Here is a 72,089-nt window from a genome sequence, read left to right as displayed (position 1 = left end):
GGTTGCGGAGGTGGAAAAGTGGTTTCGTGGCTCCCCTAGATGTTTTCAGGGTATAAGAGTATATATAGGCGAAAGAAGTAGGTCGGTGGAGCTACAAGGGGCCCGAGAGGGTGGGGGCGTGCCTACCCCCTGGGCGCGCCGTCCTACCTTGTGGCCGCCTCGTTGCTTCCTTGACTTCCACTCCAAGTCTCCTGGATTGCGTTTGTTCCAAAAAAGATCTTCGCGAACGTTTCGTTCTGTTTGGATTCCGTTTGATATTACTTTTCTGCGAAACACTGGAATAGGCAAAAAAACAGCAATTTGCACTGGGCCTTCGGTTAATAGGTTAGTCCCAAAAATAATATAAAAGAGCATAATAAAGCCCATTAAACATCCAAACACAGATAATATAATAGCATGGAACAATCAAAAATTATAGATACGTTGGAGACGTATCAAGCATCCCCAAGCTTAATTCCTGCTCGTCCTCGAGTAGGTAAATGATAAAGACAGAATTTTTGATGTGGAATGCTACCTAACATAATTTTCAATGTAATTATCTTTATTGTGGCATGAATGTTTAGATCCAAAAATATTCTAGAGAAAGTTTTAATATTGACATAAAAATAGTAGTACTTCAAGCATGCTAACCAAGCAATTATGTCTTATCAAAATAACATAGCCAAAGAAAGCTTATCCCTACAAAATCATGTAGTTTGGCCATGCTTCATTTTCGTCACACAAAATGCTCCCATCATGCATAACTCCGATGACAAGCCAAGTAATTGTTTCATACTTAGCCTTTTCAAACTCTTTCAACTTTTACGCAATATATGAGCGCAAGCCATGGACATAGCACTATGGGTGGAATAGCATATGATGATGGGGGTTATGTGAGAAGACAAAAAAAGGAGAAAGTCTCACATTGACGCGGCTAATCAACGGGCTATGGAGATGCCCATCAATTGATGTCAATGTGAGGAGTAGGGATTGCCATGCAACGGATGCACTAGAGCTATAAATATATGAAAGCTCATCAAAAGAAACTAAGTGGTTGTGCATCCAACTTGCTTGCTCACGAAGACCTAGGGCATTTTGAGGAGCCCGTCATTGGAATATACAAGCCAAGTTCTATAATGATAAATTTCCACTAGTATATGAAAGTGACAAAATAAGAAACTCTCTATCATGAAGGTCATGGTGCTATTTTGAAGCACAAGTTTGGAGGATAGTAACATTGTCCCTTCTATTTTTCTCTCATTTTTTCCTTTTTTTGTTTGGGCTTCTTTGGCCTCTCTTTTTTTATTTGGGCTTCTTTGGCCTCTCTTTTTTTGTTTTTATTTTTATTTTTCATCCGGAGTCTCTTCCCGACTTGTGGGGGAATCATAGTCTCCATCATCCTTTCCTCACATGGGACAATGCTCTAATAATAAAAATCATCACACTTCTATTTATTTATAACTCAAGAATTACAACTCGATACTTAGAACAAAATATGACTCTATGTGAATGCGTCCGGCGGTGTACCGGGATATGCAATGAATCAAGAGCGACATGTATGAAAGAATTATGAAGGTGGCTTTGCCACAAATACGATGTCAACTACATGATCATGCAAAGCAATATGACAATGATGGAGCGTGTCATAATAAACGGAACGGTGGTAAGTTGCATGGCAATATATCTCGGAATGGCTATGGAAATGCCATAATAGGTAGGTATGGTGGCTGTTTTGAGGAAGATATAAGGAGGCTTATGTGTGATAGAGCGTATCATATCACGGGGTTTGGATGCACCGGCGAAGTTTGCACCAACTCTCGAGGTGAGAAAGGGCAATGCACGGTACCGAAGAGGCTAGCAATGATGGAAGGGTGAGAGTGTGTATAATCCATGGACTCAACATTAGTCATAAAGAACTCACATACTTATTGCAAAAATCAACAAGTCATCAAAACTAAGCACTACGCGCATGCTCCTAGAGGGATAGATTGGTAGGAAAAGACCATCGCTCGTCCCCGACCGCCACTCATAAGGAAAGCAATCAAAGAACACCCCATGCTTCAAATTTGCCACACAACGTTTACCATACGTGCATGCTACGGGACTTGCAATCCTCAACACAAGTATTTCTCAATTCCACAATTACCCAACTCGCATGACTCTAACTTTACCATCTTCATATCTCAAAACAATCATCAAGTATAAAAAATCTCATAGTATTCAATGCACTCTATATGAAAGTTTTTATTATACCCATCTTGGATGCCTATCATATTAGGACTAATTATATAGCCAAAGCAAATTACCATGCTGTTCTAAAAGACTCTCAAAATAATATAATTTAAGCATGAGAGATCAATAATTTCTATAAAATAAAACCACCACCGTGCTCTAAAAAGGTATAAGTGAAGTACTAGAGCAAAATTTATCTAGCTCAAAAGATATAAGTGAAGCACATAGAGTATTCTAATAAATTCTAACTCATGTTTGTCTCTCCCAAAAGGTGTGTACAGCAAGGATGATTGTGGTAAACTAAAAAGCAAAGACTCAAATCATACAAGACGCTCCAAGCAAAACACATATCATGTGGTGAATAAAAATATAGCCTCAAGTAAAGTTACCGATAGACGAAGACGAAAGAGGGGATGCCTTCCGGGGCATCCCCAAGCTTAGGCTTTTGGTTGTCCTTGAATTTTTACCTTGGGGTGCCCTGGGCATCCCCAAGCTTAGGCTCTTGCCACTCCTTGTTCCATAATCCATCAAATCTTTACCCAAAAACTTGAAAACTTCGCAACACAAAACTCAAACAAAAAATCTCATGAGCTCCGTTAGTATAAGAAAACAAATCACCACCTTAAGGTACTGTAATGAACTCATTCTTTATTTATATTGGTGTTAAACCTACTGTATTCCAACTTCTCTATGGTTCATACCCCCCCCCCCCGATACTATCCATAGATTCATCAAATAAGCAAACAACACACGAAAAACAGAATCTGTCAAAAACAGAAGAGTCTGTAGCAATCTCATTTGTTCGAATACTTCTGGAACTCCAAAAATTCTGAAAAATTAGGACAACCTGGATAATTTGTATATTGATCCACTGCAAAAATAATTGGTATATTATCACGTTCTGGTGAATTTTAACAATTATTTTCATGAGCGTAAAGTTTCTGTCTTTTTCAGCAAGATCAAACAACTATCACCCAAGAAGATCCTATTGGTTCTACTTGGCACAAACACTAATTAAAACATAAAACCACATCTAAAAAGAGGCTAGATGAATTATTTATTACTAAACAGGAACAAAAAGCAAGGAAAAAATAAAATTGGGTTGCCTCCCAACAAGCGCTATCGTTTAACGCCCCTAGCTAGGCATAAAAACAAGAATAGATCTAGGTATTGCCATAATAATGATGGGGCAAATCGCAAAAACTCATCTCATATTCCCTACGTTCAGCTGCAAGTTTTCTTTGTGGCAAGCAAAAGTAATCAAAAGGGCTAAATTTAATGGGACAAAAGTCTCCAAGATCAAGCTCGGGAGGTAATGGTTCCTCCTTTGGCCCCTCAAATTGCATGATCGATTCATCATTATAAGAATTATTTTGGCAAAAAGTCATGAGACTATGTTCAAGAGAAAAACCTAACCGGTTGTTCTGAATAGCAAAATTGTCATTAAGCTTAGAAATTCTATTAACTAGAACATCGGTAGGGACCTTCTTTCTAAGGTTTTCATTATAACCAACATGATCTAAAGATTGTAAACGCATTATATCTTCCTGATTAAAAAGGATAGCTTCTATGGGTGGGCGGCCAGCATCCACCCTATAATGCGCAAAAAATTCCTTGGCCTCTTTCATAATAAATCTGAACTCATGTCCCAAAAAGATAGTAGCTGCATGTTTAACAGAAGAATGCTCAATATTGGAAAATTCTAGGAAAATCCTTTGTATGCAAGGATGCATATGCATAAATTGTCTTTCAAGTTCAACTATGAGCAAAGATATAGCATCCGCAAGACTACTAGTTCTATGAAGAATAGACCCTCCCATAGTGGGCAAAGCACCGGCACAAGTAAAGAAATCTTGAATAACTCCCTTTCCAATAATATAACCACTACCGAATCGAAACTTTTTAGTGTGTAGAATAGTAGATTCTTCATGAGGATTATCAAAAACATCAAGGTTTCCCCCATTGTTACTATTATCCTTTTCAACGATAACTTCCCCAGTTTCAGACATGATGGCAACAAACCGCACTAAGAACGGACACACAAGAAGCAAGCGAAAAGAGATGAACGAAAAAGGGCGAATAAAACGGCAAAGGTGAAGTGGGGGAGAGGAAAACGAGAGGCAAATAGCAAATAATGTAATGCGAGGGATAAGAGTTTGTGATGTGTACTTGGTATGTCTTGACTTGTGCGTAGATCTCCCCGGCAACGGTGACAGAAATCCTTCTTGCTACCTCTTGAGAATGCGTTGGTTTTCCCTTGAACAGGAAAGGGTGATGCAGCAAAGTAGCATAAGTATTTCCCTCAGTTTTTGAGAACCAGGGTATCAATCCAGTAGGAGACTACACGCGAATCGCCTAGTACCTGCACAAACAATCAAGAACCTTGCAACCAACGCGATAAAGGGGTTGTCAATCCCTTCATGGCCACTTGCAAAAGTGAGATCTGATAAAGATAATAAGATAAATATTTTTCATATTTTTGTTGTATAGATTGAAAAGTAAAGATTGCAAAATAAATAGTAAACTAGAATTATAGATCGGAAACTTATATGATGAAAAGTAGACACGGGGGCCATAGGTTTCACTAGTGCCTCTCTCAAGATAGCATATATTACGGTGGGTGAACAAATTACTGCCGAGCAATTGATAGAAAAGTGCATAGTTATGATGATATTTAAGGCAATGATCATGAATATAGGCATCATGTCCGTGTCAAGTAGACCGAAATGATTCTGCATCTACTACTATTACTCCACATATCGACCGCTATCCAGCATGTATCTAGAGTATTAAGTTCATAAGAACGGAGTAACGCATTAGGCAAGATGGCATGATATAGAGGGATAAACTCAAGCAATATGATATAAACCCCATCTTTTTATCCTCGATGGCAACAATACAATACGTGTCGTTTCCCTTTCTGTCGCTGGCATCGAGCACTGCAAGATTGAACCCAAAGCTAAGCACTTCTCCCATTGCAAGAAAGATCAATCTAGTAGGCCAAACTAAACCGATAATTCGAAGAGACTTGCAAACATACCAAATCATGCATATAAGAATTCAGAGAAGAACCAAATAATATTCATAAATAATCAAGTTCATAAACCCACAATTCATCGGATCTCGGCAAACACACCGCAAAAGAGTATTACATCAAATAGATCTCCAAGAACATCGAGGAGAACTTTGTATTGAGATCCAAACAGAGAGAAGAAGCCATCTAGCTAATAACTATGGACCCGAAGGTGTGTGGTAAACTACTCACACATCATCGGAGAAGCTATGGTGTTGATGTAGAAGCCCTCCGTGATCGAATCCCCCTCCAGCAGATCGCCGGAAAAGGCCCCAAGATGGGATCTCACGGGTACGGAAGGTTGCGGTGGTGGAAAAGTTGTTTCATGGCTCCCCTGGATGTTTTCAGGGTATAAGAGTATATATAGGCAAAAGAAGTAGGACGGTGGAGCTACGAGGGGCCCACGAGGGTGGGGGCGCGCCTACCCCCCTGGGTGCGCCCTCCTGCCTCGTGGCCGCCTCATTGCTTCCTTGACTTCCACTCCAAGTCTCCTGGATTGCGTTTGTCCCAAAAAAGAACCCCGCGAAGGTTTCGTTCCGTTTGGATTCCGTTTGATATTCCTTTTCTGCGAAACACTAAAATAGGCAAAAAAACAGCAATTTGCACTAGCCCTTTGGTTAATAGGTTAGTCCCAAAAATAATATAAAAGAGCATAACAAAGCCCATTAAACATCCAAAACAGATAATATAATAGCATGGAACAATCAAAAGTTATAGATACATTGGAGACATATCAATTTGCTGGTCTTAGTGTCTAGTTCCTTTACAGTTTCGAGTTCTGTTCACATTAGTCACGTCATCGCTGCATCGTTATCCCTTCCGCTGTCCACCACCCCATCCATCAATTTCCACCACGTGCTATCCATCATTCATTATCACAATCATAGTTGAGGTCGTTCACATCTTCGCTTGATCCAATCTGCATCTTATCTAGTTTGTCTTGGAAAGAGGGAGAGAGATAAAAAATGAAGAGAGAAAAAAAAAAGAGAAAAAAAGTTAAAAAAAGTCAGAGAAAAAAAAGGAGAGAAAGAAAAAGAAAAAAGTTAGAGAAAAAAAAGAAATTTCAGATCTATCTAGAATCAATCTCGTACCTGAATTCGGATTGGAATCTGATTTGCGCAGTGCTCAGTAAAACAGGCATATCTTTTTCATACAAAGTCCATTTTGGCTCCACAAGTACTCAAATTAAAGCTAGCAACGAGCCGCATCTGAATAGTTGCAAAAGCTTGTTTAGTATTTGTCGTCTCAAAATCGGCTTCGAAATAGGTCTTTTTGCCGTCCGAAGTTCGCGCATACAGCTTGTTCCAGTTTTTCAGGCCAGTTTTAGAATTCTTTGACTCCTCATATCAATTCGGAATTGAGTGATTCTTTTTGCATTGGAAAGCTTGAGTTAGTAGCATTCTTTGAAAAATTTATTAGAAAATTGGCTCAAACTTTTCAAGAGGAAAGTTGGAGAGAGAGTTGTTGTATATCCTACTTGGCAATTTTTTTTCATCATTATCTTTACTGCCGTTGTGATCTTCACTTATATCTTGTTGTCCAAAGCCACTTCGTATTCTTTATTGATGCTAGTTGTGCTACGCCATGACCTCATTAGTGTTCTAGGCTCGCGTCTCTAGTCCGGTCTAGCCTAGGACCAGCACAGTACCGTCGTTGAGCGTTTATTCAACACTGCATCTCTGAATTGATTATTGCTAATCTTTTGCTACCATATATAGCCAACCCAACTCCACATATTTCTACACCATGTATACGTACGTTCCCCTGGCAATCTCTTTACTCAATCTTCGGAGTTATTTGACACCGCTGGTTGCTTGTCACCACCTGCTGCATGGTAAGAACTTGTAAGATATTGATATTTGCTTTACTGTGAGTGCTTTACCACCACATCCTAGTAGTTCATAGGAACAATATTCTCGATTTTTTTTGTTTCTACTAATCATGGCAGGTTCCAGAGTTGTTAGTTCTTGGGCTTCATCGATCGTGGCAGATTTTCCACCCCCTAAGAAAATACAACAACTGTCAGAAGAGGAGCAACAACATCAGAATGCACATAATCAGGTTAATGTTTCCATGCCACCATTTACTGGTCATTTTAGGCCTGATTTATATATTGAATGGGAGTACGAAATAAATGCTTTATTTGCTTCTCATAATTTTGATGAGCGTAGAAAAGTTAAATCTATGGTTAGTACGTTCAGTAGCTTTGCTTTAGTTTGGTGGAGTGAACATTGTCGGTTATACCCTGATTATATACCTACTACTTTGGATGACTTAAAACTTCCCATGAGAGATAGATTCGTCGATGTTTATTATACTCGTGGCATGATTAAAAAACTAGAACATTTAAAACAAGGTAGTGACACCATAACAAAATATTATGATGATTTACAAACTACCTTGTTGCATACCTTTTTAGAAGAAAGTGAAGAAGACTTAATGGATAGATTTTGGGGAGGATTAAACCGTGATATTCAGGAGATACTAATTCATGAAGAGTGTTATCCTATGGACCGTTTGTTTCGTCTTGCTTGCAAAGCTGAACAGGAAATAAAACGACATGTTGCCCACAAGGAGAATAAGCACACAATGCACATTCCAAGAGTTGATACGGTTGTTCCTTCAAATACTAATAGTTGTACTATGACAACAACATCCGTTATTTTGAGGACTACATCACCTCCACCATGTGACACATCACCCCCGAGAGTGGCTACATCAGCTGAGTTGATCATAAGAGGTAATGACAAAGGTACTGATCTTCCACCTCTACATGAGAATGAGGAATGCCTTGTAATTTTAAATGGACCATCTGATCAGCTACCCACTACTTTGATGACACCACCTATTTTAGAGGACTATGTTGATAATTTGAGTTTGCCATGTGATCAAAAAACTAAAAGATCAACAATTTCGAGTGGACCCGTTGAATTAACTGTTAAAAAGAACCATATGAATCAGGGAATAAACCAGATTTGGATCAAATATGTTTGAAAATAATTGTGCCAATGTTTAATCATTTTGATATGACCTCTAATCTTAGTGATGATTCTGTGTCAAATGACTTATTGCATGTTTTCTTATTTAAGCATGTTGTAGCATGTAAATTTGATGCAAGTAAGGTTTATTCACCAATGTTGGGATGGTTTAATGATGAACATTGTCAACCTTTTGAAATGAATAAGACCTTCACTTACATGTGCAAACTGAGTTGCAATATTTTCATGCCTTCTTCTTCTTGTGATAATATTTTGGCTTTAGATTTTATGAACTATGAAGGTTACTCATGTATACATGTGTCATATGTGCAAAAACCAAGGGAAGTAAAAATGGATGACATATACATATACAACATGTACACCTTGTCTCTTTTGTTAGCCACATTTCAGATTAAGCAACGCCGAGGACGGCTTTGTTTTCAAGAAGGGGAGGATGACGAGAACATGACTACCTTGGATACAACCAAAAATATTGCATACATGTATATTTGTGAGGTGATTTCTAATGCAAACTATGCAATAATTTATTTATGTCATCCAGGACAACGATACTTCACACACTTTTGTGTCATCTTTAATTGCAGGTGTATGTGACGTTTGTACAATCCACATACGAAGATAAGGGAAAAAGAGAAGTTTAGGTGCTCTTCAAAAAGTCTTCTCACGTCACTTTTGGGCCAAGAGAAGATAGAGTCTAAGTCTCTCACGTTCTGGATTCAGATTCGGACTGCACAGACATACCTGACTCAAAACGCCAATAACTCTTTCCTACAGAATCCGAATTGGGTGGTTTTTTTTGTTGGAAAGTAGATTTCGTGCTCTTTCCAACCCAGTTGGATTCATCTTAAAATTCGTCCGGAGCATTGAGTTATCGATGAAACAACCTGACGCTCCAGCAAAATCTGAGTCAAACTACAACTCCAAAGGTGTTGCATCACCTCCACTTGGGCCCATGAGCCTTGTACGACCTAGGGTTAGTTTTAGGCTGCCTTGGGACAACTCCCACCTCCTTGGCCACCACCCCTTGCTCCTATATAAGTAGATCCATCTAGTAGCTTTTTCCTTGGGTTTTGTTTAGATTAAAAGTTCGCCATAGCTGCAACTTTGCGTACTTCGTTTGTGTTAAACGACCAGACAAAGACGTCACAGAACCCCACCTTGATCAATAAAGCTTTCATCTTATATTCGCAATATCCATATTGCAATCTTAGTTTCTTACTTGTTCTTCGTTTGCTTGCAGGAAATAGACCCTCATGGTCAGGTTGATCGTGCTCCGGCATGGTTAATAACGCCTCGGAAGTTGGTTTAGCGATTGCTAAGGCGCAACGTCTCGCACGTTCGTAGTCGGATCGTCAAGGTGAACTCCCACAGAAAACGATAGCTATCTCATCGAAACATCAGGACACCCTCGCCTCCATCATTACCTTAACTGTGCCGCTCTTGTTGAGCCATTGGATGTAGTAAGGATGTGGATGTGGTCTTATGGTGAGAGATAGCTTCTCCACCATCTCCATGCTAGTCAAGTTGTTACAGCTCCCTCCATCTATAATGACGCGAACAGAATGTTCCTTCACAACTCCCTTTGTATGGAACAAATTATGCCTCTGATTTTGCTCAGCTTGTGTAACCTGCACACTCAAAACATGTTGAACAACTAAACATTCATACCTGTCAGCATCTTCAGCAGCCATGTATTGTGTCTCATGATTAGAATCATCTCCACCGTGTTCTTCACTTGTAATAAGAGCCAAAGTCTCCTCATCATAGTCACTAGAGGACTCAAACCCACCATCCTCAGTAACAATCATCACACGCATAGATGGGCGTTCTCTCGCATAATGACCTCCACCCTTGCAACGACGACAAATAATATCATGTGTTTGTCCTGTTGATGCCATGGATGAAGAAGAGCTATGTGCAGGCCCAGAAGGTGTGCTCTTGGCAGATAGTGGTGGTTGTGCCTGCTTTGTTGTATCATGGTTGGAGGTGGCAGCTAACAGAGGTGCCGGTGTAGCAGAACGTGTGGAAGTAGAGGATGCACGTGGTGTCCATGATGAAGGTCGACCTGTAGAAAAGTTAGTTCGCGCCAATGCCTGTCGATCTTGCACTTCACGTTCAGCTTTGCAAGCAAGATGGAATAAATGAGTGATATTATTATATTTCTTATACTCTAGAATGGTCTGAATTTCTTTATTTAATCCACCCATAAAACATGCAAGTATAGCTTCATTATCCTCAACAATACCACATCTAATCATGCCAGTTTGTAATTCCTAATAATATTCTTCTACAGAATTTTTTCCTTGTCTTAACCACTGCAATTTTTGAAGTAATTCACGTTGATAATATGGTGGAACTCAACGAGTACGCAGAGCAGTTTTCAAAGCAGCCCAAGTAGCTGGAATAGGATATGATCTAAAATGCTCAGACCACCAAACACATGCAAAACTAGTGAAAGCACAAACAGCAGCAGGAACACGTCTCTCCTTAGGATATTGTAAACATGTAAAACATAGTTCAGTTTCCAACTCCCAAGTAAGATATATATCAGGAACATATCTACCCTCAAATGGTGGAATATTCAATTTTAGTTTAGGAAGATAGTCATGATCTCGTACCTCAGGTTGTGGTGCAGCCCTACCGCTGCGATGATATGGATGAGGGCGACCTGGTGGTGGTGGTGCTGGTGGTTGCACGTAGTTCTGATTTTGATCAACCTCATCCTCCTAATGGTCCTCCACCTCTGCAGTAGCAGCAGGAGCTACAGAAGCATCAACAGTAGGTATAGCGGCACCAGAATTTTGACCAGGCTCAAGGGGAACGCGCAGTGCTCGTCCCACTTGATTTGGAAGGCGATGTTGTTGTTGTTGCTGCTGTAGAGGTGCGACGGGTGCAGCGGGCGGTGGTTGTGGAAGACGCACGATCAATTCATTAAACTTGTTATCGAGCTTTGTTTCGAATGCCTTCTCAATGCCATCTATCTTCTCCATGGCCTCTTCTGTTTAGCACATCTTCCACCTATCCACTCATGATTTGCTAAAACTTATCATGAAGCTCCTTGTTTGTCAAGTTCTCCTAGTCAATCTCGTCGGCTTGTGACGCTGCCATGGTTAGCAGCAATAGAAACACACAAGAATATGATCCTACAGACTACTAACAAGTGGTGGTGGTGGGTGTCACAAATCCGTCAAGCAGATCTCAAATTCTTACCAGTTCCTACCCAGCGACAGGTGGTGATCCGCAACCGTTGTAGTCAAAATTATCAAAGCTTGGATAGAGCGATTACCAGGGAGAGTCAAACGCACGACGTAGATGTATGTGGAGCTACAAAGGCTTATAATATGGTAGCAAAAAGGGCCAGCAATACTCAGTTCAGAGATGCAAAGTTGAATAAACGCTCAACGATGGTACTGTGCTGGTCCTAGGCTAGACCGTACTAGAGACGCGAGCCTAGAACACGAATAAAATCACGGCGCGACACGTAAACAAGGGAAAAGCACACTCTGAAAAAAAAATTGCTCTTTTTTTGTGCTTTTTTTTGTTTTTCCGCTCTTTTTTGTGATAAATCACTATAATGGCGAGTGTCTCAAAACTCTTCCCAAGTCAAACTAATAGGATAGGCACGAAATTTTTTTTGACAATTTTTTTCGGAAATCAGGACAGCGACGATGAAAAAGTGCGACAAAAAATCACTATGATGGCGAGTGTCTCAAAAGACTCAGAAAAGCCAAAAACATGATAGGGAAAAATATTTTCGACTGCCGAAATTTTGGCCTAAAAACTGCCCGGCATTCTCCATACTCTTTTTTTATACCTACTCAGGCAAGGAAACACGAATCGGAAAATAGATGGATCTCGAAAATAAACCTAATATGAAAAGAACTTGGATTGGTGGTGGATATATGATGGTAAGATATGGCAGCGATGGTGGTATATGGCAGCGGTGGTGGTATGCGGATACGGATTGGTGGTGGTATATGGATATAGATTGGTGATGGTATATGGATACGGATCGGTGGCGGATAAGCGGTGGTGGTAGATGGCAGGGGCGATGATGATGGTGCGGTGGTGGCGTGACAACTTATGACCAGAACTCAAAACTCTAAAAGATTAGGCGCTAAGACCAACAACTAGACACGACGATGCAACCGCAAATTCAACAAAGCAAAAACCCTAAAAAGATTATGCAAAGGCTTAGATTGGTTCGGATATGATGAACTAACCCTAATTTTTTGGCTTTTTTTGGACTGTAGGTATGAAGAACAGACTCGATCAAAACTACGAAAAACTGTAAATTCTCACTGAGCAACCTGGAAATCTGATACCACTTGATAGAGGCAAAGGTGTCCCGTCTTTCGATGAGATGGTGATTATCGTTTCGGAGGAGTAGACTTTCATGATCCGACTACGAACGTGCGAGGACATCGCGCCTTAGCAATCCCTAAACCAACTCCAAGAGGTTATTGACCATGCCGGAGCCTGATCAACCTGACCACGAAGGTCTATTTCCTGCAAGCAAATGAAGAATAAGCAAGAAACTAAGATTACAATCAGGATATTGTGAATATAAGATGAAAGCTTTATTGATCAAGGTGGGGTTCTATGACGCCTTGGTCTGGTCGTTGAACACAAACGAAGTACGCGAAGTTGCAGCTATGGCGAACTTTTAATCTAAACAAAATCCAAAGTCTAAACGACGCCCTAAGGGTTGTATGTATGGAGAAGAGGGGGGAATTTCGTGGCTCTTGGAGGAGGGGTCCGAAACCAACCCTATCTCTTGTGTCCCCACACATACGGACTCTAAAAATAGCCTATACTTATGTATTTCGAAATTACATGGGCCTGGCCCAATAATAAGGTGACGCGGCACCTATAATAGCCTCTGGATGAAATTTCGTCCAAGACTTCATGCACTCATTACGGTGGCTTCAAAGTCCTGAAATCATCACTTGAAACTCCGTTCTTGTTTCCCTTGCGCATGCCATCATCTCCATGCTTGTTCTTGCTCCAATGTTCATCCTTCTCCAAGCTAGGTCCTTCATTTGTAAGCAAAACAAATGTATCAAATTTAGGCACCATCATATTCTCATGAACATTAGAATCATTACCAAGAAACAAAAGTACCTGGTAATTTAATTGGCGTGCACGAGCTCTAGTAATTGGTCCAGTATGTAGAGTAGCAGGGGCTGTGGGTGTAACAATGGTATTGATGTCCTCATCAATATCTGAAGGTCGGCAGGAAGTGGCTTCGCTCGTGGTCGTCGTCCTCCGCACACACTACGGCAGCGAGCTTGGGGACGGAGGCCATCCCGCACGGGGCGCTAGGTCTGAGAGGACGGCCTTGTCTTCAGTGCGTGACCTAGCTCGCCAACGAGGAGTGCGTCAACGCTGCACGTCCTTTTCTTCCCCGGCAGATCTGTGATCACCGGTGAGGAGGCAGAGAGAGGCCGTCTTTTTTAGATCTGGAAAGAGGGTGATAGTGTGAGAAGCAAGTGGGCAGCCCTTAGCAAGCAAGCACTGAAGCTCCAGCATATATATCTTTTTTCATACTAGTACTAGAGGTGGAGTAGTGGTAGAGTAGTTTATATTTTTTCTGCATACAGTACCAGTTAGTCGTGCTTCAAAACTGAATGGGACGCCATTAAAAAATAATGTCGAGAAATAATGCGGCACCTCGGGCCAACGCGGCCAGATCGCATTTTGCACAAGAAATGACACATCATGTTTCATTGACATGTGGTCCCGCTCAGACATGTCAGTGAGACGACGACGAGTCCTTTTGTACAATTTCCGAACGGACGTCTATGTAGGACGGGGTGCCTCTTTGTGTACCGTGGCAACCGTCCACCGCCTCTTCGCCTTTCCCTCTCGATTTGGAACTGTTGTTGCACGCTCTTCCTCCCTCCTCCATTTGCCTTCACCCTTCCTTCTACCATTGTTCGATCATCTTCTCCATGGAGGGAACAAGCCGGAAACGACCCCCGTTATTCTTGCCCCGATCTGAAAGATGACGTGGTGCAGGAACTCATTGATTGGTGCAACGTCATCACCTCGGCTAGCAAAACTACTGCACTGTCTCTACGTCTACGTATACGTAATACAACAAGTTTTAAACTTGAGACCAGCCATCCACCCTCACAAAGAACACTTTTTAACCTAGCACAGACTCCAGGAAATTTGGCCACAGTGTGAGGTGGGCCATATGTTAATGTGTTCGCTCTACGTAACCAGCACCTCGAATCCTCGATATATAGTAGGGTGGCATGGGCCAAAATAAGAATTCACGTCCAGGAGTACGGCACATGCCACCAGCACGACTTCCATCTGACACCATATTTCTTGGAGTCCGTGCTACAGCTATCTCTTCAACCTCCTCGTTTCTCTAACTCAGCCATCGCATGGCGGGTGAGGTGGGGGTTTGTCGATAGTCAGTTTCCTCAACTGTGGTCCCACTTGTAAGGCCAACTCCAGCGCACAACGCCAAACGGACATCTGTTTTGCCCGGATTCTGTCTGTTTGGGTAGGGCAATGGGGTCGTGTCCGGGCCATTTATCGGATGCGGTGACCCTGCGCCCAACACCCGGACGCATCCCGACCGCATCCCAACTGCGTACATTTTTCTTTGCAAACACATATCTTTTTTTCATCATTAATTTTTGGTACATGGAAAATACATCACCAAATTTTGACTAGAAAAGCAAGACCAAAGAGAACCACAAGAATACATTTTAGAAGATATCCAACTTCCATAACTGCTCCTGTAAGTTGGATTAGTGCCTTCTCGATGCATTCATTGTAGATCTGCGCAGGCTCGATCTTGCGTGCTTCTTTCTTCTTCGAGTGTAAAGAAGTAGACGTTGCTTCCTTGCATATTCTCATGTCTATCCTCTATTCTAGCAACAAGTGCACTAGTCTCATCTCTAGCCTCTATGCTAGCTAAAAGTGCACGAACATCTACTAAATTGCGCTCTATCAATATATCAATGTACTCTTCTTCCCAATACCAAAACTTGCATCCATTCTACACAATAATATTTTAAGTTAGCACAAATACTCAAATCCGAGAGCACAACCAAAGCTAAAGTAGCACATACCCCATCGGTTGAGCACTTGATGAACACCCATCCGGGATGTTCTGGCATTGTAGACACGCGGCGCAAGACCTTCTTTGCGCAGTCGTCGCACGTAATGGGTGGCAACGGTGCGCCGACGAGCTTTTGGGCCAGCACCAAGCCCGGCCTACCGCCATTCATGTATTTGCCATCGGACCGCCGACGGTGTAGATCCGAGCGGCTAGAGGAGTCAGTACCTGCATGTGGCCATGCGGCCTTGCTGGGGCCTTCCGGCCCGGTGCTCGGCCAGTCCATGGCGTGGCGCGGACTCCCATAGCCGGGCGAGCTCAAGACCGACCGGATCCGCTGCAAATCCGGCCGCCGGGTGCGCAAAAAAAGTAGCCATGGTTGGGTAGCTCAAGGCAACGAGGGAAAGGGGGCTGGGCGAGCGCGCGTCCGAGCTGCACGTGCTGGAGTTGGCCTAAGTGAAGATGCAAGACAACATGCGTTTTCCTAGCGGCATGGTGGACCCCGTGTGGGGGTGTGAAGTGGCTTCACTCGTGTGGGGGACAGAGGCCATCCCGTGTGGGCACTAGGTCTGACAGGACGGCCTTGTCGGCAGTGTGTGACATCTGTGGCAATCGTCCGCTCCCCACTAGGCTCACTATGTACCGTGGCAACCGTCCACCGCCTCTTCGCCTTTCCCTCTCGATTTGGAACTGATGTCGCACGCTCTTCCTCCCTCCTCCATTTGCCTTCACCCTTCCTTCTGCCATGTTCGATCGTCTTCTCCATGGGAACAGGCCGGAAACGACCCCGTTATTCTTGCCCCGATCTGAAAGATGACGTGGTGGAGGAACTCATTAATCAGTGCGACGTCATCACCTCGGCTAGCATGGCAGGTTCGTTCAAGACAATTCTCGACTCAACTAATAACATCATTACAAAAAACCCAAGGGTCCAGGAGCGGTTTGATCTCCCCTATCTTCTTCGCCATGACCCTGCTCATTGGCGCGCGGACGACAGAAGCCTCGCCTTATGCAAGTTGTTGCTGCTTGATAATGATACTTGTGATGTTAAGATGCCCTGGGCAGACGCAAATGGAGATTGGGTTGTTTATATTGGGCACAACTGCGAGTGGGAACTTGTGAATGTGTACACTTGTCATCGGGTTCTACTTCCCAAAATCTCAGAGTGCCCAGAGGCTGAGCACGCAGATGGTCTATGTATGTTCAAGTACGATCATGGTGATTGTCGTCTACAGAAGATACCAATTTGTCGAGTTCCCAACCGCTCTTGGGATTACACGAACTATCAAGTTGTTGCTATCTTCGACAAGCTTGTTGCCGTCCTTACTTCCACGCGTTCATGGATATTGCTCAAAAATCAGTTTCCGTATACGGATATGTACTGTGATGCAATTCAATACGAGGGTCTTGTGTTTGCTGCCACCACTCGTGGCACTGTTTTTGCATGGAATCCTGATGCTTTCGGTACGTTTGTCTTCCACCGTAATTATAATTGTTTCATCCACATGCATGCGGGTTAGCTAGTTTCCCTTTACTAATTAACCTTCTTGTGTTTCCAAGGTCCTCTGAACATTCCACCACCTATACTTGAAAAAATTTATAACCAAGGGGGGTGACGATGGTGATGATCACGAGCATGAGGACGAGCAGGACCTATATACTCAGTGGCGCCTGGCAACTTATTCCGATGGATCACCTCTTCTTGTCTATATATAGGGCACTGCTGATGTTACTAAGGAAGCAGGTGTTGTCTCCCATGGTCGCACTCTCCGGACCTATTCCAACATACGTTGCAGGGTACTCGGGATGGATACTAGTGTGCTAGCTCCAGCACCTTCTCCCTGGTTCACTATTGATAGTCTAGGAGAAAACTCGCTCTTCCTTGGACTAAACTATCCACTGATGGTGAAAGGCGATCCAGCTGCTATTGGCACAACGTTACTACCATTTATGAGAAGCAATTGTATCTATACCTCGGACATTGCTATGGTTCCCTACCGTGGCTATCACAATATGCGTCCTGATATAAGCCGCTTCAGCCTGGATGATCGGTCCTGCTTGGTCTCGAGATTGACAATAGCTGGCCCTTCCTAGAGGCTTACCTATGGTTCAAAGCAAGCATTTCCAACACCGAGGATTGGTTTATGCGAAAGGTTCTGGTGCGGTTCATGCATGGAATACGTACGAAAATTATGAAGTTGATGCGAAAGGTTCGATAATTAGTAGTAGTACAATATACTACTACATGGACTTGACAGAAAGATAAAGATACATACGGATCCATCAATGACATACGGATCCATCAGCGACATCCTCACGCCCTAGTGCGCCGGGTCGCCAACCGACGTGTGAGGAGCAGCGGGGTTGGCGGTGAGCTCAACGTGCTTCTCAACAATGCCATCCAAGGTTGCCCTGCAGTCCAAGAAGGCGAGCATCCTATCGTCCTCCTCTTTCACGTAGTAGTCCTTGTGGACGATTTGCGCATAGACGTGGGTGATTATGCCGATGGTGTCTTGCTGCGCCGGGCGCTGCGCAGCGAGCGCGACCTCGAGGTGGGCATTCTTCGGCGCGACGGTGGGCAGTCGTAGGGCCGTCAGTGCGTCGAAGAGGTTGTCACCATAGAGGCCGTTGAGGGTGGCGGGCATCGCAGAGCCTGGGCGCGTGGGCTAGAGGCATACGTCAAGGTCGTCCGCGAGCTTCTTGACGACGGTGAACTTGTCGAGGAAGCCGACGAGGACCTCGTCAAACAAGGAGACGAAGTTGTCGTCCAAGAGGCCTCTCGCCCTGGCGGCCTCAAGCACGACCTAGAGACGTTCCTCAGTGCCGGGCCGTAGGCCGACGTCGTGGACCATCTGGCATAGCCGGCTGATGCTCGCGCTAATCGCCTCCATGGGTCTAGCTTCTAGTCAACTGATCTTGCGATTGGAGGGATCACTCTTGCCCTTGGGTAAGGTTAATAGGTGTGTAGGATTTCGTAGATTGGACTGGCGGGGAGCCTTTATAGGAGAAGTGCAGACTGCGTTGCATTCACATGTGCGTTGGCCATCTACTCCTCGGCCCTCCCTCCGTGCCGGTGCAGTATAGTCATCTCACCATGACCACGTTGGGGCAAAACGAAAGAACTTTGATGTTTACTAGTTTATTGGTGCCTTTTGCATTTTGCGCTAAGTTTTGACCTTTGATTTAACTAATAAAATGTTAATGCATCTAACCAAAAATGTTGTGCTAAGTAGTCTCAAGTCATTGAATGCACATGCACCCCACTTCTCCTATTGGGTGATTTCTTTTTTCGTGGCAAAAAACAAGGAACGAGGTGGGTAGTTAATGCACCGCGCCTAAAAGTTTTGGGATTATTTGGTTTTCGTTACGTGACTAATGCACCAGTACGGAGGGAGTACAATAGTAGTCTTTGATTGCAATTTTTCGTTGGTAGCTTACCAAGCTGAGCGCTCGGTGAGTACAATAGTAGTCTGATTGATGATACTTTAGATTTGAGCCATCTACCGGAAGGCAGAGCGTATAACATCATCGGGAACAATGTTCAAAAACGAATAAAACAATACTCCATTTATTTATTTACAGAGGGAGTAGTATATTTTTTGTGACATGCATTACTAGATATTGCTAAACAAATACTAAATCCAGACGGACATGGTAGTACTACTGAATCCAGACGGTGGTGCTAGACTAGGAGTACTACTACCAATGTAGTACTAGTATTGTACTACCCGTTGGTCAAATTACTCCTCACAGTGAAGTGACAAGACCATGCGCCGGAGATGACACCTGAGTGTAGGTGCCGTGTTTGGCATACCAAAGTCAGCCTCACCGTGTGCAGTCACTATCATCATGGCTATAGAGCTAGCCTGCTTACAACTAGCCGTGTTCGACATAATTTCCCATGCGTTGCCACAAGTATCTCTAATCTTTTCTTATACGAGTAAGATGCCCATGCATTGCACGGAACACCAAGATTGGGGGTGGACGGCGCCGGCAGCGGCCATCGCGCCAGATTGTTCCATGGCCTTCCAGATGTGGTGGGGAGGAGATAAGGTTGATTGTGAGAGACAAGGAGTTGTTCGTAGATAGGGAACAAGTGCGGGCATCTTTTTGCAAAACTGCAGAAATTTTCTTTGTATGCGTCAGATCTAGATCCGATGGCTATTGGTGAAAGATGGCAGGCACACCATCATCACCAACTCAGGACCTCTTTGATTCGCAGTATTTTGAAAACACAGGAATAGGACACGGCAATATTACAAGTTTCAAACTTGATATTACAAATGTTAGGAGCAATGCTGCACCTACGAAGAGGGAATTATTAGGAAGTTTACATAAGAACTTTCGTTACTTTAGGTGGATGCAGCACTATCGTACAACTAAAATCCACCGCCCTAACAAGTCACTAATGGGCAAATAAAAATTTTAGTCTCTGGCGACTTGATGTTTCAAAAACAAATTCAGCTTCTGCAGAGACTTTGTCATTTAGGCTTAGACGCTTGTGGTGATCAGCACGCCATTCATTGTTGCACCAGAGAACGCCAAACCTCATTACCTTGAGCACACTTGCCTCCAGAACAAAGAACCTGGCCAATTTAATCTCAGATGTGCTGCCTCGGTAGTCGATTAAATCAATTTCTGTAAGATGGAGATCAAGGCATTCAATGAGATTGTTATAGTGCAGCACGTTTTTCACTTTCGGGTCTTTTTTTATCTGCAAAAGAAGAGAACATATTAGAGCAGCTGGCTATATAAGATTGTAGTGTCAACAAGAGGTACCAATATCATTCGCTCATACGATAGGGTTGGCTCTAAAGCTAGTGATAATTTTTCACACACTCTCTCTCTCTCTCTTTCTCTTTCCTCTCATTTACCTAGGAGCACGTGAAGAGCTTGGGCATTTGTTGCCTTCCACTATATGGCCGATGCCATATTTCTCAAAAGTATGCCACATCGTTTACAGAGAGAGAGAGTTGGCACCGCTGTGCACACAAAACCACGACGCCTACGCATCGATGTCAAATCAATAGATTTTGGCACCGCTCTAGCGATGTGAGAGAGTTGGCACCGCTGTGCACACACACCCACATGTATAAAAAAATCAATCAAACCAACTACACCAGCCTCTCACTCCCACAAACAAGTGTTTTTATTGCCTCAGTCCTCTCCCTCTCCCACGCATTTGTTTTTTCATTGCGTGAGTTAATTTGGCACCGGAGCAAAGTAGGTGATCCAGATTGGGGCACCAAGTGAGCAATGGAGGGGCATCAATGCCAAATGCATCACAAGTGAATTTGGCACGTGTTTTGGCATACATAATGGAGGGCCGTTATAGCCCACTTTTGTACTACCTCGTATTTAGTGTAAAATTTTGACCACAGATTTACCTAAGAAAATGCCAATGCATGTCACCAAAAATTATACCATTTGACATTATGTTCAAATACGAATCCAACGATATAATTTTTAGTGACATGCATTAACATTTTGTCAGTTAAATCTATGGTCAAATTTTGATACTACAAAATAGGAAGAGTAAACCAGGACGGAGGTAGTACTTGCTCTTAGCGTAACCATCGAGTTACTAGTCTAAGTTACTTGCCACTATGACTAGCGTAGGCTACTAGTAGTACAACAACAACAAAACGATGCAGGTGATCACGTGAGAAAAAATACTAAATAATTTCTTTCGATGCAGTGCATAGATGCAGTTTTGAACACTACACTTGTCATTGTAATTTGGGAAAGTTATGAAAAAATTGAGCTATGTTCTGATTACCGTTTATTAATAGGAAAGAAGTTTCACCTCGATGAGTAGCTTCTCCGTGCACAGAAAGCATGTAAGGAATCCAACAACTTGATGCAGATTGGGGCCGATAGATTTTATTGCCAAGATCTTCATTGTGCGCACAGACTGGGTCAAGCTTGTGGGAATCATTTTCTGGATGACAGTCGTAAATACATCAAGAAGAAATTTAAAAATGTGAATTTAAAGAAGACGGAGAAGAAGATGAGTGTTGTACCTGAACGATTACGGATCCAATAAAGTGTTCGGAGAATTTGGCAGATGAGTACACCAACGCTGTCAATTTCGGCGTGTCAATGACCCTGATTTTTGTTGGACCTTCTAGATCAGATACAAGCAATCTCTCAAGGAAAGTGTAACGCCCACGATGCGGCTATATCTCCCACGTGTCGAGGCACGACTTAGAGGCATAACCGCATTGTGGTTTTGTCGCAAGAAGGGTCATCTTCACACAATCCCATGTAATGAACAAGAATGGGATAAAGAGTTGGCTTACAATCGCCACTTCACACAATACATAAATAAATCATACATCAATCAGATTACACACATAGGTCCGACTACGGAACCAAATAAAAGAAGACAACCCCAAATGCTAGATCCCCGATCGTCCCAACTGGGCTCCACTACTGGTCAACAGGAAACGAAACAACACAACGAACAAGAGCTTCATCGAACTCCCACTTGAGCTCAGCGTCACCTGCACTGGTATCATCGGCACCTCCAACTGTTTTGGAAGTATCTGTGAGTCACAAGGACTCAGCAATCTCACACCCGCGAGATCAAGACTATTTAAGCTTAAGGGTAGGAAAGGGGTAGTGAGGTGGAGCTGCAGCAAGCACTAGCATGTATGGTGGCTAACATACGCAAATAAGAGCTAGAAGAGGAGCAACGGAACGGTCGTCAACTAGTAATGATCAAGAAGTGATCCTGAACTCCTACTTACGTTCAAGCGTAACACAAGAACCGTGTTCACTTCCCGGACTCCGCCGAAAAGAGACCATCACAGTTACACACACGGTTGATGCATTTTAATTAAGTCGAGTCTCAAGTTCTCTACAACCGGATATTAACAAATTCCCATCTGCCACATAACCGCGGGCACGGCTCTCGAAAGTTTATACCCTGCAGGGGTGTCCCAACTTAGCCCATTATAAGCTCTCACGGTCAACGAAGGATAAACCTTCTCCCGGGAAGACCCGATCAGTCTCGGAATCCCGGTTTACAAGACATTTCGACAATGGTAAAACAAGACCAGCAAGACCACCCGCTGTGCCGACAAATCCCGATTGTCGGAGTAAATGGCCACGGGTAGCCTAACCAACTGCCCCTGGCTCTTCCAAAAAATTATCAGGCCTTTGGGCCTTCAAGCACTCCAAGCATTGGACCACCTTCCCTGGCCGGCTACCTATGAAGCCAACTCACGGAAGGCGACCCAGCCTCAGCAACCTCCCCCCTCCCCCAGGATAACCACGGGGTGGCCGACTCCAGGAAGCCGGCCGTAAAGGATGCCGACTTCCCAGAAGCCGGCCTCGAAGAGCGCCGACTCCAAGAAGCCGGCCAAGACCGCAACAACCAAAGCTACGCCACATAACGGTGACAAGACGAGGTGTGGCCACAGTGCGGCCCACTACCCCCGAAGCCCGAGGCAGGCATGGCCACAGGACGCCGTACGGGACGGCCATCTCCCGTCCGGCTCGGCACTGTAGCCATGCTAGCCTCGACGTCACCCACGGCAGACGCCAGTACGGCCCACGGGCGGCGGGCCCCTTCAGCCAGAGAGAAACGCGAAGGCGGCCCGGCCTCCCCCAGTCGGCCAAGGGCGCAGCCGGCCCCCAGAAGCCGGCTACCCCCTCCCTCGAAGCATGTGCCACATTAAGGAGACAAGACGAGGTAAGGCTACAGTGAGAGCCCTCGAGGCGGCCCACTGTAGCCACGCTTACCTCAACGAAGCCCTCGTCATCAGGGGCAAGGCTACAGTAAGCAGCCGCCGACAAGACCCTAGGTGGTGGGGCCGGCCTGTCGACCAAGAGGCCGGCAGCCGGCGGGACCCACCAGTCGGCGGGCCCCAACAGCCGGCGGAGAAGCCGGCGAGCATAGACACTAACGGCTGGGACCAGTGCCCAGCCGGATTACAATTGTACCCCCGGGGGGTAGGCCTATATAAACCCCCCGGGGCACCCATGCAAAGGGTTGGCTTCTTAGCACAGCACACACACCATAGAGAGAGAGAAGCAAGAGCTAGCCTTGTACTTCTTCTCCCTTGAACCCCGCAGCTCTAGGAGCGATTGTAGCTACTTTTCCTGATCTAGTGATCATGCGGAGACCCCGCAGAGCAGGACTAGGGGTGTTATCTCCTCGGAGAACCCCAAACCTGGGTAAGATTCGCCGGCGTGCATGTCTTCGCCTCATCCCGTTTCCAGGCACCGGCGACGTCTTATTGGCACCCACAATGATAAGCCACCCATTGGCATATGTCGCACCTACCACCCGACATTTGGCGCCCACCGTGGGGCCAGGTGCACCGTCGTCCGGAGACCTGTTCTGGACGGGAACCCTCTTCCTCCCCCGCGAGCGCAGCCAGACTGCTGCGCCCGATGGCGTTTGCCTCGACGCGCTGCAAGGCGTCGACGACGCCTGCGCAGCAAGCTGCCTCGCCGATCTTCTCGGCGAGACTCGCATCTCCGACGAGCCTGCATCCGACGCAGGAACGGACTACCCCGAGAGCCGTCTCGTCAGCCTCCTCGACCAGCTTCACGTCTCCAGCGAGCCTGCTGCAGATGTGGAGTCCGTCGGCTCCACCGACCCGATGCTCGTCGACTCCGACACGGCATCGCTCGACGCTTACCCCTCCGACGTGGTGGTCTTCGACGATCCTCTCCCTCGAGCTGACAGCGGCAGCAGCGCTGTCACCGAAGCGTTGGTCATCAGCCACGTCGCCAACTCGGGCGAGAACGCCCACGACGCCCTGCAAGCGGCGATGCACGACCTCTCCGTCCCCATCCCGGCCGATGCCGACGCCGAGACCCTGGAGGCACGCCGCCTCGCCCTCATCACGGAAGGCTAGAAGATAACCTCCATGAGACGCCTCACCGAGGCCCACCAGCGCGAAGTCGACCGCGCCGCCTTCGGTACGCCGCCGCCTAGCGGCCCGAGCCGAGCCGGCTTCGTCCAGAAGCGCGGCGCGGCCGTCGCCTGCATGCTGGGGGCAGATCGCCCCGTCTACGCCACCCCGCTCGAGAATCTGCGAGCCGCTCAGGCGGCCGCAGAAGAGCTCAATGGGCTAGGAGCCGATGAGCTCCCCTACATGACAAGACGGATCCAGCAGCTGATCGACGCGGCTGCAGAACGGCACGAAGCCGGTGCCCGTGCTGATAGTCATCTCCCGCGCCGGGAGCACGCCGCGACGTCCCGCTCGCCGACTGCGAGCGGCGCCCGCCAGAAGAAAGACAAGGAGTCGGCTGCTAGCCGCAGCCGGACTCGCATCACCATCGAGCGCGACGCGGAAGGCCGCCCGCGAGCGGTGGAGCACCAAGGAAATCTGCCTCCTCCCCCGCCTCGAAGAGAAAGACGTCTCACCCCGCCGCCTATCACACACCCGACTCTTGGTGACCGACTCGGCCGCCGAGAAGGAGTCGGCGAGAACGACGCCCGCCACCGGATCGACCGCCTTGCTCGATCTTTGGCGTTAGAAGAAGAAGACGATGTCGGCCCGCCATGCTTTGGCCCCCGCATCCGCGACGAGCCCTTCCCCAAAGGGTTCTCGCTCCCCAGAGACACGCCCAAGTACAACGGCTCAGTGAAGCCGGAAGATTGGCTCATCGACTACTCCACGGCTGTCAGCATAGCCAACGGCAATCGGCGTGTCGTCGTGAAGTACGTCCCCCTCATGCTGCAAGGCACGGCGCGCACATGGCTCAACAGCCTCAAGCCCTACAGCATCAACAGTTGGCTGGACTTCACGGAAGTCTTCGTCCGCAACTTCAGCAGCACCTACAAGCGGCCTCCCAAGCCTCACCAGCTCTCCCTCTGCATCCAAGGGCCCAACGAGTCGACCCGCGACTACCTCACGCGGTGGGCCGAGCTTCGCAACTCCTGCGAGGGGGTGCACGAGGTTCAGGCCATCGAGTACTTCACCGCCGGGTGCCGAGAGGGCACCCTCCTCAAGCACCGACTCCTCTGCGATGAGCCGGCTACCCTCGACGAGTTGCTGGTCATCGCGGACAAATACGCCACGGCCGACTCCTCGATGAAGACCGAGCTTCGAGTAGACGCCTCGGGGAAGGTGATTGCTCCGGCTCCCAAGACGCCGGCTGGCGACCCCAATCGGCGCCCCTACCAAAATGATCACAAGCGCAAGGCCCCCATGCCGACTTCCACCAGTCGGCAGGTGGCCACAGTTGAAGATGAGCAGCCCGAAGAGCGGCCTGCTCCCAAGAAGAAGGGTGGCAGGCCGGCTTTCTCTTACGAGCAGGCTCTTGACGCCCCCTGCAAGTTCCACAGCGGCGCGAAGCCGTCTAACCACACGACCCGAAAATGCCACTGGCTCACGCGAATCACCAAGGGCGAGGGGTTGTTGCCGCCTCCGCCTCCCGGTCCGCCGCCTCCAGCCCCCCAGCAGCCGGCGGCTCGGCCGGCGGTCGGCACCATCCAAGACAAATTCCCTGAAGAGCACGCCGCCTACGTCGTCTTTACTAGTCAAGCCGACGACAAGCGCAGTCGGCGCCGTCAGCATCAAGAAGTCAATGCAGTCGCCTCTAGAGCCCCCCGAGTTCATGCACTGGTCGGAAAGCCAATCAGCTGGAGCCAGGCCGACCACCCAGAGGTGATGCCCTCTCCTGGCTCCTATGCAATGGTCTTGGATGTCACCCTCGCGACGGAGAGGCGAGCTGCCCGATTCTCCCGCGTCCTGATAGATGGCGGAAGCAGTATCAACATACTGTACCGCGATACCATGGAGAAGCTGAACATCAAAGCGAAGCAGCTTATGCCGAGCGGGACCGTGTTCCATGGTATCGTCCCCGGCTTGTCTTGCTCCCCAATCGGCAAGATTAAAATGGATGTTCTCTTCAGAGATAAAGATCATTTTCGCCGGGAAGCGATCTGGTTCGAGGTAGTGGACTTGGAGAGCCCCTATCATGCTTTGCTTGGCCGACCTGCTCTGGCTAAGTTTATGGTTGTGCCCCACTACGCCTACCTGAAGATGAAGATGCCGAGCTCAAAGGGGATCATCACGGTAGCCGGCGACTACAAGAAGTCCATCGAGTGTGCCATGGCCAGCAGCCGGCTGGCCGAGTCCCTCGTGGTGGCAGAAGAGAAGAAGATGCTGGAGCGGGTTGTGGCCATGGCCGGCAAGCAGCCGGCCCTGTCCCCCAACCCCAAAGATTGTGATGCGCAGGGCTCCTTCCAGCCTGCCAAAGAGACGAAGAAGATACCTCTGGACCCGGAGAACCCGGAGAGGTTCGCTGTCATTGGGGTGAACTTGGACAGTAAATAGGAAGGCGAGCTCGTCGACTTCCTCCGTGAGAATCGAGACATTTTTGCATGGTCCCCAAAGGACATGTCGGGTGTCCCGAAGGATTTCGCCGAGCACAAATTACATGTCCGCGCCGACGCGAAGCCAGTCAAGCAACCCCTCCGCCGACTGTCAGAAGAGAAGCGAAGAATCGTGGGAGAAGAGATAGCCCAGCTCCTTGCTGCTGGCTTTATCATGGAAGTGTTCTTTCCAGAGTGGCTTGCCAACCCAGTTCTGGTTCTGAAGAAGAATAACAAGTGGCGTATGTGTATAGACTACACCAGCCTGAACAAGGCCTGCCCAAAGGATCCGTTTGCTCTGCCACGGATTGACCAAGTGATAGACTCCACAGCCGGATGCGAGCTGTTGAGTTTTTTGGACGCCTATTCAGGGTACCATCAGATCAAGTCGGACCCAGCAGACCGCCTGAAGACTGCCTTCATCACACCATTTGGAGCTTTCTGCTACCTGACTATGACGTTCGGCTTGAGGAACGCCGACGCCACTTTTCAGCGTTGCACAGAAATGCCCACGTCTATGTAGACGACATTGTGGTGAAGACAGAGAAGCGCGGTACCCTGCTGGAAGATCTCAAAGAAACATTCGCCAACTTGCGCCGATTCCAAATCAAGCTCAACCCCGAGAAGTGCGTGTTCGGAGTACCAGCCGGCCAGCTGCTAGGCTTCCTGGTCTCCGAACGCGGCATCGAGTGCAACCCCGCCAAGATCAAGGCCATCGAGAGGATGGAGATTCCCACCAAACTACGAGATGTGCAGAAGTTCACCGGCTGCTTGGCCTCCCTGAATCGTTTTATCAGCCGACTAGGAGAGAAGGCTCTCCCCCTGTACCGACTCATGAAGAAGTCCACTCACTTCGAGTGGAATGACCAAGCCGACCAAGCCTTCCATGAGTTGAAGAAAATGCTGACCACTCCGCCTGTCCTGGCAGCGCCGACTGAAAAGGAGCCCATGCTCCTCTACATCGCTGCGACTAGCCGAGTAGTCAGTACTGTTGTTGTGGTCCAGCGCCCGGAAGAACACCGAGCCCAGCTAGTCCAGAGGCCGGTGTACTACCTAAGCGAAGTGCTATCCAGCTCAAAGCAGAACTACCCGCACTACCAGAAGATGTGCTATGGGGTATACTTCGCCGCCAAGAAACTGAAGCCCTACTTCCAAGAACACCCCATCACGGTCGTGTGCACCGCCCCGCTCGCCGAGATCATAGGCAGCCGGGATGCATCCGGCCGGGTGGCTAAATGGGCTATTGCACTGGCGCCCTACACGATCTTCTACCAACCCCACACCGCCATCAAGTCCCAAGTGTTGGCCGACTTCCTCGTCGACTGGGCCGAGACCCAGTACCTACCGTCGGCTCCCGACTCTACCCATTGGCGGATGCACTTTGACGTGTCCAAGATGCGCACCGGCTTGGGAGCCGGCATCGTCCTCACCTCTCCCAAAGGCGACAAGCTCAAGTACACACTGCAGATCCACTTCGCCGCCTCCAACAATGTGGCCGAGTACGAGGCGCTCGTACATGGGCTCCGGCTAGCCAAAGAGCTCGGCATACGCCGGATCCTGTGTTACGGCGACTCAGACTTGGTGGTCCAGCAGTCGTCTGGCGACTGGGACGCCAAGGATGCGAACATGGCGAGCTATCGATTCCTCGTACAGCAGATCAGCGGATACTTTGAAGGGTGCGAGTTCCTTCACATGCCAAGGGCCGACAACGACCAAGCAGATGCCCTAGCACGGATCGGCTCCACCCGACAAGCCATACCGACTGGCGTCTCCCTCCAGCGCCTCCTCAAGCCGTCCATCAAGCCGTCTCCAGAGTCGGACTCTATCTTCGTACCGCCTGCGCCAGATGCAGCCGGATCCGACTGGAGGAACCCCGCAGGCGGCACGGGGACTTCGACAACTGGCCCGGGGACTGCCGTAGTCGCACCCGGCCCGGGGACTTCAGAACCCGGCCCGGGGACTGCAACGACACAAGAAGCGGTGGCCGACTCCAATTCCACGCCACCCAACCCACCCACCCGAGTCATGGTGGCTACACTAACAGAAGAAGAAGTCATAGCTCCATCATGGGCCCAGCCCATCCTCAAATCCCTAGTCAGCAGAGAGCTGCCGGCTGATGAGATCTCAGCAAGACTAGTGCAACGACGAGCCACAGCATATGCAATAATCAACAGAGAGCTTGTGAAGCGCAGCGTCACTGGAGTCTTCCAGCGTTGTGTCGAGTCAGAAAAAGGAGTGGCAATCCTCAAGGATATCCACCAAGGCGAATGCGGCCACCACGCAGCCTCAAGATCACTTGTGGCCAAGGCTTTCCGCCATGGTTTCTTTTGGTCGACTGCCTTGGAAGATGCTAAAGAGATAGTCAAGAGCTGCAGAGGATGCCAAGTTTTTAGTTCCAAGCAACACCTGCCGGCTTCTGCACTCAAGACCATTCCCCTCACCTGGCCTTTTGCCGTCTGGGGACTGGACATGGTGGGCCCTTTCAAGACAGCCCGCGGCGGCTTGACGCATCTACTTGTCGTTGTGGACAAGTTCACAAAGTGGATCGAAGCAAAGCCGATCAAGAAGCTGAACGGGCCGACTGCCGTGACATTCATCACTGACATCACTACTCGGTACGGCGTGCCGCACAACATCATCACCGACAACGGCACGAACTTCGCCAAAGCAGCACCGGCACATTTTTGCGCGACGCAGGGCATCCGACTGGACCTAGCGTCCATTGCCCACCCACAGTCAAACGGCCAGGTCGAGCGAGCAAATGGACTCATCCGCTCCGGCATCAAGCCCCGACTGGTTGTACCACTGGAGCGATCGGCCGGCTGCTGGCTCGATGAGCTGCCGGCTGTCCTCTGGAGCCTGCGCACTACACCCAACAAGTCAACCGGCTTTACTCCATTCTTCCTTGTATATGGTGCCGAGGCTGTCATCCCAACAGACATCAAGTTCGACTCGCCTTGGGTCACCATGTACACGGAGGCGGAGGCCAAGGAAGCAAGAGAAGACAGCGTCGACCTACTGGAAGAAGGCCGGTTGTTAGCACTCAGCCGGTCCGCCATCTACCAGCAAGGGCTGCGCCGCTACCACAACCGTAAGGTCAAGCCAAGATCCTTCCAAGAGGGCGACCTTGTGCTCCGGCTGATCCAGCGAATAGCCAGCCAGCACAAGCTCTCGGCCCCTTGGGAAGGCCCCTTCGTCATCAGCAAGGCACTAGGCAACGACTCCTACTACCTGATCGACGCGCAAAAACCAAGAGCACGCAAGAGAGACGACTCCGGCAAGGAGTCGGAGCAACCATGGAACGCAAACCTCCTGAGAAGATTTTACAGTTGAAAGTAGTATGTATCATGCTACCCTTTTGTATTAAGTACGAACCAACAGGCCCCCCGAACAGTACTCGGGGACTGCCTTTATTTATCTATGAATGACGAGTGTCATATCCATGAATGTATTATTACATTTGATTTCTTGTTGGGCACCGGGTTCGACTAGTCGGCCTGGGGACTGGCCGCCTTGAGCTATATTAAAAGTTCTACCTGAAGTCAGACAAGTAGTGTGCCGGCTCCCGAGTCCTCTCTTGTTGAAAGTCGCAGCTCGAAGAACCGACTGTCCGACTAGCAAGAGGCAAGGCAGAAAGGATGCCCACACGAAAAACGGCTAAGGACCAACGAACTTATATAGCAAAAAGACGGCCTCCAACCACGCTTGCCGGCTGTCAGAACAGCCGGCTGGCCGGCTTCCTAAACACTTAGCTCTAGTCCAGCAAAGCTAGAGTACTTCCCTCCCCCAATTGGCCAAGCACTCCTCCAGCTACAGATTGCAGAGCAACTGTTTGACTGGGGAGGCGGCAACCAAGGAAGGGCGGCAAAGGAAACAGCAGAAGGATGAAAAGCAAAGTACGAGGAAAAGCCAAATGCATGCATAAGTTATATATACATATAAAGCCCCCAACAGGCCGGCTACGGACATAAGTTCGAATACACCCCCAGTGGGTGGAATTGTGCAGACTTAACAGAATATTATTCCAAAAGTGACAAGACAGGAAAACAAAAGATGGCAGACTAGACTAGGGCGCGGTGCCGGAGCCAGGCTGGTCAGTGGAAACGGCATCGCCGGCTGAAGGAGTGGCCACCTAGCGGGTCTCGGCTTGGTCACCACCAGTGGCAGGTGACGCACTCGCGCGACGTGGTGCTAGAGGCGCGGTCAGGCAGAGGCTGGTCGGCTGCTCCACCAGCCGGCTCGGCGTCTTCACCCTCCTCCTCCTCCTCTTCGCCCTCGTCGCTGGAGTCGATCTCCTCCGCCGAGTCTTCACCGTCTGCCGGGTTCAGCCCGAACCACTCCTCCGGCTGGGCGACACCGTTGTCATCTACCTCAGGGGCGAAGACGCTGGTGTCGGTGTAGTCGGCGATCGCCGAAGCCCGCCGGATGATAGCCGGCCGCGCCGGCTCCAGCTCCGTGTCGGCTTGCTGCCGCCAGGTAGCCACTGATCCAGGCTCAGGCCGGGATACCAGGCCTTGACGAACTCCAGCGCCCGCCTGGCGCCGGACCGAGCCGCCAAGGCCTTCCAGGCTTCGAAGCGGCCGACTGCCACCTCTAGCCAGTCGGCGGTCCGACTGGGGGTGCGAGGAACCACTTGGCCGGGCCAGAGGGCGGCCAATACTTGCGCCCCGGCGCGCTGAAGACGGCGGAGCAGTCGGTGAGCCGGCTGGAGACGGGCCTGGATCGCCAAGAGCTGCTCCTCCAGCGAAAGGCCGGCGGTTGGCGAAATCTCGAAGCCAGCCTGCCTTCGCGCTTGGCGGCGGGCCTCGATGATCTGGTTGGCAGCGGTAGAATAGCCAGGGAAGTACTCTGCGCAAGAAAGAAAAAGAAAGAAGAGAAAACACCAAGTCAGAAAACGAGCCAAAAGCGGCAGATGGCTAGAAAGGACGAAGAAGTAGGCGGCTTACCATCAACCAGATCCTCAATCTGACCATAGCCCGTGATCAGAGTTTGCCTTGCTTCAGCCCAGCCAGCCGCCTCCGTCTCGTACTCGGCCTGGAGGGCGGCTTCGCGGTCCTGCACCGCCTTCAGAGCCGCCTTGTGGCCCTCCTCCTGGTCGGCCAACTTCTTGGCCAGGCGGTCGCGTTCCTGCACCAAGGCGGCGAGCTCGGCATCCTTGGCACGAAGGGAAGTCTGAGACTCTCCCAGCTGTGCCCTCAGACCGGCGTTGGCCGCTGCAGAGATGGCAGAAAAAGAAAGAACAGTAAGAGGAAGTCGTCAAGGAAGATCCGACCCGATTGCTCAGCAGTCGGCCCGAATCTCGGGGACTACACCCAGTGGGTGCGCTGACGCGCACCCACGTGAGATAAAGAACAAAGCACGTACCCCGGCTCTCAGTAAGGTCGGCGGTCTTCTGGGTCAGCTCCCGAGCCTGGGAGTTGAAGGCGGCTGCACGAAGATTGTGGTAGTCCTGCAAGATAGACAGAAGATCGAAGTAAGAACAAGAATAGCAAAGCCAAATCCACTAAGAAGTTCCAAGCCGCCTGCTCAGCAGCCGACTCGGAACTCGGGGACTACACCCAGTGGGTGCGCTGACGCGCCCCCATGGAAGAAATCAAGATCAAGAAGAAGCAAGATAAGAAGACTAACCCGGATGGCCGCCCGTGTCGCAAGGAACTCGTCGGTATACTGCCTCAGCGCCATAGCCTGGGCCTGGAGCCGGGTCCAGACGTCCTGCGCGGCCACGTTCATCACGACCGTCCCTCCGCCCGGCGTCCACCCCGAGGTAGCACTGGCCACCTCCACATCCTGGGCCGACGAGCTGGAGCCCGCGGCCGGCTGCGGCTCCGACGCGGCCTTCTGTGGCTCTGACGCAGCCTTCCCCGCGCGCCGGCTCGGCGGCATCCGGACCGCCAGCTCAGTCCTCGCAGCCGGCTCGCCCCCCGCCGATTGTGCAGGTGGCAGATCAGGCCGGCCGCCTTGAGCCGCCCCAGTCAGTGGGGTCGACACCGGCGCCCTCTCCAGGATGACGACGTCGTCGTCCCTCTCCAGCCCTGGCTGGTTGCCGCCGGCTCCTTCTGGCGAGGGCTCCGGGGCCCCAGGCGCTGCGACGCGCAGTGGGGTGACCAACAAGGCCCCCTCCGCCGTCGCCGCAGCTGCAGCCTCCGCTTGGGCCTTGGCTGCGGCGTCGGTGTGCGCCTTCGCCGCCTCCTCCTCCTGCGCCGCCTGGGCGGCGGCCGCCTTCTGTGCCTCCGCCTCCCGCTCCTCCCGCTCCTCCCGCGCCTCCTGCGCGTTCCGTTCTGTCGCCTCCTGAAGGTCGGCACGGGGGTCCACGCGGCGAGTGGTGCTCCCAGACCCCCTCGGCGACTCGACGACGGAGGCGGCAGCCGCCCGCTCAAGCGACAACGGAGCTCTGGTTGTTTGGAGAAAAAAACAAGGATTCAGGAACCACTAGAGAAAAGAAAGAAAAAAGAGTATACAAAAGAGTTCGAACTTACGCCGACACCGTCTGTGGTTGCTTCACCGTCTTGCGGAAGCGAGCCGCCTTCGCGGCCGCCTCCTCCCGCCTGGTCGCCGCCGCCCCGCCCCTGGGCTTCTTCGTCCGACTGCCGAACAAACCCTGGGCGGCGCGACGCTTTTGCCCGCCGCCCCGAGCAGGCGGTGCAGCAGAAGAACCCGCGCCGCGTCCAGATGCCGGCCGGCGGCGCGGGACGACTTCGGCCTCATCGTCGTCCGGCCAGTCGTCGAAGGTGACTCCATGCCCGGAGCCGCCTGCTTCGCCGCCGGCTTGGCCACCACCCGGCTCGGTGTTGTCGTCCATAGCGGCCGCCCCCAAGTCGGGGTCCTCCAGGTCGTGCTGTGTCCGGTTGGGGACGAATCGGCGCTCCGCATCCGACCCGCTGGCAGGCCGAAGAAGAGGACTCTGTCGAAGACAAGCCGACTAGTCAGAGTCGGCCAAAGGAACTCGGCGACAAAGCTAAGAGAAAAAGAAGAGACAAGGAGAACATACCGTGGGCGGTGGATTGGCTCGGCTATATGGCTCCTTGCCGAACTGCCACTCTTTGGAGAGTTTGCAGTTCGCGAGGTAGTTCACCATATAGGCAACCTCCTCGTGCGACATGTCCTTGGTGCACATCCGGCTCGGATCGAGCTGGCCGCTCATCTGACAGATCAGATGAGGGCGGCTCTGGAGCGGAAGTACCCAGCGCGTGACGAAGGCGGCCAGCAGGTCGGGCCCCGTCAAGCCCTCCGACTGGGTCATCGCTCGCACTCGGGCGACGGCTACGGATCCAGCCGGCGTTAGAGTCACGGCCCGGTAGGACCACTGGGGCCGCCTGCCCTCCGGTGGGCCGGCTACGTAAGCCGGCATGTTGACGTAGTCGCCCTGCGGGGCAATGCTCCTGACGTAGAAATACGACTTTTGCCATAGCTTCACCGACTGGATCAGCGTGATGATGGGGAAGGGGTTGTCGCCACCCTCCACCCCGCGATAAAGGCGCCAGTCTGAGCCGGCACGCCCCGCGAGCGCGTGCCCAGCTTGGACTGGAGGGGAGGACGCCGAGGTAGCCTTCGCACAGGGTGACGAAGGCAGACACAGCACCACCGCGTTCGGGGTGAGGTGGTGCGGCTGGAGCTGGTAGAACTCGAGCCAAGAGCGGAAGAAGGCGCTCACGGGCAGGCCGATTCCGCGCAAGAAATGCGAGCAGAAGACCACCCGCTCGCCCTCCTGCGGCTCCGGCGTAAGCTCCTTCGCCGGCGCGAGACGGACCTCCACCTTGTCCGCACTGGGCAGCCGCCGCGTCTTGCGGAGGAATTCGACGTGATCTTCGTGGACATGGGAGCCGTCCCAATCCCCGCCATATTGCTCCGTGGCGGGAGGCATGGTGAAAATGAGCGCGGTGGCGGAGGAACGAGTAGTGGAAGAGCACGGCGGCGAGGCGCTGTTGCAAGAAACGGCAAGAGAAAGAAGATGGTGGAAGGGGGAGGAGCGTGCGAGAGCCTGCCGCTCTCCCAATCCCCCTACTTATAGCCTCGCGAGGTGAAGCCGGGGAGGCCGGACGTGGGGTGGGACGTGGGATTAACTGCACCCACTCCCCCCACGCCTCGCGATTATTACGCCCTAAAGGCGTGCCGAAATTGCCGCAAGTAGACGTGCGGGCGGTTTCGGGCTGCAGAGAATCCGCGCCTGGGCCCGGGCAAGGATGTGGCGGGCCCCCGCCCTGCGGCGACGTCCCGTCGCACGCGTGGGCTGGCAGGCTTTTTGGCCGAGAGAGGCCACGTGGTTCGCAGACGGCAAGTGGCCAGCCCGCGGCCCGGTGTACTTCTTCTCCCTTGAACCCCGCAGCTCTAGGAGCGATTGTAGCTACTTTTCCTGATCTAGTGATCATGCGGACACCCCGCAGAGCAGGACTAGGGGTGTTATCTCCTCGGAGAGCCCCGAACCGGGGTAAGATTCGCCGGCGTGCATGTCTTCGCCTCATCCTGTTTCCAGGCACCGGCGACGTTTTATTGGCACCCACAATGATAAGCCACCCGTTGGCATATGTCGCACCTACCACCCGACACTGATAGGAGCTGCACATATCTCGTTCTCAGGGCACACCGGATGAGCCAGACGTCGGGTTGGCATAGACCCTGGTTGCCCAGGGGGCGCCGGACATTGCTCGGTTTGGACCAGCACTCGAAGGAACACTGGCCCGGCGGGTAAATAAAGATGACCCTTGAGTCTGCAGAACCCAAGGGAAAAAGGCTTAGGTAGGCAAATGGTAAAACCAAGGTTGGGCCTTGCTGGAGGAGTTTTATTCAAAGCGAACTGCCAACGGGGTCCCATAAATCACCCAACCGCGTAAGGAACGCAAAATCAAGGAACATAACACCGGTATGACGGAAACTAGGGCGGCAAGAGTGGAACAAAACACCAGGCATAAGGCCGAGCCTTCCACCCTTTACCAAGTATATAGATGCATTAATTAAAATAAGATATATTGTGATATCCCAACATAAACATGTTCCAACATGGAGCAATCTTCAACTTCACCTGCAACTAACACGCTATAAGAGGGGCTGAGCAAAAGCGGTAACATAGCCGAACAACGGTTTGCTAGGAAGGGTGAAAAAAAAGGTTAGAGGTTCATGGCAATTTGTGAGGCTTGATAAGCAAGTGGTAGGTAACGCGGCATAGCAATAGAGCGAACAACTAGCAAGCAAAGATAGAAGTCATTTCGAGGGTATGGTCATCTTGCCTGAAATCCCGCCAGGAAGAAGAACGAGTCCATGAAGAAGACAAACGGATGTAGTCGAACGAATCCTCACAGCTCCGGAACGAAACCGAAGCTAACGAGAGAAGCAACCCGGAAAGAAACAAACAACATAGTAAACAACCACCACATACACATGGCATGATGCACAATCAAGTATGATGCATGTCCGGTTTAAACGAAGCATGGCAGGGCAAAATGCAACAAACAATACTACAAATTAGGTGGAGCTCAATATGCAACGAGTTGCATATTGACGAAACACCACATTCAAATATTTAGTTCTCCCTCGGTTATGTACCCAACAATATTAAATGTTATTAAACATGGCAAGAGGTGAAGCATATGAAAACTACCTATTTAGGCAAGTTTAAATGAGGCCGGAACAACAAACAACAATTCCGGAAAATCCTCATGTCCATATTTTAGATTTGGTACTGTTCTGCCATAAACACAATTTTAATGTTGTTAAACAGCAAAATAAAGTGCACCATGTTAAACTAGGCATTTTTCTACACCATTTACATATAAAGTTTATTAAAATCCGAATTACGGTTAATTAGTTATGAAATAAATCATTTTAACATGGCATTTAAGCAAAATTAACCAAACAGAATTTTAAACATTTTTAACAAGGATGAAAATGGCATAATGTGAAACTAGGCAGAATTCTAAGCATTTTACATATTAAAATCATTTTAATCCGATGCACGGTTGTGAAGTTATTAAATGCATGAACATGGATGGTTTTTCTGCAAATCTGCAGTCTCTGGAATAATTAGAAAATTCACAGAACAGGGAAAAAAAACATGGCAGGCCGAAACTGCTGGGCGCTGGGGCGCTCACCACGGGTTGAGGCCCAGGTCGGGGAGGCGCGGCTGGGATGATGAAGAAAGGGTGCTGGGCTGGGCCTTGACTGCTGGGCTGATGCGGGTGAAGGGCGACGCGGTGGCCCAGGCACGCTGGCGGCACGGTCAACGCGAGCGGGCGGCTTCGTCATCGTCTCGTTCGTGATGCAGGGGAACGGGCAGCAGCAGGACGAAGCAGAGGACGCAGCGGCGCAGCTTGGAACTCCGGCAACGGCGAGGTAGATGCGGACGAGGCGGCCGTCCGGGCGAAGAGACGAGCGCGGGGTCGGGCGCTGCTGCGGGGTGCTCGTCTCTCGTGCGGCTTGGGAGTGAGGGGGGTCAGGAGGTCGAGGAGGCAGGGGCGCGGGATGAAGCACGGGCACGGCCGCATCCTCCTGGACTGCTGGAACGAGGGCGCTTGGAGTCTCCGAGCTGCGCAGGCCGAGCTCGGGATGGCCATGGCGCTGGAGCTCCTGTTGAGGTACAGAGAGATGAAGAGATTAGGGAGGGAGAGAAAGAAAGGAAGGGAGGATGAGGGACGGTGGTGCTCATCTGCGGCAGCGCTGATGGTCACCGCCGAGGCAGGGGAGATCAGGCGAGGTGGTTGGCTCGGTGCTGAAACCAAGGGAGAGAGTGGCGGCGGCGTGGGGATTTGGTGGAGATTGGACAGGCTAGGGCTAGGGTTGGACGGTTTAAATAGCAAGAGGGTTTTGGTTAGGGGTAATCGGACCCTCTGATTTAGATCGGGCGGTCGAGAAAAATAGGCTAGGGAAGCCCAAATAAGAAAACGGAGATGTTTTATAGATGTTAGCGGATGATCCGGACCCAACGGTGATGACTGAGCGGGTCGGGTTCGGGACAGGTTTCGGACGCGCGCGAGAAGGGGTTTTGTGCACTGTACAGAGAGACTCTGGTTTAGGCAAGAGGGCAAACGAATAACAAGGTTTGACTCGGAACGGTCAACGAAAGCAAGGGGGGACACGGCAACTATGAGCGGATGCAAGTTTTAAAAAACAATGACGACAACGAGTGCCGATGCAATGCGGATGATGCGATGATGAATGCAACAAACAAATAAATCACACGACAACAACGAAATAACTGGAAGGCTTCTGGAGCGTCGGTCTCGGGGCGTTACAACACTCCACCACTACAAGAGGATCTCGTCCCGAGATCTAGGATGGCACAGGAGAGAAACGGAAGAGGAAGAGGTAAAACAAAGTTGCTTCTTTGACAAATGAGTGAAACCACGAACCTTGAGAGATTGAACGAACGAAAAGAGAGAATACAAGGAAGATGAACGAGATTGAAAACACTCCGTTATCAAAGAGGAACAAGGAACATTGCGAGAACCTTTGTAGGTTGAAGAATATGGAACAAGAGCTTAACGGATCAAAAGGAATATGAAAGCACACCGGTAGAAAAGAGAAACAAGGAACTCCATGTGAACCTTGGAGTTTGCAAAGCTATGAATGACGAGAACAATGGACGAGAAGTACATGCAAGCACTCCGGTTGAAACGAGATGTACAAGGAACGATAATGATCAATTACGATAACACTCCGGTTGGAAAATGGAAGGGATAGAATATGAACTTGGCAAAATGAAAGCACTTGGATGAGACTCTAATTAAAAGAGGAATGATAGACACAACACTCCAGTTAAAACAAGATAAAAAAGGAATAAGAATGATATAATTTGGACAGCACTCCGACTGTAAATGGGAGGAATTGAACATGAACTTTACAAGATGAGAGGATACTTAATGAAATCAACAGCACACTGCCTCCGGAACTATTGAAAGAATGGCACAATGGGTCAGAAAGATTTCAGACAACACTCCGGTTGAGAAGGGGGCAAAACTTGACAGAATGGGAAGAACTTGAAAAGAGGGCACGACACTCCGGTTGGAAATGGATAAGCACGAAAAGAACACGGTCCTCACAAACCGAGAAGATGAGTGAAGAGAGCAACATCACAATGCCTCTGGAAGAAATAAATAATAGAAGATAGATCCTTGGAATAAAGAATGGAGAAGAAAATGACAACTTCTGCCACAAGTGAGCTTGGAAAGCACCTTTCCAAGAAGGTTATAACGGAGTTGTTGGGAAATCAACAACGAAAAGAACTAGCTTGTTGTGGGCTTATGGAACACATCTCAAAATTATGAGGTGACAACCCGCCACTAACGGAAACAATTGCTTGCTTGAGATCAACGAAGAGATAAAAACTTCTCTCGCCGAGAGGATAGGAGAAAACTTGGATCATTGATAGACACCACAATTAGCAACATTCCTTCGAGAAGGCTTTAAGTGAAATCTATACCAAGATAACTCCAACAAAGAGATTAAAGGATTGAAAAGATCTCGTGAACGAATTGAAATTGATGGTTTTAAAATATGTCATTCCGGACAACTTGTGAATCATGAACCATGAAGGGGGATTGTGAAGAATGATATAACACCATCTCGAAATATAAGATAGAGAGAATTGCACTTCGGAATGCAAGATGAAGAATGCTTGAACTCCTCAAAACAATACATGTGTTGAGCACCATGTTTATTTTGAAGTATGGCTTGGCGGATCATAACTTCGAGAGAATTCTTGAAGAACAATTGAAGAATGAAAGGAATCCTTGATGAAGCACCATGTAGAGCCTCCATGAATAACTCCGGTAAACAAAAGGATGATAGAAAGAAAGAGAAGTTGACAACACAAGGTGAAGCCTTGCGATGATTTAGATGGAGCTTCGCGATGAGATAATGCGGAAAACTTGGAACTCTAGAAAAGAAAAATGAACAAATGAGATCAAGAATTTTGATGAATCTCCGGAATAAGGAATTAATCACTTGGATGAAACAAGAATAAGAATTACATTATGCTTAGCCTTCACCAATTTAGATTGATGACAAGCAACGGATTTTGCATACTACTTATTCTCGTAGAAAAGATTAAGATAGATATTGCGCAAACTTGGGAAGGTCTTCATCAAACCACGGGTAGGATTGAAACAACGAATAAATTGATATGATAACGAAGGAAGAGAAATCTTGAACGAACCACCGCGAGAATTGAAAATGAATGAAGAAAAGAGAATGAATCACCGTAAGAATTAAAGAGCGCGCAAAACTACTCGAGGGAATTTGATACACGAGAACGAAGAGATCACGAGCTGATTAGAGAATACTTGAACGATGCACCGGAAGAATATGGAGATGAACGAAGAGACATCAATTTAGAATAATTGGAGAACGAGGCTGAAAACTTAGAACGAAGAAATCTTCTGAAATGATGGCCTTCGGAGAATCAAACTGAAAAGACTCCTGAAATGCTCCGGATGGGTGAAAAGAATTCTCACAATCAAAAACAATTATGAGTGGATGGCATCAAGCTAGAACCATGAATCTTGAAGAGAATCGAGCAAGATTTAAGAGAAACTCTTCTTCAGTCTTCAAATGTTGAAAATGATGACGAGAAACACCACCATGAATTGTTGAGATACTCCGGGATGAAAATTAGAATGGTTGAACCAACAATGAAAAGAATTTGAAAGATCTTGGAGAAAGACATTTGACTGATGATAATTCATTCTTACGTCAAACTTTGAAAAGAATTTTAGAAGCTCCGGGAAAATTAGAAGAGTCAGGTAAGATCCTGGTAAAGACCTGTGGGTTAGGGCCCACTCAAAAGAAACACCGTTGAATTATTAAAAGAAAGATTGCGCCGGTTGAATTAAATAGCTTGAATGAGGTAACAACCTCGAAATAGTTAGAATTGATGCGGAGTGGATACACGAATCTTCAGAGATATCTTCAGCACTCCGGAACAATTGAATAGCAAGCGGGGAATGATTAAGAGATATACCGGCATGAGAAAGCATTTGAAACAAGGAAAGGAATGTGACCAACATTGAAGGCTTGAATTTAGTCCACTGGAGAAGAAAAAGAATGAAGAATGATAAACTTGAAGAACATCTTCATGAGAACCACCGGGTAAGAACATTGACGGAAAAGGATGGAGAGGCTTCCCATCAATAAAAGGATACATGATAGAAATCTGAGTCCTTGAAGAAAAAAGGGTGGGAGGGCGGGAAAACAAAGGCAACTTGGGGCAGATGGAATAAACACCATTGAGAAAACTTATAATTGATCTTCCGGATGGGAAGAATGATGGGATCATCTCGAAGAGAAACGCACCGGTTGGAAATAGAATTAAGATGGCAATCTCGATGATCACGAAGGATTAGTATCCACATAGGAATATGAGAACACCGCTTAGAATAAGGTATGGAATCAACACTTGTCATTGAAGCAACTCGAATACCACAAAACAAAACAAAAAACAAAGGATTTGGCTTGCAAAATAAGCCGGAACAAACATATGATAGAGATTTCGTCCGAAGTTTTCGTGGTGGGGCCCACACGGGCTCAATCATACAGCACCATCATGTACAAGGCAGTGCACATGACATACGAAGCGTCCCCGAGTCGGCATAGCCAAGGACTCTTTAAGACACTACGAGACCACTGTAAAACTAACCGTGGAAAGGCGGACCACTAGACGTCGAACCCCAATCTCATATCATGCATCTGTCGGAAAGATATCCTAGGAGCTACTTGAATTCCCACTTATAAACTCCCGAAACTTTCTGGTTATGCAATCAGGTGTTGGGGATACAGGGGACACAAAATATATCACCCAAACTAACAATACCTGGATCCAGCTGTATCCATCCTTCAACACATAACCAAGAAACCTTCGGAAATCATTTACCTCAACCTTCGAAAAGCATCCGTTATACGAGTTATGGCAATACTCCCAAACTCCTGCCCCAGTACTGGGTGGCGTCGAGGTGATCTCACCAACAACTGCATAAAAGAGATTTTCGATGTCGGCGAAACTCAGGTATTCCAGAACTGCAACGATAAAATTGTGACGACAACACCTCGGAGCTCAACTCCCCGGGACACTGCCACAACCCCTAAATGTCAGGAGGCACAAAGAACAATGTTGTCGTCACAAAACCATCGGAACGATTCCAAGATACCCGCGTGATCCTAAAAAATATTTAGTGAAATTTGAGGAGAGAAAAGTCAAAACTTCTACGTCAGGAGGCCTCACCAGAGCGACGAAGGGACTGAGGAGTAAAAAGAATCCTACTCTCCGATATATATAATCCTAAGACTCAAAACATTTTTGTTCTAGACTCAACAACGTCAGCGATTCGATCAAGCAGGGGGCTCCTAAGTCGGGGATGGCTCTGATTACCAACTTGTAACGCCCACGATGCGGCTATATCTCCCACGTGTCGAGGCACGACTTAGAGGCATAACCGCATTGTGGTTTTGTCGCAAGAAGGGTCATCTTCACACAATCCCATGTAATGAACAAGAATGGGATAAAGAGTTGGCTTACAATCGCCACTTCACACAATACATAAATAAATCATACATCAATCAGAGTACACACATAGGTCCGACTACGGAACCAAATAAAAGAAGACAACCCCAAATGCTAGATCCCCGATCGTCCCAACTGGGCTCCACTACTGATCAACAGGAAACGAAACATAGCAACGACCAAGGCTTCATCGAACTCCCACTTGAGCTCAGTTGCGTCACCTGCACTGGTATCATCGGCACCTGCAACTGTTTTGGAAGTATCTGTGAGTCACAAGGACTCAGCAATCTCACACCCGCGAGATCAAGACTATTTAAGCTTAAGGGTAGGAAAGGGGTAGTGAGGTGGAGCTGCAGCAAGCACTAGCATGTATGGTGGCTAACATACGCAAATAAGAGCGAGAAGAGGAGCAACGGAACGGTCGTCAACTAGTAATGATCAAGAAGTGATCCTGAACTCCTACTTACGTTCAAGCGTAACACAAGAACCGTGTTCACTTCCCGGACTCCGCCGAAAAGAGACCATCACGATTACACACACGGTTGATGCATTTTAATTAAGTCGAGTGTCAAGTTCTCTACAACCGGATATTAACAAATTCCCATCTGCCACATAACCGCGGGCACGGCTCTCGAAAGTTTATACCCTGCAGGGGTGTCCCAACTTAGCCCATTATAAGCTCTCACGGTCAACGAAGGATAAACCTTCTCCCGGGAAGACCCGATCAGTCTCGGAATCCCGGTTTACAAGACATTTCGACAATGGTAAAACAAGACTAGCAAGACCACCCGCTGTGCCGACAAATCCCGATAGGAGCTGCACATATCTCGTTCTCAGGGCACACCGGATGAGCCAGACGTCGGGTTGGCATAGACCCTGGTTGCCCAGGGGTGCTGGACATCGCTCGGTTTGGACCAGCACTCGAAGGAGCACTGGCCCGGGGGGTAAATAAAGATGACCCTTGAGTCTGCAGAACCCAAGGGAAAAAGGCTTAGGTAGGCAAATGGTAAAACCAAGGTTGGGGGCCTTGCTGGAGGAGTTTTATTCAAAGCGAACTGCCAAGGGGGTCCCATAAATCACCCAACCGCGTAAGTAACGCAAATCAAGGAATATAACACCGGTATGACGGAAACTAGGGCGGCAAGAGTGGAACAAAACACCAGGCATAAGGCCGAGCCTTCCACCCTTTACCAAGTATATAGATGCATTAATTAAAATAAGATATATTGTGATATCCCAACATAAACATGTTCCAACATGGAGCAATCTTCAACTTCACCTGCAACTAACACGCTATAAGAGGGGCTGAGCAAAAGCGGTAACATAGCCAAACAACGGTTTGCTAGGAAGGGTGAAAAAAAAGGTTAGAGGTTCATGGCAATTTGTGAGGCTTGATAAGCAAGTGGTAGGTAACGCGGCATAGCAATAGAGCGAACAACTAGCAAGCAAAGATAGAAGTCATTTCGAGGGTATGGTCATCTTGCCTGAAATCCCGCCAGGAAGAAGAACGAGTCCATGAAGAAGACAAACGGATGTAGTCGAACGAATCCTCACAGCTCCGGAACGAAACCGAAGCTAACGAGAGAAGCAACCCGGAAAGAAACAAACAACATAGTAAACAACCACCACATACACATGGCATGATGCACAATCAAGTATGATGCATGTCCGGTTTAAACGAAGCATGGCAGGGCAAAATGCAACAAACAATACTACAAATTAGGTGGAGCTCAATATGCAACGAGTTGCATATTGACGAAACACCACATTCAAATATTTAGTTCTCCCTCGGTTATGTACCCAACAATATTAAATGTTATTAAACATGGCAAGAGGTGAAGCATATGAAAACTACCTATTTAGGCAAGTTTAAATGAGGCCGGAACAACAAACAACAATTCCGGAAAATCCTCATGTCCATATTTTAGATTTGGTACTGTTCTGCCATAAACACAATTTTAATGTTGTTAAACAGCAAAATAAAGTGCACCATGTTAAACTAGGCATTTTTCTACACCATTTACATATAAAGTTTATTAAAATCCGAATTACGGTTAATTAGTTATGAAATAAATCATTTTAACATGGCATTTAAGCAAAATTAACCAAACAGAATTTTAAACATTTTTAACAAGGATGAAAATGGCATAATGTGAAACTAGGCAGAATTCTAAGCATTTTACATATTAAAATCATTTTAATCCGATGCACGGTTGTGAAGTTATTAAATGCATGAACATGGATGGTTTTTCTGCAAATCTGCAGTCTCTGGAATAATTAGAAAATTCACAGAACAGGGAAAAAAAACATGGCAGGCCGAAACTGCTGGGCGCTGGGGCGCTCACCACGGGCTGAGGCCCAGGTCGGGGAGGTGCGGCTGGGATGATGAAGAAAGGGTGCTGGGCTGGGCCTTGACTGCTGGGCTGATGCGGGTGAAGGGCGACGCGGTGGCCCAGGCACGCTGGCGGCACGGTCAACGCGAGCGGGCGGCTTCGTCATCGTCTCGTTCGTGATGCAGGGGAACGGGCAGCAGCAGGACGAAGCAGAGGACGCAGCGGCGCAGCTTGGAACTCCGGCAACGGCGAGGTAGATGCGGACGAGGTGGCCGTCCGGGCGAAGAGACGAGCGCGGGGTCGGGTGCTGCTGCGGGGTGCTCGTCTCCCGTGCGGCTTGGGCGTGGGGGGGTCAGGAGGTCGAGGAGGCAGGGGCGCGGGATGAAGCACGGGCATGGCCGCAACCTCCTGGACTGCTGGAACGAGGGCGCTTGGAGTCTCCGAGCTGCGCAGGCCGAGCTCGGGATGGCCATGGCGCTGGAGCTCCTGTTGAGGTACAGAGAGATGAAGAGATTAGGGAGGGAGAGAAAGAAAGGAAGGGAGGATGAGGGACGGTGGTGCTCATCTGCGGCAGCGCCGATGGTCACCGCCGAGGCAGGGGAGATCAGGCGAGGTGGTTGGCTCGGCGCTGAAACCAAGGGAGAGAGTGGCGGCGGCGTGGGGATTTGGTGGAGATTGGACAGGCTAGGGCTAGGGTTGGACGGTTTAAATAGCAAGAGGGTTTTGGTTAGGGGTAATCGGACCCTCTGATTTAGATCGGGCGGTCGAGAAAAATAGGCTAGGGAAGCCCAAATAAGAAAACGGAGATGTTTTATAGATGTTAGGGGATGATCCGGACCCAACGGTGATGACTGAGCGGGTCGGGTTCGGGACAGGTTTCGGACGCGCGCGAGAAGGGGTTTTGTGCACTGTACAGAGAGACTCCGGTTTAGGCAAGAGGGCAAACGAATAACAAGGTTTGACTCGGAACGGTCAACGAAAGCAAGGGGGGACACGGCAACTATGAGCGGATGCAAGTTTTAAAAAACAATGACGACAACGAGTGTCGATGCAATGCGGATGATGCGATGATGAATGCAACAAACAAATAAATCACATGACAACAACGAAATAACTGGAAGGCTTCTGGAGCGTCGGTCTCGGGGCATTACAGAAAGGTGCATTCTCAATGGCCATAACATGGAACAGCTGGAGTGATCTCTTCCCAATTGATTTCTTGTTGCGGGGCCAGCAAGACAAATAAATCCAACAGAGATTCCTCGAGGCGATGTGGAGGCTAATGAACCCGTGGATCTTCCGAAGACGAAGGTACTCGAGCGTAGTACAGCTGCGGAGTAGGTGCTCCATAGCCTTCTTCGAGATTCCAACGTCGAAGAGGTCGAGCTGCTAGAGTTGGGGGAGAATAAGGGCGGGCGCGGCATTAATCTGGTGAAAATAGCAAGAGTTGAAGCTGGCGCGGCGCTGCGTTGTGTGAAGCGGAGCGCGGACGGCGACGGAGAGCGGCATCGTCTAGCTTCAAACCTAAGCTCCTCGAGCTGATCTAGGGTGGGGGATAAGAACCACTCGTTGAACTTGGCTTGGACCTTTGAGTTGGTACTGAACATGCGACTGTCAAGGCGTCTGGCTGGCCCATGGTGCAATTAAAGGGTCTTGGAGACTGCGACAATGTGTTTGTAATCCCCGTCACAGAGGCAGGTGTCGACGGTGAGGTTGAGGGGGACGCGGCGCCAGAGGCGGCACCACCGCCGGGAGAGTAGGGTGGTCTGCACGGCAGATTTGTTGGGGAGGAGGCCAATGATGACGAGCAGCATGTCGTCGGGAGGCTGCTGATGAAGTCCAGGCTCTCCGGATGCGGTTTAGGCTCGACCCGCCTCCGCTTGTTGGCTGCCTCGCCGTCCATCTCAGATGGCGGCGACGCCGGTGTACACGTGTGCTGGTGTGTATTGTGTGCCAGGTGTGCGCGAGTGCGTCCTCCTGTGCATGCCGCCGCGAAGTGGTGAAGTGTGCGCGAGTGCATCCTTCACACAGAAGAAGTGTGCCCTCAATTTACTAGCATGTGGGGTGCTACCCCGAGTGGTTTCAACTTTGTTTACTTCACCGCGTGTCAGATGGGCCTCTAGTTTACTTATTTTCACCCACTGCCACATGGGCCAGCACACGAAGATAGAGAACATGAGCTGACAAGGCAGCATGTGGACTGGTTGACCGGTCAACTAAACAATATACGAAGCTATACGCTGACACAGTGACCGTATAATCCCTCGGTATAGAGAGTTCGAGTGAGAGGGGAGGCCTGCGGGAGATATTAGAGAGAGAGAGAAAGAGCTACTCCTTCCGTTTGATAATGTAGTGCCTATATTTTTTCTAAAGTGAAACTTTTGAAACTTTGACCAAGTTTATAAAGAAATTACTTATATCTACAATACCAAAGATAAATGATAGTATGAAGTAAGTACATGCTGTGATGAATCTAATGAATGTTCCATATGTAAATGTTTTTCTCCACATATACCTGGTCAAACTTTTCTGAGGCTTGACTTTTGAAAACATCCATAGGCTTATGGACGTGAGAGATTACCTAACTAGAGAGAGAGGGTGTGCGTGAAATAGAAAGAGTGACTGGAAAAAGTGTGTGTGCGTGTGTGAAAGAGACATGGACAACACACGATAAATTAGAGAAAAAGCGTGTGTGTCTTATGCAAACATATCACACATGCATCTTCGACAGCAGAACCGAGGTGAGGAGATAGTGTGTGGTTGTTTGCAACCGAGAGAGAAAGACCCCTAGCACATGGACAAGAGAGGTCTGACAAACAAGGGAGAGAGGTTGAGAGAGACGTATGGAGAAAATGCAGACATGGGGAGGAGAGAGTGTATGTTTGTGACAGAGAGATCCCCTGGAGATCATGATGGGACTACATGGGTGGGAGATCGAGTGACAAGGTGTGTGCGTGATAGAATATACCCTGAGAGATATCGAGATAGACGTATGGATGGAAGGAGACAATACGTGTGTTCCTGATGGCTAGTGAGAGATAGTCATACTTAGGGGGGGAGTGTGTGCGCCTATGATGGAGTGAGGGATTATGGTACTTAGGGGGGTGCGTGTCACACATAGAGAGAACAAGAGCGGAGAGTGTTAGATGGGTCTATGTTGCGCGAGCGAGATATGTGTATGTGTGAACTAGGGAGATATAAAGTTTGAGACAGATAGAGGAGCCCCGATATGGCTGAGTGGTGCGTCAGATAGCTGAGAGGGGGAAAGAGATATTCCATCCGCTCGATAATGCGGTGCCTATAATTTTTTCAGAAGTCGAACTTCGGAAACTTTGACTAGGTTTACACAAATATTATTTGTATCTACAATACCAAAGATACATCATGCGAAACTACATCTCATGATGAATCTAATGATATATGTTTGCCGTTCTAGATGTAAATGTTTTTCTCCACGTACATGGTCAAACTTTGTGATGTTTGACTTTCCAATAAATCTATATGCTATGGACCGAAGAGAGTGCCTAAGTCGAGAGAGATCAAGTGCGTGTGAAGGAGAATGAGAGAATGTGCAAAAAGAGTATGTGTGTGAAAGAGAAAGGGGCAACAAATGATAAATTAGAGAGAGAGTGTGTGTGTGTGTGTGTGTGTTTGTTTCTTATGCAAACATATCACGCATGCATCTCCGAGATAGAAAAGCGAGAAGAGGAGATACACAAAGATATAGCTAGTGTGTGATTGTTTGCAACGGAGAGAGACACCCTTATAGCACATGTCCAATAGAGGTCTGGCCAAGAAGGGACAAAGGTCGAGAGGGACGCATTGACAAGATGGACGCATGGGGAGGGAGAGAGGGTGTGTTTGTGATAGAGAGATCCCCTCATCATCATGAGGGGACTATATGGGTGGGAGATCGAGGGACGAGGTGCGTGTGCGATAGAAAGATGCCTCGAGAGAAATCGAGATAGACCATGCACATGTTTGTGATGGAGACTAAGAATTAGCTAGTCATATACATATAGGCGGGACTGTGTGTGCCTAGAATTGAGTGAGAGACCATCATACTTGGCTAGGCGTGAGATTGTGTGTGTGTGCATGTGAGATGGAGAGAGAACGAGGGAGAGAGAGTTCTAGATGGGTCTATCGAGTGCGAGTGAGATATGCATGAGTATGTGTGACCTAGGGAGATGGAGAGTTTGAGAGAGAGAGGGAAGAGCTTCGAGATGGCAGAGTGGTGTGTGAGAGAGTTACGGGCAATGAGCCAGGGAATTTGTGTGCGTACGATGAGTGCACCCAAGATATTTAGCTTGGACTAGAGAATCATACATAGTGTGCGAGAGAGACCTATACATGGAGTGTGCATGCGAACTAGAAAGACCCCCCCCCCCCACACACACACACAAAGAGAGAGACATAGAGAGAGGGAGAGGGACCAACAAGGTTTGTGTTTGGATGCGTGCGACAGAATTGAAGATTGTCGGCAAGAGAGAGAGGAGTCCGGGAGAGGGGGAGGTCGTGTTTTAAGCATCAAAGACTGATATAAACCATGTTTCGATATAAACTTGCATTCAAATATTTAAATTGGAGAACATGTTGTCTGCAATCCACACATGAACGGAGATATGTGTATCAAACAAGTTCATTAATTTGACTTTCAACATGTTCATGGAGTACTATAATAGTCATGCTACTCGATTGAGGTGTTCAATTTTGGATTTAGTTCACTATTTTGACCTAGTGAACGAGCTATTTCATTGAATCGAGATATTTCATTTTGGGTTTGATTCCCGTTTTTGAGTGGGTCAACTATTTGTCATATAGTTAATCGTTAGCAATGAGCATGTAAAAGCACATTAGTCCCGAGCATCATCTCTCCATCTAAAAATGAAGTGGCAAGCTAATATTTCAAAATTTGATTCGAATCGACTTGGTAAGGTAGACGTGGATGCTCGCGCTCCCAAAATTTGAACAAACTGCTAAACACCCTCTGCTTGGTGGAATTCGCCCGAGCAAATAAATGGGAGACACGAGATTACCAGCCTATGTGGGACACGCATCAATTGGCCCGTTGTACATCGAGGGTAGGTTCGTAACTTCATCCAAGCGCCTTCTCCTCGGCCAAAATGACATGTGCCGAATAATTCATAAACCATGGGTGGCAAAACACCCTCTCCTCGCCCGAAATCGCTCGCGCCGACTATTTCAAAACACGCCCTCCTCGCGCGAAATCGCTCGTGCCCACTATTTCAAAACACGCCCTCCTCGCACGAAATCGCTCGTGCCCACTATTTTGGAGGAGAAAAGTTACTCTACTATCCCCGACCCTCAGTACACAGACCCAAGCCCAGAAGCCTAAAGGCAGGGGTAGAACTGTAACTCCCCCCACATTTATTAGACAAATGCGTCCGTAAGACATGGTTCCCCCTCCCAATACCCCATTCATACCTCGTGGGCGCCAAACCACCTTCTCCCCGGAAGCTCCCTTCTCCCAGCCGCGAAACCTCAGCTTCTCCTCCATGGCGCCCCCCACCGCACCAAATTCACTGCCGCCCTCCTCCCCCATGCCGGAGATGTTGTCCGTTTGCCATCGTGCACTAGGTCATTTGCCTCATACTCCGTGCTGCCGGAGCTGCCTCGACGATGGCCGCGTGGACCGTACCAGAGCCGATTCACTCCCACCGTTGTGCACGGCGCCAGAGCGGCTCCAACTTCGGATGCGTCCAGGGTCCCGGCGCTGCTTCCCCATAGCCGTCGACCGTCACGACATCTCTACTTTCCTGCAGCCGGTAGCCACCACAACAACGCTGGCCTCACCAACTCGGCAGCTGGAGCTGCCTACTTCACTGGGCCGCAAGATAGGTCATACACTCATCTCAAATCACTTTATTTAGGTGTTAGTTGTCTGAATTTTTATTCTGGGCCAATCGATTCCCAATGGGAAGCAGCACCCCTCGAGGCGGCGGAGCTCCTAGGCTGCCGGTTGGCTAGTGTCTAACGTAAGGGTGCGGGGGCGCAAGTTCGCCGCGGAAGCAGCGCTTAGATGGCTATCTTAGAGTTGCGTGGGTTGAAGGTAATGCCGCCGCCGGATCTGGATGACGGCAAGTCTTTGTGGATTGGCCAGGGGCGGCGCAACCACGGTAGTGCGGTGGGGCGGGGAGCGGGGTTTTGGTTGCAGCTCTCGCGGCCACAGACGGTGGAGGCAGGCTGCTCTGCCGGTGGTCGCTGGCTCTTCGGGGAAGATTCTGAACAGTGTCAGCCGGGAGGCACAAGACGGCCATCAAGCCATCTGGCGTAGATCGGACAGTACCAAAATAAAATAAAATCATGTGACCCCAATTTAGTCTTCAGTCAACAGACGTGTGACCACTCTCGTACCTTACTGTTGATCTCCTAGGGTATTTCTTCAGATCAGAGATATGTGTCGTTCTTAACATTATGCCTTTTCTGCATCTTCAGCCACACCGTCTTCCTTCTCACCGCAGTTGCTCCAACAAGGGAAGCATACACCAGAAGGGAGCTATAGTCCCCACCCAACAGTTCCCTGCATCGAATGCGCGTGCCCGACATGGACAGCCACAACAACTGCAGGGCCATCGACAAGTCAGCACATGATGCTCACTCCTATGGATGGCGGCCAGATAGGTTGTACCCTCATCTTACTTGTGTGCAACATTTATGGCTTTGTTATTCATCTAAGCATGGAAAATAGGTTATCACATTTCACTGTATATTCATGATGATCTCTTACGGGTCTTGTTCAGGAGTTAACAATGTTCCATAGTTTACCTAAGAGACTTGTTCTTTAGGTAACGTTGTTCCATAGTTATCATCCATCAGCCAATGCTATCCCACAGGTTGGTGATTATAGTATTATACCACTTCTAGTATTACCTATGTTGTTCTTCAATACTTTTGTATGCCATCTAGTTAATCTCGAGTACAAACGAAACATATTCTGTAGCTTTCATCTGTGTTCTCCCTTTAGTTTTTGAGACTTGTTGCTGCTAGTTAACCCCAGTCCTACTATTTATGTCGTCTCCTACAGGCACTCATTACATAAATCTAACTACTAGTTGTCTTCCATGCATGTCAGATATAATTGCACACACTGATGTATCCACAAGAACCTCACGGAGCAATGTAACAGCCAACAAACTTGACATCAATGATACCCAATATGATGGAACATGTAAAGGGAGTTCTTCAGAAGACTTGCAGAAAGATGATGAATCCTATTCACCCCACAAGGTCCTTGCTATAACTTGTCCCGTGATATGGGTACATCATGCATATAATGTCCTGGAGTGCATCAACTCTGTTGCAATGCCATGTGCTTAGCCTGCTGATCATGCATGTAAATATGTCATGCCTTCCTGTTTTTCCGTACCTATTCCATTCAGGATAACATGTTTTCAAATTCAAGTACTGTCATTCTACTGTATCACAATGCCATCTGCTTAGTTTGGACATCATGCTTCTGAATATCTTATGCATTGTTATTCATTAGTATGTACTTCATCTCTCTACCATACCATGCTCTTTTTTACATTGAAGTGTTGTTCTAGTGGTCTGTTGCAATGCCATCTTAGTTTCCCAATCATACACGCATATGTTGCCTTAGAGTTTTTCTGTATGTATTCCGCTAGCATACAGTTTTACATTCAACTAGTGTTTTTTTACTCTGTTGTCCTGTTGTATCCCTAGCTCTTACATCATACTCCCTCCGTCCGGATTACATGTTGCAGAAATGGATAAAAATGGATGTATCTAGAACTGAAATACGCCTAGACCCATTCATTTATTTTCGGATGGAGGGAATACATGTCAATATGTCATGCATTTCTATTCTTCAGTGCCTATTCCATCTCTCTGCTGTAACATGTTTTATAATTGAAGCACCATTCTTCTATATAAGGCATGCAAGGGGAAGATGGCTATGTTAGAATCTGAAGAGTTACAAACAACGTCTTTGCAAAAGATCCAAATGCCAGGAGATAGTAAACTAACCCCAGTTTTCATAGATACTGCTCCAACGCAGAGAAACCCAACTCCTAGTGATAATAAGCAGATTCCAGTGGCCAAAGAACTAGTCCGCTCCAGTCCAGCAAAAATATGTCAACCCCGTTCTAAGAACCGTGTGCGTATCCTCGCATCATGAAATTTTATAGCATTCTAATCATATTTTCTACATGTTTCTTACCCATCTCTCTTCTAGAAAATAAGCTTAAAGGATAGAAGACTTTCTGCACAGGGATGTATTCGAGGAAAGTATCTTGCGGGAATTCTCTGTGCTCCAATGCTGATGTAAGTACCTATTGTATATCACTATATTTTTACATCAGCATGTATTTTGTTAATCGGCGTGAATCCAACCTTTATCTGATCTAAATTTAGTTGTAGCAAAATGTATAATTAAAGGCGACAATGTTGATTTTTGTAAGGAAACCTGCCTAGTAGTTTTGCATACTGAGATGCATGAGTGTGCTATCTCATATCATGCACATTGTTGAATTCTAGTGCTGCTCTGGCTGCCCATTCATTCATTGTGTCAATGTTGCTTTCATATTACCTTACCTGGCTGATGATAGTTGTGCCATATTGTGTTAATTTGGTCTAGGCTGGTGTGGTTAGGTTGCCCAAACGTTCATTGTGTCAATGTTGCTTTCCTATTATCTGACCTGGCCAATGATAGCAATGCTAGTGTGTTAATTTGGTGCAGGCTGCTAAAGATAAGAAGACAAACTCTGAAACAGCAATACAGCCCCATTGTTTCTTTCCAATAAATCTAGGCCAGGTAATATGGCAATAACTCTTGATTAATCTATTCGGCTCCCCTCCTAATTTATGTTATGATGCAGTGGTCGAGACACTCTCCACTATCAATAATACAAGCCTGCCAAAATCGCCATCTGAATCTGTTCAGTTTCCTCTGTCTCGAATGCAACAGAAAAAATGTATGTTTGTGAACCAATTACTGGCCGAAGAAATGATGGAAATCATGGACGAATCAGTGGTGCACATTCTTGCGCAACAACAACTGATCAATGTTTTTAGAGATAGTGTAGCAAAGAAGGAAGAACTTGTTCACATGCTTATGGGCGTCATCCGCACTGAGGTTGCTGATTGTGACGTTGTAGATCGTTAGGTTCTATTCATTTATTTGCACTGGCATCAATCTTTGATTGCCCAGTGGATGTAATTTCCTATAATATATGCTGGATGTGCAACGTTTTTCCCTGTATGTCGTACCTTTGCTTAGCGCGCCTCGCATTCCAGCTAACTAGTCGCTAGGAAGCTTAAAAAGCAGTTAAATTATTAGTTAGCACGAACAGTCGTGGGCCCTATATGAAGGAAGCAGCCCACTACCCTTAATGGGCTTCCCTAATGGGCTCGCAGGGCCAAAATTCTCATAGGCCTTTGATTGATCGGTTTTGGTCCTGTGCATAATTGCGCGTCGTAATGGGCTCAAATTATCTAATTGGGCCTACAGACATGTTCGAACTTTAGTGGGCCCATTAAGTTAATGCGCTCTTACCAGGACGAAAGTTAATGCTCGGCCCAGTTACCTCCCGGATCGTTAACAGGCCAACATCGAAGCGGGCAACAAGTGGGCCCATTTGATTTCACGGGCCGTTAACAGGCCGATACAGTGGGCCTTTAGCAGGCCGAAAGAGACAGTGGGCTCGTACTGGACCATGAAGAGCATGGGCCGCTAAGAGGCCGAAAGTCAGGTTGTACTGTATATGGCCCAACTATGTTGTGGGCCTTTAGCAGGACGGAAGAGAAACCGGGCTGGTATTGGACCATGAAGAGCATGGGCCGTTAAAAGGCCAAAACTAAGGTCCGACTGCAAATGGCCCAACTCATTTATGGGCCGTTAATAGGCCGAAAGACACACCGGGCCGGAAATTGGCCCAACACTTAAATGGGTCGCTAAAAGGCCGAAATACATACATCCTGAAAATTGGCCCATCCCTTGAATGGGTCGTTAACAGGCCGAAACCACATCGGGCTGATATTGAGCCCAAATATATAGTGGGCTGTTAACGGGCTCGAACTGACGATGGGCTGCAATGGTGTCAAATCGTTAATGGGCCATTGACGAGCCGAATTGGCACATCTCGTATGGGCCTCGGGCTTAAATGATAGGCCTTATATGGGTCGGCCTGCTAATTTTTACTGGGCTAGCCTTTTTCACCGGAATGGGCCACTGTTGGGCATTGCAACATGCCGACGTATCATAGGCGCCTCCTGTACTATGAGTGGATGACATTTGTCCCAACGCTGAGACGACACGTGGATCCTCCGGCGAATGAGAATATTACACATGGAAAGTCCCCATTGGTCGGGGCAGTTAACGGGTTATCGGATCTAAACCGGAACCCGATAGCTTAACGGTGACCCGTTATGATGGATGCCACGTGTCGGTTACCCTTGAGGACAGCAATTCTATGACGCGCGATTTATCGTCATGGAAGTGGACACTTCCGTGATGATAATTTTGGTAATGTCATGGAACACTTCTACGACAGCACAGGTATGACTATCTTGATAATTTTGGTAATGTCATGGAACACTTCAAGTGCGTACTTGTTGGTGAAAGTGTTGTCCAATGGGAATTACATTTTGTATTACTCATGTAGCCTACAAAGTATGTCGCACAGCCTTGTAACTTCGTACTGCATTTCTAAATTTGTACTAGTCCTCTATATCATATATTGCGCTACTCGTACTACTACCTCCCTCCTGGTTTATTGGTCCCCTTCATAATTTGTGTCAAATTTTGACCATCAATTTAACTAACTAAATGTTAATGCATGTCACAGAAAATTATATCGTTGGATTCGTATTTGAACATAGCTTCCAATGGTATAATTTTCGGTGACATGCATTGACATTTTGTTAGTTAAACCTATGGTTAAAATGTGACACTAAATACGACTAATAAGTAGTATAGTAGTACTAGTATACGTCGGTCAAATTATTCATCATGTCCTCACATTGAATTGACATGTAAACACGCTGCACGTGAGGTGACACCAGAGTCCTGGCGGCATGTTCAGTGCACCAAAGTGAGCCTCACCCCTCTCGTACTACAACAGCACTCTCGCATTCTCTACAAAATCACTCTCCATTCTCTCCCGGTCTCCCTGCCTCCCAGCCGCCGCCTTGTTCTGATCCATTGGTACGATGAGCGATGAGCTACTGGAGTTGCTATACTTCATTGCAACTAGTCAAAAAGAAGACGCTAAAAAATCGATCTCAACAAGGATGCTCTTCAAGCTAGTCGAGTGAAGGAAGGAACCAGCAAGGCCGCTCCTGTGAGTATTCTTTCCGTCGCCCTGTATTATGATTTTGATCTTTATGGGGGGTTTCAAGTCTTTAGAGTTTACATGTAGTAATGAAGCCGAGACCCCAGTTTGTTCGGGTATTGTGGACTTCAGATTCGGAGTACCACTTATCTGTTGAAATCTTTCATCATTTACTTAAAACAGTTGATTGATCATACATTGAGTATGATTTAACTGGAATTAACCAATGCAAGTCCAAGAAGGATTGGCCGATGCTGCCGGCTGGCGTCAAGTTTGATCCCACAGATCAGGAGCTAATCGAGCACCTTGAGGCCAAAGTGAGTGTGGACAGCGTGAGATCTCACCCTCTCATCAATTTGTTCATATCAACCATCGAGAACGAGCACGGCATATGCTACACCCATCCTGAGAAACTTCCAGGTGAGACACCGACCGGACGTCTACTTGCACAAACATATTCCTTTGTTTATAGCTCTATTTTTCTTTTTAGATGCAGACCTAGTGAAGCAATTACAATTTGGCAGTTGATAAAAAGTGAAACAAGTGACTGCAACATGCCAAAGATGTTATGAAAATGCCAACTACGTACACTAAAACATGTATTCGACAAATACTACGGGTATCACACTGAGTGGCCTAAGCAAGGATTTCTTCCACCACAACTCTAGGGCGTTCAAAAGGGGCACGTGGACGCGTCGCAAGATACAGTCGGAGTGCGGCATGCACGTGATGTGGCCCAAGACCGGCAATACCTTGTTGGTGATGGTCAACGGCCGGCAGACGGGCAGCAAAAAGGTTCTGGTGCTTCACACCAACAAGAACTTCGGACAGCAGAGGACCAACTGGGTGATGCACCAGTACCACCTCGGGGGCCTGGAGCAAGAGAAGGAGCGGGAGCTGGTCCTCTACAAGATTTTCTACCAGACGAACACTAGGGCCAGGACTAAAAAGATTATAAGTTAGTTTGGTATTGGTACTTGTACTACCTGGTCCAAGTTGGTATTGTTGTTCAGGATCATTTGGTGTGAAGTTGGCATTTGCTTCCAACCATCATGTCGAGGGTCAACATGGATATAAAGTTGAATCATTTGTTTTGAAACAAATTTTCAGGCACGTGCTTTTTATTTGATGGGTAGCATAAGCACTTGTCGTTCGAATTCCCAGTTCTCCAAAAAAAATCATCTTCGAAGTACACAGGGGATCCATCCGGTTTCACAGGCTGATAGTTGGACGCAACACGTCGAAACTGGCTATGGCATCCCAAGCCCAGCTGCAAATTATTAAAAGAGAGGAGTGTTGGATTTGGGCCATCAAGAACAGTTAAGTGGGGACCTCCTAATCGGCGCTGTAAGCGCCAGCCAGCGCTCCTCGCACTTGCACGCGGTGCGTAGCGGGACAGCCCAATCAACCTGTCGAGGAAAACAAAAGCGAAGAAAAGCGTTGACGTAATTTCAAGAGATGAGGGAATTGATCTCTGCTCACCTAAGTTGACATCTTCGAGCCAACCACTAGACCAGGCTATGTTTGTTGTATATGATGAGGAAATAAAACCATTTGACCCCACTTTTAGTACCAACATTAACATATAGCAACTTTCTTCACATTGATTAATATAAAAAAGATAAAATCGCAAAACATAAAAAGGTTTCCAAATTAAAAAATGCTCACAGATTTTGAACAAAAGTTCACAAATTTCTTAAAAAAAGTTCATCAAATTTGTAAAACGATTCATTGAATCTGAAAAAAAGTTCATTGATTTTGAAAAAAAAAATTATAGAATATGAAAAAGTTCATTGATTTTGAAAAAAGTTCATCCAATCTGAAAAAAAATTCATTGATTTTGAAAAAAAAGTTCATCGGTTTTGAAAAAAGTTCATCCGATTTGGAAAAAGTTCATCATTTTTCTGAAAATTGTTCATCTAATTGAAAAAAGTTCACCAAATATAAAAGAAAGTTCACAATTCTGAATAAAAGTTCGTTGAGTTGAAAAAAATCATTATATTTCAAAAAAGTTCATTGATTTAAAAAAAGTTCACGTATTCGTCGATTTAAAGAAATTTTGCGAAAAATGAAAATTTTCGCTAAATTAAAAAAAGTTCATTGATTTTGAAAATAAAATATCATCAAATTAGAAGAAAACATCGTTGATTTGGAAAAACTTCCCGCATTTAGGAAAAGTAAAAAAATGAAAAGGATAAAACAGAAAACAAAACTGGAAAAAAGGAAAACAAAAAAAAGAAAAGAGAGGAGTAAAATAGAGAAAAGGTGGATGCTTATCAGATCCCTCTCCGTAGCGAGGTGGGTATATGAGCGAACCTCAAAGCACTAGATCGCTGGTTCAAGTCCTAGCGAAAGGTGTCATTTTTTGCGGAATGAGTTACAGACTAACGGGCCAGCCCAGCACGGGGCGCTGCAGGTGCCAGTTTGCGAATTGCATACAAACGGGTACCTGGAGCGCTAGATAGGAAACTTCAGTTATGTGTCGCGACCTCGATCGTGAAGCGCCTCCCATAGACTAAAAAGGCCTAGTCCGTTATTATTAGTTGAAATATGTAAAATATTCCATAATGAAAAGAAATACGTAAAATGCACTGAAAACCATCCGATTTGCATGAATTTCGTTCGTGGAACCACAAGACGGCTATCCATACAGATCCTAATCGTACGGAACCAGCAGGTCCATGGCCGTACGCAAGCAAGTGCATGCACTTATTATCACGATGGAAAAATAAAGCTGACGTCTGAGACGGTGAAACCCATGAAGTTTTCAACATAGTCAATAAATGAGAGAATTCTGCAAGTACAGACTGATAAGTGGGATCCCGCAGGTATATTGTTTTATCAAGTTGAGCATGTTTCAACTGGGTTGTAGACTGCCCAGGCTTGGTTTTGTTTTTAACAGGCCCAATCCATGATGACAACGGGGCACAAAGATCCAGCAGGTATCAACTGGCCTCTGGCCCGCCAGCCTTTGTTATATTTTCTCTTAGAACATCCGTAGGCAGTTTTTTTACTGAATCAAACACACGGCTCAGTTCTATTTTCCTCTAGAAACGCCATGTCCTACTTCTATTTCTAATCTCTACCTATAGTTTTACTAGTTCATATACATGTATTATTATATTGAAAATACATAAAGTTCCCTTTTCATCTTTACATCCTTTTTTTTCCTTCGAGCGCTGATTTTTTCGCACTAGTTTTCCCTAAAACCAAATGAATTGTCCCACGTCTTATTAGCTTACAAAAAAGGATATTTTATTTGGCAAATCAATAAGTTCTTAAAAATAAATGTTTATCATTTCTGGATTAAAACAGTTCGGACTCCACTGAAATATGCAAATTAAGGTTGAACTTTTTGACCGTGGTCCTGGGCAGAAAATGGGCTGTAATAAATTCCTTAAGAATTAGCAAATGGGCTGCAAATTGTTATAAAAATAGCAAATGGGCTCTATGTTGTCTGCTACAGATTTGGAGGCTGACTTGTGGGCCTACTAAGTTCATGCGTACACATGGTTTTTCAAAAAAGAAACTTAGTCAATAACCGACTCTACCAGCGTCAGACTGCTAAATGTCAATCTAACGGCAATCGTGCTTCTTCAGTCTCTGATCTTCCTGCTCCAGCCGTCCAAACCAGCGTCGGTGGAACCGCCTGCTCCCGCCTCCCGTGGCCGGCTGTGCTGCCGGGCAGGCCTCGAGGCCCCACCATACTCGCATCCCTGGCCTGGCTATCCCTCTACTCACACACACCTCCTGTTATTCTCCGGCGACGACAGCCTCACACTACAGCCGAACAAGTAAACCCTCATACCCACTCTGCGTGGGAAACAAGTGTTAGTCTTCCTCTGCTCCGGGTTACTCCCTTACTTGGCCTCGCCGTCGTCCACCACCTTGGTGCTCTCGTCACGGTGTGGTCAACGAACGACATCCATCGGAAGAGGACTATATGTGGAGAGGCTGATAGCTGGGTCCACGGCCGCACGCAAGGAAGTGCCTCCTTATTACGCGCAAAATAATGATTCCTCCTCCTGACAGCTGGGACCGACCGGAAGGGCCTCTGTAAACATTCCCCCCGCTCACAGCTCGGATCACCAGCTATTACACACAAAAATAATGAATACCACCGCTGCTAGGTCGGTCCTACCATATTTGGAGGCTGACTTGTGGGCTTACTAAGTTGACGCGGATGCAGGGCTTTGTCAACTTAGTCAATATAAACGATTCTAGCTGCGGTGACCTTACGATGTCCATCCAACGGTCGTCGTGCTTCTTCAACCTCCGGTCTTCTTGCTCCAGCCGCCCAAACCAGCGTCGGCCGTGCCTCCTGCTCCTGCCTCCCGTGGCCGGCTGTGCTGCCACGCAGGCCTCACCGCCCCATCCTACTCCCATCGCTGGCCAGGCCTTCACTCTACTCACCCACACCCCCTGTTATTCTCCGGCGACAGCAGCCTCAAACTGCAGCCGAAGCAGCCAACCCTCGTACTCCCCTCCGCGTGGGCATCTAGTACTGTGTATTCCCCGGCTCCGGGTCATTCCCTTCCTAGGTTGCACCGTCATCCACCACCTTGGTGCTCTTGAGCTGTACGGCGTTGTCAATGCGGTCAACGAACGACAGCCATCAAAAGAGGACTGTAAGTGGAGAGGCTGACAGCTGGGTCCATGGTCGCACACAAGGAAGTGCCTCCTTATTACACGCAGAATAATGATTCCTCCACCTGACAGCTCGGATCTACCGGAAGGGCCTCTGTATTTCGCAAAAAAAACATTCCTCCCAGACAGCTGGGACCCACCGGCTTTATCTTCGAACGGAAGGAACTGCCTTCTTACCCCCTAACAACTGGGACACACCAGGTTGAAGTGAAGGTAGCGTTATCTTTCTGGCCACGAATGTGTACGTACATAGCGGTCGATCGGTGTCTCTGCAACGACGTACCGTGGCCGAGTAAGGAGCAGCACGTGTTGAAGTAGAGGCGCCGACATAGCATGTCATGCAGTCCTGTCTATATCGTGTACACGTACGTACGACCACGCTGCAAGATTGTAAATACGGCTACGTACGTACATACGGGCGGGGTCTCTAACGCGTACAACAACATCATCCTATTCATCGGCAGCCAACTGGCTGGGTCGGAACGGAGTAAACAACATCGCGTGTTCATCTGGAGCCAATCGACTTGGACGGAACAGCAGAAACGAGGTCTGGTGTACCGTAGAACGGAGGAAACGACCTTCTATTCAACCACGTATGGTCGATATGGGGTCCTGTTCATCGGGAAGGGTATGGCGTACTGCAAAATGGAGGAAACAGACTTCTGTTCGAGTGCCTGCGGTCGAAACGGGGTGCTGTTGACCGGGAGGGTTGTGGCGTACCGCAAAACGGAGGAAACGGACATGTGTTGGAGCGCCTACGGTCGAAACGGAGTCCTGCTCATCGGGAGGGGTGTGGCGTACCGCAAAACGGGACTCCACAAGTTACTGTTCATCCACCGTCGACTTCCTCCAGCCTCCACCTACTATTGTTCATCAACCATCAACTTCCTCCTGCCTCCACCAGCTACTATTCATCCACGGGGTCCTCATCATCCAGCCTCCACCGACTACTATTCAACTAGCCCTCCACAGGGTCCTGTTCATCCAGCCTCCACCGGCTACTGTTCAATCAGCCCTCCACGTGGTCCTGTTCAACCAGCCCTCCACGGGGTCTTGTTCAACCAGCCCTCCATGTGGTCCCTCCACCGGCTACAGTTCATCCACCCCCACCTCGATCGGGGTCATGTTGATCCAGCGGCAACCACCTCTACTACCATGGGATCATGTTCATCCAACCCCACCCGGAATTGCTGAAATTAATCATGAAGCTCCTTCTTCGTCATGTTCTCCCAGTCAATCTCATCGGTTTGTGGTCCTGCCATGGTTAATAGCAATAAAAACACACAAAAATATTATCCTACATACTACTAGAAAGTGGTGGTGGCGGGGTGTCACAAATCCGTCAAGCAAATCTCAAATTCTTACCAGTTCTTACCCAGCAGCAGGCGTTTACCAGCAACCGTTGTAGCCAAAACTCTCAAAGCTTGGATAGAGCGATTACCAGGGAGAGTCAAACGCACGACGTAGATGTATGTGGATTTGGGATGGCTTATAAGATGGTAGCAAAAAGGTCAGCGATAATCAATTCAGAGATGCAAAGTTGAATACACGCTCAACGACGATACTATGCTGGTCCTAGGCTAGACCGTGCTAGAGACGCGAGCCTAGAACACTAAGAAAATCACGGCGCGACACATACACAAGTGAGAAGCACACTTTGGAGAAAAAAAATCTCGCTCTTTTTTTTGACGAAAATCACTATAATGGCGAGTGTCTCAAAACTCTTGCCAAGTCAAAATAACAGCATAGGCGCAAAAAAGTTGACTATTTTTTCCAAAAATCAGGGCCGACACCAAAAAGTGCGATAAAAAATCACTATGATGGCGAGTGTCTCAAAATGCTCCCTGGGACCTAAAACAGGATAGGGAAAAATATTTTCACCAGCCGAAATTTTGGCCTAGAAACTACCCAGGGGTCTCCAGGCTTTTTTTTCAAAACCTACTCAGGCAAGGAAACACGAATCGGAAAATTGATGGATCTGGAAAACAAATCTAATATGAAAAGAACTCGGATTGGTGGTGGATATATGGTGGTAGGATATGGCAGCGGTGATGGTATATGGCAGCGGTGGTGGTATATGGCAGCGGTGGCAGGATATGGCAGCGGTGGTGGTATATGGCAGTGGTGGTAGGATATGTCAGCGGTGGTGGTATATGACAGCGGTGGTAGGATATGGCAGCGGTGGTGGAATGTGGCAGCAGTGATGAAGATGGTGCGGCGGTGGCGTGACAAACTGTGATAGAACTCCAAACTCTAAAGGACTAGACTCTAAGACCAGCAACTAGACACCACGATGCAATCGCAAATTCAACAAAGCAAAACCCTGAAAGGATTATGCAAAGGCTCGATTGGATCGGATATGAGGAACTAACCCTAAATGTTTTTTCTTTTTTGTGGACTGTAGGTATAAAGAACACATTCGATATAAACTATGAAAATGGAAAATCTCACCAAGCAACCTGGAAATCTGATACCACTTGATACAGGCAAAGGTGTCCCGTCTTCCGATGAGATGGTACCTATCGTTTTTGGTGGAGTAGACTTTGACGATCCAACTACGAACATGCGAGGACGTCGCGCCTTAGCAATCGCTAAACCAACTCCGAGAGGTTATTGACCACGTCAGAGCACGATCAACCTGACCACGAGGGTCTATTTCCTGCAAGCAAACGAAGAACAAGCAAGAAACTGAAATTCCAATCTGGATATTGCGAATAAAAGAGGAAAGATTTATTGATCAAGGTGGGGTTCTGTGACGTCTTGGTCTGGTCATTGAACACAGACGAAGTACGCGAAGTTGCGGCTATGACGAACTTTAAATCTAAACAAAACCCAAAGTCTAAATGGCGCCCTAAGTGTTTTATATATGGAGGAGTAGGGGGGATTTAGTGGCCCCTTGTAAGAGGGGTCCGAAACCAATACCTAACTTTGTTTCCCCACACATACGGACTCTAAAAACAGCCTATACTTAAGTATTTCAAAATTACATGGGCCTGGCCCAAAAAAAGTGGCGCAGCACCTAAAAAAAGCTATGGGCAAAATTCATGAAGAAGAATCTTGTATATTTCGTCCATGTTCTTGTAGGTCATCACGGAGGCTTCAAAGTGCTCAAATATGCACTAGAAACGCCCTTCTGGATCCCATCGCGCGCGTTTTCATCCCATGCTTGATCCTGCTCCAGTGTTCATCCCTCTTGTCCATGCTAGGCCCTTCATTAGTAATCAACACAAATGTATCCAATTTAGGCAGCATCATATTCTCATGAACATTAGAATTGTCACCAAGAAACGAAAGTACCTGGCAACTATCCCTGGGTGGTTTTGGTAATTACTAACAACATATAGCTCATTGAACTAATGCTACTTCAAGATGACTATTTCAGAAAGTTCAATGATTGGCATGGCATGGATTAGAAATGTGGACCCCTCAAAATGATAAGGACACACATTGGCTCAAGCTCAAGACTCTACACTTTCAGTTTAGTGATCCAAGATCGCATTGAGTCCATAGGAAAAGCCAATACTATTAAAAGGGGATGAGGTGTTGCTTAATGGCTTACTTGCTCAAAAGGCTTAGCGATGGGATCTCGGTCTCACCGAGATGGGATTGCAAACTCTCTGTTTTCCTACGTAATGTTTCGGTCCAACCGAGATGAGCGATCGGTCCCACCAAGTTCGCAATGCAAACTCTCTGTTTTCCTTTCGTAACGTTTCGGTCCAACCGAGATGAGCGAATCGGTCCCACCGAGATTGCCTGACCAACTCTCTGGTTAGCTTATTACCAAAGTCGGTCCCACCGAGTTTGTGTAATCGGTCTCACCGAGATTACGTTATGCCCTAACCCTAATGGAATCGGTCCCACCGAGTTGACATGTCGGTCCCACCGAAATGCCTAACGGTCACATTATGAACTAAATCGGTCTGACCGAGTTTTTTGATGAGGTCCCACCGAGTTTGGTAAATTGTGTGTAATGGTTAGATTTTGTGTGGAGGCTATATATACCCCTCCACCCACTCTTCATTCGTGAGGAGAGCCATCAGAACGTGCCTACACTTCCAACATACATTTTCTGAGAGAGAACCACCTACTCATGTGTTGAGACCAAGATATTCCATTCCAACCACATAAATCTTGATCTCTAGCCTTCCCCAAGTTGCTTTCCACTCAAATCATCTTTCCACCATATCCAAATCTATGAGAGAGAGTTGAGTGTTGGGGAGACTATCATTTGAAGCACAAGAGCAAGGAGTTCATCATCAACACACCATCTATTACTTTTTGGAGAGTGGTGTCTCCTAGATTGGTTAGGTGTCACTTGGGAGCCTCCGTCAAGATTGTGGAGTTGAACCAAGGAGTTTGTATGGGAAGGAGATCGCCTACTTCATGAAGATCTACCCTAGTGAGGCAAGTCCTTCATGGGCGATGGTCATGGTGGGATAGACAAGGTTGCTTCTTTGTGGACCCTTCGTGGGTGGAGCCCTCCGTGGACTCGCGCAACCGTTACCATTCGTGGGTTGTAGTCTCCATCAACATGGATGTACGATAGCACCACCTATCGGAACCCTGGGGAAAAAATCTCCACGTCTACATTGCGTTTGCTCCCTCCAAACTCCTCCCTTTACCTTCATGTGCAATGTTTTACATTCCGCTGCTATACTCTTAGACTTGAATGTGTAGGTTGACTGCTTGACTTGTTCTAAAGTTGTTAAAATCTGCCAAGACTTAAAATTGAGAAAAGGCTAGATTTTTATTTGGTCAAGTAGTCTAATCACCCCCACCCTCTAGACATACTTTCGATCCTACAAGTGGTATCAGACCTTTGGTCTCCATTGCCTTGATTTCCATAGCCTTTGGTGATCATAGCATTGGTTTCACAACCTAGGGGAGTATGGCGTCTAGCGAGGGAAATTATCACCATAGAGGTCCTTACTTTGATGGTACTAGTTTTGCTAGTTGGAAGCATAAGATGAAAATGCATATTCTTGGACATAACCCCGTTGTTTGGGCTATTGTGTGTATTGGCTTGCAAGGTGAATTCTTTGATGGGAGAGAACCGAACCGTGAAGCTACCGCGGAAGAGTTTAAGATGTTGCAATACAATGCTCAAGCTTGCTATATCCTCTTCAACGGATTGTGCCCCGAAGAATTCAACAAAATCAGCCGTCTTTAGAATGCAAAGGAAATTTGGGATACTTTGATTGATATGCACGAAGGTACCGACTCCGTCAAGGAATCCAAATTGGATGTGCTTCAAAGTCAGTTGACAAGTTCAAAATGAAGGATGGTGAAGGTGTCGCTGAAATGTACTCTAGGCTTGCTCTCATCACAAATGAGATTGCTGGCTTAGGAAGTGAAGAGATGACCGATAGATTCATCATCAAGAAGATCCTCAGAGCCTTGGATGGAAAATATGATATCATGTGCACATTGATCCAAATGATGCCCAATTACAAAGATCTAAAGCCAACGGAGGTCATTGGAAGAATTGTTGATCATGAGATGTCACTCAAGGATAAGGAAGAGCTTCACAACAAGTCAAGTGGTGCTTACAAAGCCTCATGTGTTGCTCCTACATCATCAAGTGAGAAACAAACCTTCAATGAGTAATTGAGCCTAATGGTGAAGAATTTCAACAAGTTCTACAAGAGTAGAAGCAAGGAAAGAAGTTCCAAGTCAAGGTCCTACAATGAAAAAAGATCTTCGAGTCGTGAGCGTAATTGCTACAATTGTGGAAGACCCGGACACTACTCCAATGAGTGTACGGCCCCCTACAAAAGAAGAGAATATTCACCCAAAAGGAGAAGTAGAAGAGAAGAATCACCACCTAGAGAGAGGTGGAGTAGAGATGATCGTTATGAATGAAGAACCTCTTGGAGAAGCAAGGATTCGGAAAGGAAGGACAAGTCATCAAGGAGCTACACAAAACGAAGACATCAAGCTCATGTTGGTGAATGGGTATCCTGCTCCGACTCCAACCATCACTCCGAAAGAAGTTATCACTCCGACTCAGAATATACTCAAGATGAGGGTGTTGCCGGTCTAGCACTTGTGTCAACCAACTCCTACGACATATTTGACTCACCAAATGAAGGAATTGGAAGATGCTTCATGGCTAAAGGCCCAAAGGTATCACACCCCGAGTATGTTGATTTCAATAGTGATGAAGATGATTTGCTAGGTGATGATGATTTACTTGTTGACAACTCTAGTGTTGAAAACTATGATGAACTTGCTATTAATCATGATAATCAAGATAAAATGAATGATGATGATAAGAAGGAGATTGAGCGTCTAACTAAAGAACTAACCACTCTTAAGTTAGCTCATGAAACTACCTTGGAAGATCATCGAGAACTTTTAAAGACTCACGAGAAGTTACGCTTTGAAAAGATCAACCTTGAGCAAGAGAATGGGTTCTTAAAAGCAATCAATGATGATCTTCGCAATAAAAGTTCTTCTTACATTGCCAAGCGTTTACTCTTGTCTACTTACATGCCACAAGTTAAATCTAGCAACAAGAGTAAGAAAGATTCTTCATCTAGTAGTAACAATAATCATGCTAAATCCAATGTTGTTGCTTCTAGTAGTTCTCTTGATTCCACTAATGATTCTCTTAGCCAAGTTACACTTGAGCAAGAAAATAGCTTATTTGAAGGGAATTATAGAGAAAGGTGTTTACAAGAGCCTTGCCAGAAGTAAGCAATTTGAGGAAATTGTACGCAAGCAAGGAAGGCACCGGAAGAATCAAGGTGTTGGTTTTGAACGAAAGTTCAATGCCAATGGAGTTGAGTGGGAAGAAGATCAATACCCCAAGACGAAGTTTGTTCCTCAACAAGAGAAGTATGATCCTACTTCTTTGCAAGGGACACAAGCTCAGATGATCTTCCACCACAAGACCACAAGCAAAAAGGCAAGGACAAGCTTCAAGAGGAGATTGATGCATTTGAAGAAGCTCCCAAGGCCTTGGTCAAGTGGGTTCCCAAGACTACGTCAAGTTCTACTTCATCAAGTAGGACTACAACTCCAAGGATTCCCATCAAGATGATGTGGATCCCGAAGAAGAAGAACTAGAGAGTTCTTGAGGGTGACTCCGCCAACATACTTCACTCATATCATCTTGGCGAGGACAAGTGCAAACAACTTCCACATCTTGCACTAGTTCAAGGAGTCACAAACCCTCTTGTTGGTAAGACAAGGGACAAGGTAACCTAATGCTTTCATGGACATCATCTTGTTTGTATATCACTCTATGTCTATGGATATCCTTGTTTGTTCCTTGTGGGACTAACCCGTATAGGTATTGAAAGTGCAACTCACTCCAATGGATTGCTCCGAATGATCTACATCAACATTGAGCATCCACATCTTCAACATCTACATGAAGTCATCATCGACAAAACCCAAGGTTAGTTCATCCCTCTTAGGGGGGATATCACATCTAGGGGGAGCTTTACTCTAATCAACTGAGCTAAAGCAACTCTAATGATGTGAACACAATAATGCTTTATGTAAAAGTGGTAACCCCACCTGTGCTTAAACGATGAGTATGACCTATGATCAAATGTTCTCATTTGACTCCTAAGTCAATATACTCGTACATAGATGACCTAGTCATCGCCAATTGCTTGATAGATGCTAGAGTGTTTGTGCATGCTTTGTCACATTTCATTTGCCATTTTATTGTGTGAGCATGTTGATTGCATATTTTATTCATTCGAGGACATCCACTTGTTGCTTTGATTGTTTGGCTTTTTCTCTTTCGCCAAGTGGATGGACAAGAATGCCTAAGAACCTCCTCTAGCTATCTATGATTTTCTTGTCTCAAACTCTATTCATGCTACATCCCAAAGTTTGATCAAGTCAGATTCGAACCACTCTGTGTGAGGAGCACTCGGAGTCCCCAATTCGTCATAGACTTAAACTTCCAAAACCTCTCTGTGCATTTAGGTATGACCGATCCATTCATTTCGGTCACACCGAGTTCACTGAGTTGATCTAGGTTTTCAATCTCGGTGCAACCGATTTGAACTTTTCGGTCACACTGAGTTGCAGTAACCTCTTGCGATTCTGCATCTCGGTGCCACCGAGTTGTTCCACTCGGTCACACCGACAGGGTCAGGATATATATACCCATGGGTGAGATTTTGTAAATTTCTTCAAAACCCTCCATGCCGCGCGTGTCCTGCTCTGCCGGCTCGGGTCTCCGGATCATCTTCTCGTCGCCAGCGACCTCCCGCCGCTGGTTTCCATCACCGTCAATGGGATTCTGCCCCGCCGTTGTCGCCGTAGTGAACTCCCGCCGAACTAGGGTATGAGTTCGATCCTTTGTGCTAATCCCTTACTCCGATTATTAGCACATTGCTTTGCCATGATCATTACCACGTATGAAATCAATCTATCCAGAGAAAACTTCCTTTAGGTTAGATTTGATTCGAAAATTTAGGGTTAGGTCTCCGCCGAACTCATCTCGGACCGACTGAGTTGTAGAAATCGGTCTCACCGATTTGGCTTAGGCCATTATACATGCGTTTTTCGGTCGGACTGAAAATTGCAAATTGGTGCGACCGAGTTCAATTCTCAGTGAAACCCTAGCAATCTCGGAGCCACCAAACTGTGACTCGGTCTGACCGAGTTCACTAGTTTAGACTCCAAAAGTTGCTTCAGTGTCACCGAGTTTAACAAATCGGTAGCTCCGAAATGCTTTCTGTGGAGAACTAAAACTAATTTTCGACTCATCTGTTTTGCAACAACTCTGCCCTTTGTGATGCTCATCCACTCTACCTCATCTATATCTATTCACAGGGTCTGTTGTCGGTTCGCTCGCCAGAATGTCTGACTAGAGTGATAGCCAGAATAAATCAGAAGAGCAAGTGCAAATGAGTGAGGGCACTAGTCCCTCAAGCAGCTATGATGAGGGCAGCAGGAGCACTCCAAGTAATTTGCCCAAGGCAACCAGTAGATCTAGGAAGAAGAGAACCTCAGATTCCGAGGATGAGGACTATGCGGCTGTTGAGGAGGAAGTGAGCTCCAAGAAGAAAGTCTTGAAGAAGGAGTATGGCACAGCTGCTGCAACCAAGCTAGGGTTGCATAAGAAGGCACCTGCAAAGAGAATTTCAATGTCTAAGGCCAGGGCCTCCACTCAGGAACCCTCCAAATCAACTGGAGGAGAGGCTGCTGGTGAGGATAAGAAGAAGAAGGAAAGAAAGAGGGGAAGATGGTGCAAGAAGGTGGACCCCATGGCTGAATTTGAAAAGCATTCTTCTGATGAAGAAGAAGAGGAGGAAGAGGATGCACCAGCACCCAAGTCCCAGAAGCTCATGGGAGATGCAATCAAGTCAGGGGCTGCTCCATCAAAGCCCAAAACTGCTCCCAAAGCTACTGCTCAAGCTCAGAAGCCTTCTAAGCCCAAGAGAAGCACCAGGAACATCCCAGCTGCAGAGAAGAACAAGGCCCCAGTGCCTGAAGTTGAAGAAGATGCTGAAGCCCATGTGCTGAGGCAACTGAAACCAAAACCACAATGACACTCATCCAGTGGCAGAGGATATGAGCATCAGGAAGGATGCAGGTCTGAGACTTTGGAGACAGCCGGATCCCTATGCTGTAAGAAGGAGGACTGCTGTGGATTACAGGTTCCACACCAAGGAACAATAAGATTTCTATGAGACCATTCTGTTGGACAAGAAACCTATAGTCTGTGATATGAAGTGGGTTGATTGGGAATTCATTGATGAGAATGAAGGCTATTTCCCAGAATGCACGAAAGCTTCAAAGCTTGTGGAGTTGACAAGTTTGTTGGACAGAAGCTTACCAAATGGAATGATGAGTTCATTATGCAGTTCTACTCCACTGCTCATTTCTATCCAGATGGTAGAATAGTTTGGATGTTTGAAGGTACAAGGTACCAGTCAACTATAGATGAATGGGACAAGTTGATCAATGCCCCAGAAGAGCATGAGGATGATTTGGATGTGTATGCCAAGAAGAAAGACCACAACTCTATGGAAAATATGTACAAGGAGATCCCAAATAAAGCTTTGGAGACACACAAGTTTGGATATGTGCATTATTTGTTGTCTGGTCTGCCTACTATCAACACCATCTTAAGGCATACTCTGTTACCCAAATCTGGAGATCACAAGATGATCAGAGGACATTCCATCAACTTGATGTAGATCTTTGATGTTCCTCAAAAATTCAAGGTCATGAGTCTGATTGTAGAGACAATCAAAAGGACAGCTGCTGATCAGAAAAGATCTTGTGGGTATGCTCCACACATTCAGGTGCTCATCAACTCCAAGATGGGCACAGGCACTTATTTCTTGGACAAGGAGCATTTACCTTTGCACCCAGAATTTGAAGATAACACAGTTGTGATGAATGAGGATGATCCTTCATCAGTGCAAGCACAAGAGAAGAGAGCAAAGGCAAAGGCAGAAAAAGCTGCAAGGATGCCAAGTATTGAGGAGGCATTTGAAGTGTTCTTAAAGAGCAAGCAAGATCAACTAGCTTATCTAATTCAAGCAACCTTGAGGATTGAGAAGGGCTTGGCCACTCTGACTCAAAATCAGGAAAGCTTGGAGAGGATTATAGAAACAAAGTTCTATGATCTTGATTTGAAGTAACTGAGATACATACTGTAGTTGAGCATCTCCAAGAGGATGCAGAGGAGAAGAAAGGGAAGGCAACTACATAAGCTTTTCAGAGAGTGCCAAGAGGTCAGAGGTCATCTGCAGTGCCAGTGCCAGATAGAAGAGCTACTTCATCTGCACCAGCAGCAACAGCTTCAGTGCCACCTCCTATAGCCACTCCACCAGGTCCAACAACGTCTACTGATGCCTTCGTCCTTGGTGTTCTCTCTACACCGCCTCCCGAAGACCAAGCCTGAGAGACGCATAGCACTATGCATTTTCTAACTTTTTGGTAACTTGTTGCCAAAGGGGGAGAAATGTATAGATCATAGGCTTCGAGAGAGAGTGTTGCTTTTTGTCTCTCTTGCTATTTGGTTGAACTTTTGTGTGTGCTCGTTTTATGTCTGCGTGTGAGATACTTATATGATCATGTGTTTGATCATATCATACTTTAATGTTTGATTGGATGATATTATCTCTTATATCCCTATATGATCATTCACTTTGCTTGGTGATGAGTGCATGTTTTAATTCCTATCATTTTGAGCGCTCCACCAAGATGTATGTGACATGGAAGAGTAACCCATGATCCTAGTGGATTGTGCATTTGCATTCAAAAGCAAATTTTAAATAATGCACAAATTTAGGGGGAGCTCTTGCTTATCATATACTTCTCAAAGCGACGATGTATTTCAATCTTATTATCATTTGTCGAAGCTTTGATCTATATGTTGTCATCAATTACCAAAAAGGGGGAGATTGAAAGTGCAACTATCCCTGGGTGGTTTTGGTAATTACTAACAACATATAGCTCATTGAACTAATGCTGCTTCAAGATGACTATTTCAGGAAGTTCAATGATTGGCATGGCATGGATTAGAAATGTGGACCCCTCAAAATGCTAAGGACACACATTGGCTCAAGCTCAAGACTCTACATTTTCAGTTTAGTGATCCAAAATCACATTGAGTTCATAGGAAAAG

This window comes from Triticum aestivum, chromosome 5D (assembly GCF_018294505.1).
Source record: "Triticum aestivum cultivar Chinese Spring chromosome 5D, IWGSC CS RefSeq v2.1, whole genome shotgun sequence".
NCBI lineage: Eukaryota > Viridiplantae > Streptophyta > Magnoliopsida > Poales > Poaceae > Triticum > Triticum aestivum.
The sequence above is the reverse complement of the archived record's forward strand: the minus strand, read 5'-3'. Positions refer to the sequence as shown.